The sequence below is a fragment of the Diospyros lotus genome, chromosome 12 (genome assembly GCF_014633365.1).
Source record: "Diospyros lotus cultivar Yz01 chromosome 12, ASM1463336v1, whole genome shotgun sequence".
NCBI classification, from domain to species: Eukaryota; Viridiplantae; Streptophyta; class Magnoliopsida; order Ericales; family Ebenaceae; genus Diospyros; species Diospyros lotus.
This window is the reverse complement of record NC_068349.1, coordinates 37401641-37473729: the sequence shown is the minus strand read 5'-3', so window position 1 is coordinate 37473729 and position 72089 is coordinate 37401641. Positions and strand designations below refer to the sequence as shown.

Here is a 72089-nt window from a genome sequence, read left to right as displayed (position 1 = left end):
TTTTTAATATTCAAGCAATTTTTTTTGTTTATTAAATGGTTTATAATACTACGTATTTCTCATCAATCACTAAAATTGTTCGAATATTAATATTAAGATATAATAAATATATTTTGTCTGAAATAAAGTACATTTATTAGTTCTTAAGGCAATAATTAGTATTACCCAATAATTGGTGCTATCCATAATACCTTATTTTTAAATAGGTTAATTGTAAAACCCCATATCTAAAATAAATAATGCATGAAATATTTCATAATTCTTGGCATTCAGGATCTTATAAAGCAGATTGTTAATATTATTTAGCCGAGTCACTCGAATGGAGTATCTCGAAACTCGAACGATCAAAAAGAAGATCACATCATCATTAAGCAATTCGAGATATGATTTTTAGCACCAAAAGAAATTAGATCAAAGTCAGTTTTCGATATAGTTTCGAATCAAACTGAAAAATTGAATTGTTGTAAGAGGCTTCTAAAAAGACAATAGAATCTTCGCAGAAGTCAAAATTACATAAGGAAAAACTCTTTAGTAGTTTCAGGAATGAACAAAAGGGTTTACGATAAAAAAAAATAAAAAATGAAGATTCGAACCTAAGTGTAATTTTTGAAAATTTCTGAGGGAGGTCGAAACTACATCAATTCTGAAACTTCAAGGGTCAAATGAGAAGTTGAGATCGTGAAGGTCTCAACATAAGTTTTGGAAAACCTTATGGAAAGAGCCAAAATGCATTTCAAAAGTTGGAGGGGGTGAAAATGTAATTTCAAAAAAAGCTTGGCAGCCATGGCCGACCAAGCTTTCGGCCACCCACTCCATCACTGCTTTCAACCACAGGAAACTCGAGGTAAAGGTCTGGACCTCTGAGCTTGGCCTAAAGTGATCCATGGTCAACAAAAGTGATCGATTTGGACAAAATTCGACCGAAAGTAACCAAAAAAATTAGCCACTATAAATCGACTTTTGGGGAAATTTTTGGTGCAAATTGGACTAATCTATGGCACGAGAGGACTCTAGTGGCCTTGTGTTGTGCGAGGTTAGTCGTTTTGTGGTTCAATTTTAGGTATAAATAGAGATCCAAAGTGCCCAAAAAAATTAAAGATTTAAAGCTTAAATCAAAGGCGTTAGAGGGTGAATCAAGAGCTGGAATTAAGGGGCTTTTGATCCTTGAGAGTAGTAGAGTATTTCTGGAGAGTTTGGTGAGCAAAAGAGTAGAAACGAGCGAGATCCAAAGCTTCGTCGGAGCCCTAGGCGGATTGTCTAGCCGAGAATTCAAGCTGCCGGTTGAGCCACTTCTGGCCATCCTTTCGAGCCATTTCAGGTACCATTGGGATTGACTAGGCCTGTAGTTTGTTGTGGAGTAAAAATCCCAATTTTTTGGTGTTTTGACAGTAGAAAAGATGACTGGCGCTTTAAGCTCACGCGCTAGTCTCACTCTTTCTTTCACAAGCTGACGCGTGCGTGCACGTGGAGCCTTATTATTTTTTGAATTTTTTTTTATATTCCTAGAAAATTATTTTAGGATTTTTTGTGTAAAAATATTTAGAAAAATATTGATGTAGGCAAGGTTGTTAAAATCGAGATTTTAAGTGGGATCGACAAATGGTCCATAAAATCGTATCGTAAAATCGTAAGATTTTAGAGATAATTAAAAATACCCTTTAATTTTTGTAAATATATGTTTATAATAACATAATTTTGTAGAAAATGAATTAATATTATTTAATAACCTAATTATTCCTTATTATAATTCAAAAGATGATATTTCCAAAATATAGATAAAAAACTAGCAGGTTGGTATAGGCAATTTAAAGGCAAAATATAGGTAATTTAGAGATAAAATATAGCTTAAAATTCTTTAGAGGATGCTTCCAACGTCTTCCATTAGATTTAGATTGTAATTTTTTCTTGATTTAACATTGATTAAATCAAGTAATATCCCAATTTGGAGTTGGGTGGTCCATTAATTAATTACTTGTTTGTCTTGATTTACTTATGCAATCAATGTTAAATCAAGTAAAAATTATAATTTAAATCAAGTAAATTGGAACTTATGCAATTAATGTTAGATGCTATGTGACATTGGAACTTATGCAATCAATGTTAAATCAAGTTCCAATTTAGAGGCAAAATATAACAATTCATTGCATAAGTTCCAATGTCAGATGCTATGTGACATTGAGACGTTGGAAGCATCCTCTAAATTACAACTTAAATCAATGGAGGTCTTTGAATCGTAAAATCGTTTGGGGATCTCTGAAGCGTAAAATCGTAAAATCGTACATGTAAAATCGAGATTTTATAGGATTTTATCCCAAATTGGATTTTACATGGGATTTGAATCGTTTGGGAGTCTTCGAATCGTAAAATCATAAAATCGTATGCATAAAATCGGGATTTTAACAACAATGGATGTAGGCATTTATTTTGAAATGCTAGAAAAGAAAATTGGAGAAAAATGGAGAAAAATGCAAGAATTATGAAAAAATAGATTTTGATGATTATTTAAATAAATATCTTGTATATGGTGCTTTGGGACTTGAGGTGAAGTAGTCTGTGCTATTTTTGAAATTTAGCACGAAAATTGAGGTGGTATACACTTTTCGAGATATTTTAAATATTGTGATAAGTAAGTGGTACTACTCAACTGGATTTAATTTTATGAAAATGGCTTGTAAGTGGTTCAACGCAAAACCCAGTTTTATGTAAATTATTTTATCATGTTGTCATACCTTGATGTGAATACGTCATGTAGATTGCATTTACATGCTATGATGAAATGTGCATATATTTACGATAAAATTTACGGTCATACGATGCATGGGTTTGGGATTAGGGACTGGTGCCGTTATTTTGCTAAGGGTGCACCCATACATTTCGGTCTGGTAGGGAGACTATAAAAATGGTGGGTAATAGTAAGGTACGGTCGAACCAAACATGAGAGTAATAATGTTATGTGCATTACATTCATACACGTGCATTAAATAATATACTCTTACTTAGATGATTCAACATCTAATGTGGGACTTGTCCCTGGAACATTCAAGCGTTCCAAATGGGGTTTACAGCGAATGTAACATCTCACATCGAGCGATAGGAAGAACCAGAACAACTTACCCTGATGGGCTTACGCGAACTTCCCAGGGAGTCACCCCATATTTGAACTTCCCCAGCTCAAACACATTTAACCCCGGAGTTCTTTGCCTATATTCAGCCCAAAAGGTATCCAGTTGGTGTTGTTTACTTTCTTACTTAACCTCGACATATACTTTCTTTTTTCGGGTTCTCGGGATATTACATTCTCCCCCCTTGAGCACATGACGTTCTCGTCATGCGACCTTACAATCTATTTCAAATCTCTCCATTTTGCATAGCCGATGTGGTTTTCGCTTAAGATGCCTACACGCACCCCCCCTAGAAATTCAGCGTCATTGCTGAGGTTTGTCCCACCACTACGCTCAGAGGCTCAGGGTCGGATCTAATACCACCTGTAACGTCCCGTATAGAGCACTAGGAAGGACCATAACAACTTACCCTGATGGGCTTACACGAACTTCCCAGGGGGTCACCCATTATTGAGCTTCCCCAACTCAAGCACGCTTAACCCATGAGTTATTTGTCTACATTCAGCCTAAAAAGTATCCAGTTAGTGTTGTTTCCTTCCTTACTTATCCTCGATATATACTACCATTCTTTGAGCTCTCAGGGTATTACAGCAAAGGCACAGAAGTGGATGAAATGTAACGACTCAAGACATTATTGTAACATCCTGCATCTAGAAATAGGAAGGACCGAAACAACTTACCATGATGGGCCTACGCAAACTTCCCAGGGGGGTCACCCATCTTTGGATTTCCCCAGGTCAAGCATGCTTAACCTTGGAATTCTTTACTTGCATTCAGCCCAAAAGGTATATAGCTGGTGTTGTTTCATTCCTTACTTATCCTTGATATATACTATCCTCATCTGGGCTCCTAGGGAATTACAGTTATTAAGTTATTTCTGCATTTAGTTTCCTGTATGAGGATCTATCAGTCATGTTATGTTATGCTTTAAGTCATGTTATGTTATGATTTAAGTCATGTTAAAAAACTTATATTATGTTTCAAATCATGTTGAATAACTTATGTTCTGATATTACAAATTATGATTGAAACGATCATCTAATATTAATAGGGGTTCGAGGTATGTTGAGGTTCGAATCTTGCTTCCGTTTTGATGAATACCTAGTTTAGTACATATAGAGTATAATTAAGCTAATGATAGGCAAGTAGTAGGAAATTTTGGTATTATATCATGATGAGTTATTTAAAAATATATATATATAGTCAAAATTTCTTAGGTTATAACATGCCCGAGAAAGTAAGGTGTTACAATAATGTTAACTATTACTCTATAGTTAAGGTGTAACAAGTGCATTTTATTTTTAATTTTAAAACACTTATAACAATTAGATGATAAATCTATTGTATTTTGTAATATTTTATCAATTAATAAAATTTTATAAACTAAAAATAACATGTAATTTTTAGAAAAATAGATTTATTAACTAGAAACATTGTTGTCAAACCGATAAGACTTTGCAAGAAATAGAATGATTACAGAGTGCAGGGCAATCTCCGCACAAACACTCTAATACTTAAATTAGACATTAAAAACTTGGATATCATATTGAAACTAGTATTAGAGACATATTTTTCAAAAATGAGGATTCATTTATTTATAGAGAAGTATAAAACTTTTTTGAGATCTATTAAGATTAGAGTTATTACGTATAATGTTTATCCTAGTATTTCGTGATCCATTTGAATTAGAATTTTCATGGATAATATCTATCATTTTCAAAGAACTCTTGAAAAAACTTTCAAATGTTAGACTTATCTTGTTTGCGCTTTGTTTAGGGACCCCAATCAAGAAAAAATTTACATAACTGATTTGAAATTTTTACAATCTCTGGAAGACTGTGAAAGTCTCTTGAAACGACCTCTACGAGACTGTGAAAGTCTCCCGTAGATGCTTTTTTTCGGTATTCGAGAGACCGTGTTCTCCCAAAGCCTGATAATTCCACTTTTTAATTTTTAGCTCAATAATTGTTTTGGACATTTTTGATCTTTTGATCGGCTTTAACTTATGATACATTAACAATAAATATTACAACAATATATCCAGTCTTTATCTTATTATGTGGGATCAACTATATGAATTCTAACAATAAATATATTTATTGTATCTTAAATCATTAAGTTTAAAGCCTAAATATTCTCATTGGTTAATAATAATCGAATAAATAAAATAATTTATCACTAATTAATAAAAACATTTAATATGAAAAACAAAATACAATATATATCTCCTGATTAGTTATATGAATGTATGCGTGTATATATATGTCGTGGGTGGCTTGAGATTTCGCGTACTTTCGCGAGTGGGGGCGCGTGAGCGCGACGTTATGATGACGTACGAGGGACGTGGCTATATTGACAGATTTTGTGGGACCCGCACATGGCTCTTTCTTAATACTAACTTTTTTTGGGGAAGATTAAACTTTTAATAAATTTATTTTATTTTTATATAAAAGTGTATTGTTATCTTATTTTATAATTAAAAAATATTTAATTTTTATTGATTATTAAATTTTACTTTTAATTTTATTAATTCTGACCTAACTTTTTATTTACTTTCAATTATAGACTATTATTTTTTGTCATTAATAATGATATTTTGAAGTCGACTACCACTTAATCGTCTTAAATTAAGTCTATGGCTGCACTTTACCCCGATCACGTCCAAACCTTACTTGACTTATCGGGGCAAGTTCAATCCCTCAATATGGTTTCCGATGACTAAGTCAATCTTGGTATTCGAGCTAGAGTTAAATAATTAATTGTAATACTATGTAATAAATAACGTAATTATCCCTTAAAATTTATATTTTTACATAGACATCTTGTGAGATAGAGAAGGTCATGATTGTAATAAGTGCATAGTTAGACTATGACTCATTGCCAATTTGGACAAAAAGTAAAAATCCAATTTTGAATGTGGTCTGATTTGGTAAAGTAGGCCAAGTCCAATTGGATCCATACCTAAATAGCTAGTCTCTAATAGTACTCTCTTTTAACATAAATTAAAAATGCTATTTAAATTCTCAAATTTAATATTTTTATTAACATTTTATATTAACATGATACACAATATATATGACGTCAATATAGAGTGTCATCGTAAATGTTACACCTTGGGCTACAAAAAACAAATTAAATGACGAAAATACTCTATCTCAAATTGCAAAATTACATAATCGTCCCTTCCCTTGGCCGTCTCCTCTCTCTCTCTCTCTTTCATTTTTCCTTAATTGCCTCTAGCAACCACTTTTCGCCGTCGCCTTGCCTCTTATGCGCTGACCGTCGAAGTTGAGAGAGAGAGAAAGGAGATGGCCAAGGGAAGGAGAAGGTAATTTTGTAATTAAGTGAGGGATATTTTCATCATTTTTTATATTCTCATTTGTAGCTCACGATGTACTAATCCCAAATTATGTGGGGTTTAGATGCGTCCTAAATCTGTCCCAACCCCAATTGACTTGATTTTCGATCTTGATTCCATCTGGTCTAGAGCCAATCCAAACCAAATGAAAATTTCTAATTATGTTACTTAAAAAGAACATTATGATCAGAAAATTTGTACTAAAATGACATTGATAATTTGGGTTTTATCCATTTAAAATAACTAAAATTTATTAAAGGTTTACATTTTTAAAGTTGTCATTATTACATTATGATGATTATCATAAAAAAGTAGAGTAAAATTATATCTTAATTATTATAGATGTATTTTTTATTTAAGATAATTTTTTTATTTTTTATTTTGCTTTTAGTTCTCAAGTAATTTTATCGATTGATTAAATATTTTACATGATATATTCATTATTAATTAATTAAATTATATAAATATTGAATATAATATGTCATAAATACATCTTATTTAAAAGATACATTTATTGCCCTTACCCATTATCGACTAATATCTTTATATATATAAAAGTAAGATAGTTTGATAAAGAATTTTTCCTCCAAAACTTGCATTAATTACTGTAAAATTAATAATGAAGTTTCCAATACATGAGTTTTTCAATGCTAATTATGGGTTTTTCAATGCATTATTTTGTGTATATTAAATATTTAGTTAATATATACACATAATAAAGTAAGATATTTTCTAAAAGAATTTTTTCCTCTAAAACTTGCATTAATAATAATTAAATTATTTTTATCTCTATATTATTATTATTATCTTTATCTTTATATATATAAAAGTAGGATAGTTTGAAAACAAAATTCCTCCCAAAACTTACACTATTAATTTGTATTTAGTACTTATTGCATTAATAATTTACATTAATAATTTAAATTTTCTAATTGCTTTGAAATAATAAGTACTAATTATTGTAAAATTAATAATAAATTTTAAATACATGAGTTTTTCAATACATTATTATGTGAATATTAAATATTTAATTAATCCGTCAATCAATCAAAAATAAATACTATTTATGAGAAATATGAATACACACTTAAAGTATTAATTAAGTCACATAAAATTATCCATTAAATAAAATTTTATCTTTATATAATATAATCTTTATATATATAAAAGTAGGATAATCTGAAAAAAAAATTCCCCCAAAACTTACTTTAATAATTTGCATTTAGTACTTATTGCATTAATAATTTAAATTTTCTAACTTCTTTAAAATAATAAGTACTAATTACTATAAAATTAAGAATAAATTTTATATACGTGAGTTTTTTAATGTTAATATGGTTTTCCAATACATTATTATGTGAATATTAAATATTTAATTAATTTGTATATCAATAAAAAATAAATACTATTTATGAGGAATATGAATAGACATATAAAATATTAATTAAGTCATAGAAAATTATCTATTAAATAAAATCTTATCTTTATATCATATAATAATATATAATATCTATATATATATATATACAAAAGTATGATAGTTTGACAAAGAGCTTTTCCCCTCAAAACTTGCATTAATTACTAAAAATATTAATTACTATAAAATTAATAATGAATTTTTCAATACATGAGTTTTTCAATGCTAATTATGGGTTTTTTAATGCATTATTTTGTGTATATTAAATATTTAGTTAATATACACATAATAAAGTAAGATAGTCTGCAAAAGAAATTTTTATTCCAAAACTTATATTAATAATAATTAAATTATCTTTATCATCATATTATTATTATTATTGTTATTATCTATATATATATTATAACAAAACAGCCGTCAAATTTTTTCCTGCCCATTTCCAGTTACTATTTTGATATTTTATTATGTTTTTTTAATTTTTTTTACTTACCTAAAATAGATTTTTTATAGGTCATTAATTAAGTCTTAGAGATGTAATTCTTGGAACATGTAATTCTTGGAACATATAAATGGTTTTTTCATAACTAAATAGTGTTTGGAGAATGTGTAATCAGCTGGTATATGAAGAGCCAAGATAAATATTATTAATTTATTCATATTATTAATTTTTAAATATTAGCATAAAATTTTAATTGAAATAAATTATAGAAAAATGAGACTTTTTTAAATCGAGAGAAATCTTGAGATATTAGGTAATACTGTTGAATACTGACTGTCAAGTAAATTTTTTATTTTATTTTTATTTATATATAGTTTAATTAATTTAAATTTATTTTTTTATAATTTTAAATGTTATGATTTTATATATAAATTAAATATTATAATTTATTACCTAATATCTCAAGATTTCTCCCGATTTAAAAAAGTCTAATTTTTCTGTAATTTATTTCAATTAAAATTTTATGCTAATATTTAAAAATTAATAATATTTATCTTGGCTCTTCATATATCAGCATGATTACACATTCCCCAAACACTATTTAGTTATGAAAAAACCATTTACATGTTCTAAAAACTACATGTTCCAAGAATTACATCTCCAAGACTTAATTAATGACCTATAAAAATTCTATTTCAGGTAAGCAAAAAAAATTAAAAAAACATAATAAAATATCAAAATAGTAACTAGAAATAGGCGGGAAAAATTTTGACGACTTTTTTGTTATAATATATACTACTGGATAACCCATGCGATGCATGGATATTGTAAAAAAAAATAAATCGTTAAAGCGAAAATTATATAATTTAGTAGTTACAATAAATAAAAATTATAATAAAAAAGTAAAAATTAAATAAAATAATCATGTTACAATCATGAGAATACAACAAAAGAATTACAAATTTTAAAAGATTTCCTTATATACATTCAAGGGTAGACGAACAATAAAAAGCATATAACTCTATCCCGAAATCATGTAAAAAATAAACCTAAATTAACATGTAATACAATAAGTAATGCGTAAAAAAATACAAAAATTACACGATAACAGGAAAAAGAAAAAGAAAAAACGATAATCAACCTTTTTATTCTAAAATATGTATTCAAGGTAGACGTTTTTATTTTTAATTTTCACATGTATTTGTCTCGTATGTGCGTACCACACGAACCCTCAAGGCCTAATTTTTCCTAGTTGCATTCATATCACTCACTTGACATAATAGTGGTGCTATGTTACATCAGAAGACCAAACTGGATAAAAAAAATGATTAAAATTTACTAAATAAAAATAAAAAATAAAAGAAAATTTAAAAAGAAGAATTGAGAAAGGAGAAGAGAGGAAATGGAAGTGTTGAACGGGAATGAAGAGGAAGAAGAGACAAATATTTTTTTCTTTTATTAATTTTTCTTCTTTCAAATTCTCCAATTTCTCTCAATTTATCAAATCACATGTCACCATTAAGTTTCCCTTTTTTTTCCACGCTTTGTCACACAATCTGAATCTTACTTAACATAATTTTCAAAACACAAATTTAATTTGTATTTAATTTCCCCAAGTCCAACATATAGCACATCTTTGGAGTAGACCAATGGGAAAAAGCAGAATTAAATAAATGACAATAAACAATTAAGTTGAAAAATAAAATTATGACATTTAAAATTATAAAAAATAATTTTAAATTAATTAAATTGTATGTAAAATAAAAATAATTTAAATAATCAATTAATTATATAAATAATAATAATCAAATTTTCAAAATTGATTATCCATATATGACTTTATATATTTCTCCTAATAATTAATTATCATATTTAAGATAGGTCAAATTTTGAAAGAAGTAAAAACAAAAAAGTTAAAAAATAAAATTATAACATTTAAGTTATATTTAAAATTATAAGAAAATAAATTTAAATTAATTAAACTATATATAAAATAAAGATAATTTAAATAATCAATTAATTATATAAATGGTAATAGTCAAATTTTCAAAATTAATTATCCATGACTTTACATGTTTCTCCTACAATCAATTACCACATTTAAGACAGATCAAATTTTAAGAAAGTAATAAAAAATATAAAGTTAAAAAGTAAATTATAATATTAAAATTATATATAAAATTATAATATTTAAAAATATAAAAAATAAATTTAAATTAATTAAACTATATATAAAATAAGAATAATTTAAATAATCAATTAATTATATAAATAATAATAATCAAATTTTCAAAATTAATTATCCATATATGACTTTACATATTTCTTCTGACAATTAATTACCACATTTAAGACAGATCAAATTTTTAAGAAAATAACAAAAAAAAATAAAGTTAAAAAATAAAATTATAATATTTAAGTTATATATAAAATTATAACATTTAAAATTATAAGAAAATAAATTTAAATTAATTAAACTATATAAAATAAAGATAATTTAAATAATTAATTAATTATATAAATGATAATAATCAAAATTTTAAAATAAATTATACATACATGACTTTACATATTTCTCCTAGCAATCAATTACCATATTTAAGACATGTCACATTTTTAAGAAAACAACAAATAAAAATAAAGTTAAAAAATAAAATTCTAACATTTAAGTTATATATAAAATTATAACATTTAAAATTATAAAAAATAAATTTAAAATAATTAAACTATATATAAAATAAAAATAATTTAAACAATTAATTAATTATATAAATAATAATAATCAAAATTTTAAAATTAATTATCCATACATGACTTTACATATTCCCTCTAGCAATCAATTATCACATTTAAGACATGTCACATTTTTAAGAAAGTAATAAAAAAAATAAAGTTAAAAAATGAAATTATAACATTTAAGTTATATATAAAATTATAACATTTAAAATTATAAAAAAATAAATTTAAATTAATTAAACTATATATATAATTAAATTAAAATAAAAAATTTACTTAGCAGTCGGTATTCAACGGTATTACTTGATATCTCAAGAGTTCTCCCGATTTAAAAAAATCTCATTTTTCTGTAATTTATTTCAATTAAAATTTTATGTTAATATTTAAAAATTAATAATATGAATTAAATTTTGTCTCTTCATATATCAGGATACTTACACATTCTCAAAATACTATTTAACAATAAAAAAATATATTTACGTGTTCCAAGAACTACACGATTTTCACAAATTTAGACTTAATTAATGACTTATAAAAATTCTATTTCGGGTAAGCAAAAAAAATTAAAAAATATAATAAAATATCTAAATAGTAACTGGAAATGGGCGGGAAAAATTTTGACGGCTATTTTGTTATAATATATATATAGATATAGATATAGTTTAATTAATTTAAATTTATTTTTTTTATCATTTTAAATGTTATGATTTTATATATAAATTAAATGTTATAATTTTATTTTTTAACTTTATTTTTTTTGTTACTTTTTAAAAAATGTGACATGTTTTAAATGTGATAATTGATTGCTAGAATAAATATGTAAAGTCATGTTTGGATAATCAATTTTAAAATTTTGATTATTATTATTTATATAATTAATTAATTATTTAAATTGTCTTTATTTTATATATAGTTTAATTATTTTAAATTTATTTTTTTATAATTTTATATGTTATAATTTTATTTTTTAACTTTATTTTTTTTTGTTGCTTTCTTAAAAATTTGATCTCTCTTAAATATGATAATTGATTATCAGAAGAAATATGTAAAGTCATGTATGGATAATTAATTTTAAAATTTTAATTATTATCATTTATATAATTAATTGATTATTTAAATTATTTTTATTATATATATAGTTTAATTAATTTAATTTTTTTAAATTTTTAAATGTTATAATTTTATATATAATTTAAATATTATAATTTTTTTTTAACTTTTTTTTTGTTACTTTCTTAAAAATTTGACCTGTCTTAAATGTGGTAATTGATTGTGAGGAGAAATATGTAAAATCATGGATAATCAATTTTGAAAATTTGATTATTATCATTTATATAATTAATTGATTATTTAAATTATCTTTATTTTATATATAATTTAATTAATTTAAATTATTTTTCTTATAATTTTAAATATTATAATTTTAAATATAACTTAAATGTTATAATTTTTTTTAATTTTTTTTTTTTTACTTCCTTAAAAATTTGACATGTCTTAAATGTGATAATTAATTGTTAGAAGAAATATGTAAAGTCATGTATGGATAATCAATTCTGAAAATTTGATTATTATTATTTTATATAATTAATTGATTATTTAAAATATCTTTATTTTACATACAATTTAATTAATTTAAATTTATTTTTATAATTTTAAATGTCATAATTTTATTTTTCAATTTAATTTATTATTATCATTTATTTAATTCTCTTTTTTTCCATTAATCTACACTGAAGATGTGTTATATGTTGGACTTGGAAAAATTAAATGCAAATTAAATTTGTGTTTTGAAAATTATGTTAAGTGAGTAAGATTCAAATTGTGTGGCAAAGCGTGGGAAAAAAAAAGAAATTTAATGGTGACATGTGATTTGATAAATTGAGAGAAATAGGAGAATTTGAATGAAGAGAAATTAATAAAAGAAAGTAAATATCTCTCTCTCTTCTTCCTCTCCATTCCCGTTCAACCCTTCAATTTCTTCTCTTTTATTTTCTCGATTATTCTTTTCAAATTTTCTCTTCTTCTTTACTTTTATTTAGTAAATTTTAACCATATTTTTTTACCTAATTTGGTCTTCTGGTGTAACATAGCACCACTATTCTGTCAAGTGAGTGATGTGAATGCAACTAAGAAAAATTAGGCATTGAGTGTTCGTGTGGTTTGCACATATGAGACAAATACATGTAAAAATGCCAAAAAAAAAAAGTCTACTCTTTAATGCATATTTCAAAATAAAGAGGTTGGTTATCGTTTTTTTTTTCCTGTTATTGTGTAATTTTTTTATTTTTTACGCATTGCTTATTGTATTACATATTAATTTAGATTTATTTTTATATGGTTTTGGGATAGAGTTATGTGCTTTTAATTATTTTTCTACCCTTGAATGCATATAAGGAAATATTTCAAAATCTATAATTTTTTTGTTGTATTTTCATGATTGTAACACGGTTATTTTATTTATTTTTTACTTCTTTATTGTGATTTTCATTTATTGTAATTATTAAATTATATAATTTTTACTTTAACAATTTTTTTTTTTTTACGATATCCATTCATCCATGCATCACATGGGTGATCCACTAGTTATTATTATTATAAAAGTAGGATAGTCTGAAAAAAAAAAAAATCCCAAAACTTGCATTAATTATAATTAAATTATTATTACTAAAAGTAGTAGTAATTAATAATTATTATAAAATTAATAATAAAATTTTCAATACATGATTTTTTCAATACTAATCATGTGTTTTTCAATGCATTATTATGTGTATATTAAATATTTAGTTAGTAAATAATTTATTATGGACACAATTAAATAAATGAATATACATATGCACGTAAGTAATTTTTTAATCGACAAGAATGGATACACAACAAGAAATTACACATGATGTAGCCAGAAGATTATTTTTATATTGATTTTTCATACTCTTTCAGGCTTACTTGCTGAAAAATTATTAAAAACCATTTATAATGTGTATATTATTTATTCACCGATTTAAATATTTAGTTATTTAACTTCTAAGCATGGATTTTTCAATGCAGTATTATGTGTATATAAATATTCAGTTATTAAGTAGTTTTCCAAGCATTTTTTTCCTTCGGTAGTCTGCCAAAGTATTTTTTACCTCTAAAACTTATATTAAATTAAAGATAGTAATAATTAATAATTAAAGTAAAAAATTAAGCATGAGTTTCCAATACTATTTATAATATTTATTTATAACTTAATTTTAAACTCAATTAATCTTCTCATCAATTAATTAAAAATATTTATAATATTATTTTTGATTAATTCCTCAATTAATCCTTTAATCAATCAAAAATAAATATTATTTTTGAAGAATATGAATAGACAACTTAAAATATTAATTAACTCATAAAAAATTGTTCATTTGTATAAAATAAAAATAATTTACATTTAGTACTTATTATTCCAAAGCTATTGGAGACTTCCTATAAAGTATTTTTGAATTTTCACTATCAATTAAATAAATATTATTAATAGAAAATTTAAATAGACAGTTTAAATTATTAATTATGCCATGTATAGATATATAATTTCTCAATGAATTGAAAATAAATAATTTTTTTATAAATATCATTAATAAAAAATATTTATAATATTATTTTTGATTAATTTCTCAATTATTAAAAAATAAATATTAATGTATGAGTTTTTCAATGTTAATTAAGATTTAACATATCATATTTGCAAGACTACGGAAGAAAATTAATACATAGTGAAAGAAAAATAAGTCAAAATTCATATTTTTAAACTTTTGTTATCATTGCAAAAATTAAATTTCAAGATTAGAAATTAAAAATTTTGAGTAAATTTTTAATTAGCATTGAAAAATCCATACTTTCTCGCATTTAGGAATTTTAATTTATATTTATGTTTATAAATAAATATATAATATAATAAATAATTTTACTTTAATAATTAATCAATCATTACCTTTAATTTAATGGAAGAGTAATTCATGGGTTTTTCAATACTAATTAAGATTTAAGATATTATATTTTCAAGACTAATATATTATTTTTTTAATATTAATTAAAATTTAATTTTTAAATTTATTGTGATTACACCTCTTGTCTGTGCAACACACGGGTGAACACTAGTTATCTATAATGTTATTATATAGAGTAAATTCTACCATAACTTTTTATGAAAATATTATTTGAATACTAAGTTTGATACTTACGATAATACTATGTATTTATATTTTAGACTCCTTAAAAAAAAGTTTTTATTAGTTTATAGTATAACTTGTATTTATTAGTTTTATCCTTAATAAACATTACATTACACTCAATTGTTAAATATTTATTTTTTTAACAATACTAATTTAGCAACACGACATACCATAATACAATAATACCAAACAAATCCTAAATCTGATAATGTCGACATGGAATTACTATGCTATTTATGAGAATATTAGCCATTGATAGCCATATATTCAACCATCGATTATGTAGGCTAAGTGTTAAGAATGTGTAACTCGAGTATTTTTGCGTTTATAAATAAAATGGGTCATGGGTCGTTCGTGTTTGCAGCCCAACAATCCAGGCCCAATTTTCTATTAATTCCAGCTTTGTCCCTTGGCCTGCATATATATATATATATATATCTTGTGAACAGTTGAGATTGTAAATTGATTTGTGTAGAGAGATTGAAAACAAGAAGCATCGTGAAACCCTAACCCTATTTTCTCTTTCTTGTTGTGTAAATCATTGTAATATGGGAGAAAGATCTCTGAGGATTGAGAGATTGGGGTGATGCTCTGGGATTGAAGAGCTTGTATTTCTTGGTAAATTCATGTAATCATTGTATCTCTAATTGTGCGACATAGTGGATTGATTAGGGGCCCCAACCCTTACTATGAGTAGAATTCAATTCGAATTTGAACACGTAAATTTCTATGTTCTTTTGTGTGTGTGTGTGTTCTTTTATTTTCTGTTGGCTTTCGTATTTCTTTTATGTTTGTTGTGTTTCTCCTTATTGTTGGCTTTGTTTTAAATCATATAAGGATCTATTGAGGCATACGAACAATGATCAACACTAAGCATATATAAATCTCTATTTAAAAAAAATTAATAACAAAAATTAAAGAAGATCACTATAATCTCTTACTATCGACCATGAGAGAACTTTTGAAGACTATACCTCCAATATAATGGCACATAGATTTTAAACAAAACATTGTACCAAGTTTAATCTGTTGCGAAAAAAAACTACAAAACAGAAAAGGTTAGTGCAATAAAATCAAACTAGATTTAATCGAAAATAAAGAACGTAAGAACAGAATGAAAACTCCCTGTTAAAAACGTTCAAGGCTCAAATCTGAAAGAACCATTCACAACTTTTGGTAACACCAACAAATAGGAACCACAAGCCACAACGAAGCCCCCAAATCGTAAGCCAAAAAACCCCAACACCTATCGGTCGAACTCAATGAAATCCTCTCTCACCCAAACGATTAAAGCCACACATAGTAGGTTACCACAGAAGGTAGATTGGTCACAAAGACAGTGGGTCAAAAGCACAAGGCCAAGAGATAAAGTTTACCCATAAAAGAGACCTTAGTCTCGAATATGTAAAGGTTTCGATCGACATCGAGGGATTACCTTTCGCACACAAGGAAATGCGGCCACACACATGGAAGGGTGGATCAACCACAGAAGGCAAGAAGACCCCCATCACAATCGATTAGACAAGGAAAGATAGTGGGAGCAATTGGCTAAGAAAGGAAATACAGAGAGATAAGTTAGGGTTCGACCACAAGAAGGAAACGCCAAAAAGAAGGCCAAAGAATGCCCTTTTATATGAGGGCTAACAAGCTAAGAGAAGTGGTCTTCCCCCATTTGAGCAAATGGGTCGAGGCCTGTTTCTCCTCTAAAGTGGGGATAAAGCTTATGGTTCGACTTCTAAAATGGGCTACTTAAAAGTGGTGACGGATTTGGGTTCTTCAATCCTGGTCCGAAGCCTATGAAGACAAAACCTACTCGAAAAATCGTCATAGTCTCAGGCCTCATTAGGAAACACAAACCCAACAATCTCCACCTTGATTCCTAATAAGGCCAACACACACAGGCAACAAGAAACAAGCACATGCAACAAAAGCATAAACGTGCAATAAATGCATAATCTTGCAACAAATGCATAAATATGAGCTAGCTCTCTCTCCATCCCACTTAAGTTTGGATCTCACTAATCCTTCCACTTAGGCTAAGGAACTCTCACTCCTCCTACCACTTAGGTTAGGATCTCACTCATCCTACGACTTAGGTTAGGATCTACTTCATCCTACCACTTAAGTTTGGATTTTTCTCATCCTATCACTTAGCTTAGGATCTACTACAACCTTTCTTTAATATACCTCACTTGGATCATAAAAGGTAACCACATTTGTCTCTTCATGATCGTTTTTCTTTTCTTTTTGTTTGTCCTTCTTGGCATAACAATCCTTAATGAAATGTCCAATTTTCCCACAATCATAACACTTCTTACCCTTCCATTGGTTTTTGAATTTTGACCTTGTTATGGGCGATCTTCGAGAATCAGCTAGCGGGCTGGACTCGGCCCCGCAGGGCGAACCCAAAATACCCAAGGCCCAATAGGCCGGCCGGAATTCCTTAGAGGCCCGCCAGACCCAGAGATCGAGGACCACCAATGAAGATTCTCACGGTAAAAAGTCAGGTCGCTTGAAGACAGCGAGCTCACCCTAAGTGAGCTCGCTCGAAACAACATCCCAGCATCACAACATCACGACTTCAGCTTTGCCGAAAGACGCGTCAAAGATTAGAACAGCCAGAAGACCGCGAGATAATCGGAAGCGATATACACCTGCCTATCAGAAGCAATTCAAATCCCTAAAGACAAGGAACCTATCCCTGATATTCCGAACGATAAGGAAAGCGCCATCAACAGAATAGACTCCTTCCATACTTAGAATTGATTCGAATTGTAAACAACACGACTCTATTTATAGAGGAGGATACACCACTGTAAAAGGGGGATGACTAAATTACATACTGTGACTCTGTCAGAATAACCAGAGAACAGTCGTGGACTAGGCACGATTCGGGCCGAACCACGTAAAAATCTTGTGTGCTTCTTGTTTGTTCTTTTGCTTCTGTTCCTTACTCTTCGGCATCCGTTGTTGCATTGTGGGCTCTTGGACTCCGGTTGACGGTTCTCGTACGTCAACAGACCTACTTTTCCCTTTCTTGCTACCTTCCTCTTGATTCTTAGTTCTACCTAGGAATGACAATTGCAACCGAAACCAAACTAGTCAACGCAATTAAAAATCGTTTAATTGGGTAGTGGTTTGGTTTGGAGAAAAATCGAACACTATTTCAATGGGTATGGTTTGGTTATGGTTTTACTAAATCTAAACCAAAACCCAAACCCAAACCAAACTGAATGTGTGGGTAACCGAATCAAACCGAACATATATATAATAGATATTTATTTATTTAATATATTATATATACACATAATATATATATTGACTAATGCATTTTTTTACAAGTATTTTAACTAATGCATTACAAATATATAAAATATTTAACATTTATAAAGTAATTAAAAAATAAAAATAAAATCTAATATTAAATTATTTTATTTTTATCAATCAAATAATTATATCCAAGAAGTTTGAAGTTAATTTATAACTTTATGCAAAAAGAATGTAACTTTATTAGAGCAACTCCAACGTTGGACACCAAATCTAGCGCTAATTTGGTGTTTAACAGTGTTTTACACCAAAATTTTTAACCCCAAATTGGTGTAAAAGATAATCTTTAAAGAATATTCTATAAATAAATATTTAATAAATATTAATTAATTAATTTAACTTAGCATAATATAATAATAGAAGGCATTTTATTTTTAAACCATGCTATTGTTTTTATTTTAAACTTTTTTTCTATTTTCATCGTGTATTTTTAATTTAAGTTAATGGAAATGTTATTGTTTTTTATTATGTTATTGAGTTTTTGCATTAAAAATATTTTCTTTCTATTAAATAATTATTAAAATAAAAAACTTTCATATACATAAACAAAAATAGTTCATTTTATATTAACATGGTATTTATAAAATATATTAAATATTTTAAAATATATTCAACATTATACTCATTTTATAGATCTTAATAAAATATTTACATCGGTATATATTTTTTATAAGAATTTAATTTATATTTTTAATTATTAATCAAAATATACAAATATAATAAAAGTGATAAAAGATATAAAGGGAATAAGTTGTTTTGAAGTTATATAAAGAGGGGTAAAATTGAAAATAAAAAAAAAAAAATTGGTGTTGGTGAATAGTATAACACCAAATTTGGTAATTGAAAATTATGCCCAACACCAAAATGGTGTATTCGTTGCAGAGCTCTTCAACACCACATTGAAGTTGGCGTTGGAAATTGTGTATTTCTTGGAATTGCTCTTAATTATCTTTGTTTGTCGTGGAGTTATCAAAATTTTTTATAAATGCTATTTGTAAGAGTTTGTCTTTGTTTGTTGATATGGATCAAACTAAAAAAACTATGGTTAAAATCAAAATCGAATGGTTTGATTATGATTTTTAATTTTTAAAACCAATGGGTAATGGTTTGGTTTTAATTTTAGTAATTTAAGTTTGGTTTGGTTATGGTTTTAGCAAAAATCGAAACCAAACCGAATCATTGCCAACCCTAGTTCTACCCCTCATCATGTGGACCTCACCATATTTTCTCTAATTTCTTAATTCCAATTCCTTATTCCTAAGAGAATCTATGACAATTTCAGGTGTTAACGTGTCCCTACCATACTGAATGGCATTTTTAACTTATTTATAAGTATCAGAAATGACATTTAACAAAATAATTCCCTTATATTCCTCCGACACTGTTTCACCATAATTTATGATATCTTGAACAAATTTATTAAAGACATCTAGGTTGTCATTTAGGTCCCTAAAGGGGTCAATCTTAAAACTAAAGAAACTTTCAAGCAAATAAAGCTTATTAGAGGTGGATTTCTTAACATATAATTTCTTCAATTTTTCCCAAAGTTCTTTAGTTGTGTCAAGTTTTCCTAATTTCTTTAACACTGAATCAGAAATATGTAAGATTATAGAAGTATAGGCAAGTTCATCAGTTTCAAGTTTTAGTTCATCTTTAGTACCTTTAAGATATTTTCCATCTATAGTCTTAGAGACACTCTTTGTTGTACTAAAATTTCCTTTATTTTCTGTTGTCATATAGGAAAATCCCCATTTCCATTGAAAACCCCCAATTCGAAGTATGTGATCATATTCACTAAGTATATATACTGCATAGGGAATATACAGCCTAGTTAACTTATGCAAACATACAGTTTAATTTAACTAAGGCATTAAATTCACAAAGGGATAACAAATCATAACAAAAATAGGATTAAACAGAGACAGATAAACTGATTTTACTAACAAAAATAGTATTCTGAAACTAATTGCGCACAACAAGCTATATAGGCAGAAAATAACATATATCACCCAACAGATTATCTAAATAAATTGCACACAATAAATTATATATAGACACAAAGGAATTTCACGTAACAGAAATTGAATGAAAAAATTCAAACAAGCCGATACTGATTTACCAGGCTAGATCTCAAATATGAGATCTAGTATGAACACAAGTCGGGTCTAGTAGACCTGTCGGCTTCCACACGCCGCAGCCTGTTGTTAGACCAGGAGGTGTTATGGCACACACCAAGAGGGGGGGTGAATTGGTTATATTAAAAATTGAAGTAGAGAAACAGAGATATCAACCGTGTAAAAACAATCTTGTTTTGTGAAAAGTAAATATGAAATCTTATGAATGAATGAATGAATTAAGTAGGGATAAAAATGCTAACATGAACAAATAAAAACAGGAAGCACAAAAGACAAAAGATTTATAGTGGTTCGGCTTTCCAAGCCTAGTCCACTACCTTAGCTACCTACTAAGGATTTTGAAACAAATTCACTATCAACCCCTTACTCAACCTGAGTAGGTCCTCTAGTCCGTGACTAGGAAAAACTTACAAACCTCCCAATATAATGGGCCCTCTAGCTTACGCTAGGACAATTACAATAATCGTGAAAATGAGAGTCTAAGAGTACAAACTCTTAGCTACAAGCTCTCTCCAACTGATAAATTTAGGCTTACAATGAATGTAACAGTGTATACAAAGCCTCAGAAATGTAAATATAGAGAAAGAAGATATTAATCGCTTGATGTAAAAATGAAAGCTCGGTGGTTGAAGATATTAAATGTTTTACAACAGCCTTCAATCGATTCTCCCAACCCATATTTATAGTTGATGGTAGATAGATCCAAAAATCCGACCGTTGTGGTGGTTGGGCAAGCATTAAATGCACTAAAAACTAGTTGTTATTGATTTCTGAGAAACAAACATTCGACAGATAAAATGAGTTAGTCGACTATTTCTTCAAATAAAACTAGGCATAGTCGACAGACAAGAAAGTATAGTCGACTATTTTTCAACCAAAACTTCTCATAGTCAACAGATCCTTTTACATAGTCGACAGATAAAAAATACAAGGAAAATTTTAAAATTCATGAACAAACATAGTCGACAGAGGCCATATATAGTCGACAGATTAAACAAGCATAGTCGATTATCCTTATGCATAGCCGACAGCATCAAACAACATAGTCGACTATCTTCTTGGAAAATCTGGAAACTTAACAGATAACATGTAGAAGCACACTTGATTAATACAAAACATCACCACATATTTACACTTGATTAAGTCAATGTCCTCATTTTGTTTAATTTATATTTTACCTTCCATTTACTTTAATATATAAATGTAAATAAGAAAGTACCCTCCATTTGGATTTAATAAAAATATCTAAAAAATCAAAATCCATAAGAATAAAAAAGTAGAATTTGGATTTTAGTAGGAACTTAAGATTTTGCGATTTTACCACCTCCAAGATATACACTTTCTATTTCTTGAAAAATTCGTTAAAAATTATTTTATCACTAATGAATGTTAACTATTGAATTACCGGGAGTTAATTTTCTAAAACTAAAACATTTTCATATATGTCTCCTTATAAAGTGCTATAACCTTCCAAACTTAGAAAAATATGACTTTGAATTCTCGATACTTGAAATTCATTTGGTTTTCATTCTCACAAAATAATACTTGATATTGAAATTGATTTATGTTGAAAACCACAACCTTGATTCATAACTTAGGGATTAAATAAAATATTATTTTTCATCATCAAAACTAAGTATATAAAAGTAAAACAACACTTGCAACTACATGCACTATCGTCAGCCGGTGAGTGGGCTAGCACACGCTTGTTAGGGGGATGCTACTTGGTCGAACGATTATGGATACGGGGTTGGTTTACCCCGAATCACCCACTGCACAAAGCAATTGAAGTTAGACAATTCGGATTCAACATAAACCTTAAAACTCTCTATGTAAAATCAACCGAGAAAACCAGAGGGTTTTTTCCGATTAGGTTTTGATTACACACAACCCAGGAGCCACACGAGGCTCTGATACCAATTGTTGCGGATAAAACTACAAAACTGAAATGGTTAGTGCAATAAAATTGAACTAGATTTAATCGAAAATAAAGAACGCATGAACAAAATGAAAACTCCCTGTTAAAAACGTTTAAGGCTCAGATCTGAAAGAACCATTCACCACTTTTGGTAACGCCAATGAATAGGAACCACAACCCACAACGAAGCCCCCAAACTATAAGCCAAAAAACCCCAACACCTCTCAACCGAACTCAACAAAACCCTCTCTCACCCAAACAATCAAAGCCACACACAATAGGTTACCACAAAAGATAGATCGGTCACAAAGACAGTGGGTCAAAAGCATAAAGCCAAGATAGAAAGTTTACCCGTAAAAGAGACCTCAATCTCGATTATTTAAAGGTTTCAATCGACATCGAGGGATCGCCTTTCGCACACAAGGAAAGGCAGCCCACACATGAAAGAATGGATCAACCACAAAAGGCAAGAAGACCCCCATCACAATCGATTGGACAAGGAAAAAGAGAGGAAGAAATTGGCCAAGAAAGGAAATACAGAGAGAGAAGCTAGGGTTCGACCACAAGAAGGAAACGCCAAAAAGAGGACCAAAAAGTGCTCTTTTATATGAGGGCTAACAGGTTAAGAGAAATGGGCTCCCCCTAGTTGAGCAAATGGGTCGAGGCCTATTTGTCCTCCAAGGTGGGGATAGGGCTTGTGGCTCGACTTCTAAAATGGGTTGCCTAAAAGTGGTGACGGACTTGGATTCTTCAATCCTGAGCCGAAACCTATGAAGACAAAACCCACTCAAGAAATCGTCATAGGCTCGGGCCTCATTAGGAAACACAAACCCAACATAATCGTTAATGAATTTTTTTTCTTTCTATAAGTAAGAATTTCATTAAAAAAAACCTCATATCATTTATACTTTTATGGTAAGCATACCCTGAGCCTCACAATTACAACTAAAACAATAATGACTCTGATCTATCAATATACAAGGCTCACCCTGAGGGTAGGTGATCAAGACAGTTATCTAGGGCCCCCCCAACCATAGAAGGCCCCTAAAAATTAAGTTTGAGTTTTGAATATATACTTTAAATATATAATAAATACATGCTAAATACATAATTTACTCTAATCGTATTTGAACTTTATTGTCAGAGTAGTGAGTTGTAGATCAAAAAAATTTTAGATCATTGGTTCAAGTCACTCTACCAGTCGTTAATATAAGATTCGATCTAAAGTTTTAAAGTTGTAAAGTCCCGATAAAATTTTGGTTTATGAACTTGCTTAAGGGCCCTCAAAATCTCAAGATCGGTCCTGTCAATATATATATATATATATTTCTACTAATATAGAGAGAGAATATATAAAAAAGAAATCTTTATATGACTTCTTTTTGAGTTTGAAACTTCAATCTTTTGATGTTTTACCTCCCTCAGCATTTGAATACTTTTGACGCAATGTTTTACCTCCTCTCCAAGTATTTTTAAGTGAGTAATCAAGTGTCTTAAGGCTCATAAATTGGTCATAACTCAAATGGCTTGCAGGTCCGTGGGAATGTGTACACACGTTGGGGTTTAAAGGCTGCCCATTAGCCCATTTATGTGCAGCTTTATACCGACAGTGTACAAATATAATAATAGGTGGTACATTTCGGTCGAGGTGTGCAAACACACGGAGAATCCATTGAATTTTATTAATCGATTAAATTAAATTAAATAATTAGATTAAATAATTAATTTAAAAAATTAAATTAAATTCAAATTACAAATCTAACCGAACCTATTAAACTGAAAAAAATCAAAATAATCGATAAAAAATACACAAAATCGAAGAAAATGACGTTATTTTATAAATATCAAAACAATATCATTTTATGGTTCGATTAATTTCATTCTTTCAACCAAAAAAGCACACTAAAAATTGAAAATTAAATTTTTAAAAAAATTAATCGAAGTGAATCGATGCAAGAAAAAAAACTTAACCAAACTGACAAATTCGATTGGATCGATTCGGTTAGTACGAGGAAGCCCCCTCATGTCAGACAAATATAAAAAAGATAAAAAAAAATTATTGAGTGATATTTAATGATTATAATTTATTTTTTAATCTTTTAAAATAAAATTTAAACGTATGAGCCTCGGTATAATGACAAAGTTATTTAAAAGATTAATTGTTATTTAGAGGTCATGAGTTTAAATTTTATTAATATAATTAATTTTTATTTTTTAGAAAAATATAAAAAGTATTTTATTGGCAAAGTTTCATAATACTAAAATATGACGTTTGCTTGTATATGGGAGTAATGAGTAAATTATACTATTAATCACTATATTTTGATTTTTATTATCACAATCATTCAATTTTGATTTTTATTAAAGTTCAGTCTTTTGTTTGGTTTTCGTCAAATTTTGTTAATAAGACCTAATGTGGTTTAAACTAATATAAACCCTAAAATTATTTAATGTTTAACTTAATTTAAATCCCACAATCAATTGATTTTAATTAGAGATTATGTTAGTGTTTATCACGTAAGTTAATAAAATTTAACAAAAATCAAAAGAAAATCTAAAGTTATGTTACCTTTGCTTTTCAATTTTTAGTTTTTAGTTTTGAATTCATTTTTAATTTTCTGTTTTGGTAGTCTGTTTTTAAAAAATTAAAAACGCTCTCTCTTTATCATTTTGAAAAATTATTTCTCAAAACAGAAAATTAGAAAACGTGTTCTCTTTCAAATTTTGAAAATAATTTTTTAATGATATTTTATTCAATAAATTTGATTATTCAGTAAATTAAAAATATTTAATGTTAATATATTATTAAAAAATATATACATTTTAAAGTTAATGAATTTTCTAATATATTTTTCATTACAATAATAAAATATGAATAAATAAATAAATAAATGTATTTTGAGTTTAGAGTTTATTTTGAATGAAAACACTCAAAATAAGTTTTCTTTATAAGTTTATTTTGAGTTTAGAGTTTAAGTTTTCTTTATAATTTTTTTTTATTTTCAAAATTCTTATATATATAAAAGTAGGATAGTCTAAAAAAAAAAAATTTCCTCCAAAACTTGCATTAATAATTTGCATTTAGTAATTTATATTAATAATTTAAAATTTTCAATTGCTTTGAGATAATAAATACTAATTATAGTAAAATTGATAATAGATTTTAAATACATGAGTTTTTCAATGCTAATCATGGGTTTTTCATTACATTATTATGTGAATATTAAATATTTAATTAATCCATCAATCAATCAAAAATAAATACTATTTATGAGAAATATGAATAGACACTTAAAGTATTAATTAAGTAACAAAAAATTATCATTAAATAAAATTTTATCTTTATATAAAATAATAATATATAATATCTTTATATATATAAAAGTAACATAGTCTGAAAAAAAAAAACTTCCCCAAAACTTACATAAATAATTTGCATTTAGTATTTGTTGTATTAGTAATTTATATTAATAATTTAAACTTTTTAATTACTTTGAAATAATAAGTACTAATTACTGTAAAATTAATAATGACTTTTAAATACATGAGTTTTTTAATACTAATTATGGGTTTTCAATACATTATTATGTGAATATTAAATATTTAATTAATTCGTCAATTAATTAAAAATAAATATTATTTATGAGGAATATGAATAGACACTTAAAGTATTAATTAAGTCACAGAAAATTATTTATTAAATAAAATTTTATTATAATAAATTAAATATAGTAATTAAATTAAAAAAATTAAGCATGAGTTTCGAATACTATTTATAATATTTATTTATAGCTTAGTTTTAGACTCAATTAATCTTCTCATTAATTAATTCCTAAATTAAAAATAAGTATTATTTTTTATCAATATTATTAATTAAAAATATTTATTATATTATTTTTTATTAATTCCTCAATTAATCCCTCAATCAATAAAAAATAAATATTATTTATGAAGAATATGAATAAACAACTTAAACTATTAATTAAGTCATAAAAAATTATTCATTTGTGTAAAATAAAAATAATTTACATTTAATACTTATTATTCCAAAGCAATTGGAGATCTAGTACCTTGGAACTTTTCATTATCAATTAAATAAATATTGTTAATAGGAAATTTGAATAGACAATTTAAATTATTAATTAAGTCATGTATAGATATATAATTTCTCAATAAATTAAAAATAAATATTTTTTATAAATATTATTAATCAAAAATATTTATAATATTATTTTTTATTATTCCTCAATTATTAAAAAATAAATATTATTATATGGATTTTTCAATTTTAATTAAGATTTAACATATCACATTTGTAAAACTATGCAAGAAAATTAATACATAGTAAAAGAAAAATAAGTCAAAATTTATATTTTCAAAGTTTTGTTATCATTGCAAAAATTAAATTTCAAGATCAGAAATTAAAATTTTCAAGTGAATTTTTAATTAACATTGAAAAATCCATGTTTCCTCACATTTAGAAGTTTTAATTTATGTTTATATTTATAATTTATAAATAAATATATAATATAATAAATAATTTTATTTTAATAATTAAGGACCAATGCATGAGTTTTTCAATACTAATTGAGATTTAAGATATTGCATTTTCAAGACTAATATATAAATTTTTTAATATTAATTAAAATTTAATTTTTAAATTTATTGTGATTACATCTTCCGTGCATCGCACGGGTGAACACTAGTACATTTTTAAAAATAACAAAAAGAACGTGTTTTTATTATTTTAAAAAATTAAAAACTAAAAATAAATTAAAAATAACAAAGAGAACGCAGCCTAAATTTTAACAAGAATTAAAATTTTATAATTATATCAATAAAAATTAAAGTACAATAACTGATTTGTTTCAGGATTTAAGAATTAGTAGTGTAGTTTATAATGTTAACGAATCTTTTTAAGGCAGTTGTTAAGGACACTTACTTTGTAGATAAATTATACTTTTTATAAATTACTTTTAGTTCTCATAAACTCTCATTAACTAAAGAGAATATATAAAGAATATAAATAAAATATAATACATACACATTTTTTAAAAATAAAAATGTTACTTAGACACTTGAGACTTATATTGCATTTTGTTTGGTCGCTTTAAAAAATATGTATATTTATTAAGCTTTAAGAAATGCCCTAACATCACCCGTAAACATATTATTTTATGTTGACATGACAGCTAATTCTAAGTATGTTCTTATTAAATTTAAGTCTCAATTGAAGGAGAGGAAGAAGAAAAACATAATGGAGAAAGTTAAGAAGAGTTCAAAAGATTTAGATTTGGTAATTATGGATCCAGCTTGATAGTGTTAGATTTTTGAATTTTTTTGTGAATATGAGGTAAGGTTAGTCCTGTGTTAATTTGTTTTTTTTGTGATTTTTTCTAATTTTTTTGTGATTGCTCGAGATATGCCCTAGTATAACCTATAAATACTTTACAATTTTTTTTTGTTAATATACTCTTATTTATAGGAAAAAATATATTATTCTATGGGTAATGTTAGATCAATAATTAAGTAGTAATAAATGTATTTTGTTTTCAAATAAGATGCATATATTGCATCTTTCAGTATCCAAATAATTTTATTAGTCAATAAAAAATACACCGTGTTTTGAACTATTTAATCAACTAATAAAATTATGCAAACGGTAAATACAAAATGCAATAAGAATGGCTTATTTAAAAATAAACTGCATTTATTATTATTATTTACTATTATCCATAAGATAATGATTAGCATTACTCTACTCTATGTATAATAACAAAAATATTATTTACACACTTAATTATGGTTTTTTTTATTATAAAAAAAAGTTAAAAAAACAAATTGAATGATTAATCCAATTAAATCAACCAAAATTCATTAATCGAACCGATCAAAATTCATTAACTGATAAACCGAATTGAGGAGTAAAATCGAATTAAATCGACTAAAATTCATTAACCAATTAAACCGAATTGAAGAGCAAACCGAACCGAACTAATTGATTAACCCGAAAAATCAAACTAACCGATAAAAAATTGATTAACTGAACCGATTAAATAAAGAAACGCAAAAAAATTAAACTAAAGTAATTGATTAAAAAACACACAAAATCAAAGAAAATGATGTCATTTTATAAGTATTAAAATAAAATTATTATAAAATTCAGTCAATTCGACTAGTTGTGTTAATTTGGTTCTTTAAACAAAAAAATTGAATTAAAAATTAAACTTTTAAAAAAAATTAACCGAATCAAATCGATAAAAAAACTGAATCAAACCAATAAGTCTAATCAATTCGATTGAGTTAATTTAAATAAATTGAACTTTTGTACTCTTCCTCACACAACATATATATATATATATGTATCCATTAATTAAGTCTTTCAGTCGCGACACCCACCCACCTCCTCCACCATGCACCTCCGCCGGCGGCGGCTGCGGCGGCTAAACCTGCCGTCAATAAAGTAAGAAAAACAACAGAAAAGACCCACCCCCAGATTTGTCCAAATTAATGCCATATTAGACAGCAAAAGCAAGTGAGTGGAGGGTAATTGTAAGCTAATTCTAATGGGTAGCGAATGAAATGCAGAATGACATCATTATCATGGCTTCTAATGAATTGACATAAAAATCTTGACATCATTTCATTACCATTATTGTCACTCTTCTTAATTGAGGCAGTCTACTCTTAATTATTATTCATTGCTTTGTTTATCATGGAAATCCAGAAATCCCCACTGCAACAGTTTTCGATCGAAACGTCTCACTCTCTCTATAAACCATAACGACAATCTTAATTATTTATTATTATTATTATTATTGAGATAATTTATTTTAAAAACCAAATATATATAAGAAGAACGCTCGTAAGTAAAACTTTATATATATTTAGATAATTACTCATAATTATAAAGGGTAATAATTGTGACATTATAGGGATAGCACAAACAATCTATCGTACACGTTTGAAAAATAAATAAAGACGTTAATCTTTAAAGATGCAATACTTCTTTAGCTAATGTTATTAAAAAAATTCAACTAGATTAAATAATGTCATTGTGAGCAAAAAAAATATAATAATATATGAAGTAGTGATTATAAATTTAATTAATAATTTATATTTTTAGAACTATCTAATCACAACATTCTTGTGATAGAGCTTAGGAAAGCCGTATGCTGGATGGATTCAGACATTGAAGATGATAGAAATCTTTCTTAATATTTGTACATATATATTTTTAATGTTCGAAGAATTATACATATATATTAATAGTTTAGATCCTTTTTTTTTTTTTTTTGTTTCTTTCGTTGTGAAGTTCGGATATGACCTAAGTTGAAGTTGTAGACGCTTATCGATTTCTTTTCAACGAAATTCTTATTTACAGGATAAAAAAAAAAATTACATAAATGTGGGGTAAAATAATAATAATAATAATAATGAATGGTTTATAATGAAATGACCCACTTTGCTCCTTTATTTCTAATCAAAAGATGCTCACTTACACCCATGATTTGGTCAATCAGACGCGGTTTAGCAGCATCTAATTGACATCTTTTTCAGTCCAACAAGCAGTTACCATCATCTTTAACTACCTTAATATTAGTTACCATTTGATCTAATTAAGGAGTCAAGCTCAATGTCATTTATTTATCTTAAAAAATAAATAAATTTTTAGTTTTAAATTTTAAATTCATTTTCAGTTTTTTATTTTGATAGTTTATTTTTAGAAAATTGAAAACGGATTCTTTTTGTTATTTTAAAAAACTATTTTTCAAAACAAAAAATTAAAAAATGAGTTCTTTTGGAAATTTTGAAAATAATTTTTTAATAATATTTTATTCAATAAATTTGATTGTTCAATAAATTAGAAATATTTAATGTTAATATATTATTTAGAAATATATATATTTTAAAATTAATAAATTTTGTAATATTTTTTCCATTATAATAATAAAATATGAATAAATAAATATATTTTGATTTTAGAGTTTGTTTTGCATGAAAACACTTAAAATAATTTTTTATTATTTTGAGTTTTTTTATAATTTTTTTTTATTTTTAAAAATATATTTTTAAAAATAATAAAGAAAACGCGTTTTCATAATTTTAAAAAATTAAAAATTAAAAATTATTTAAAAATAATAAAAAGGACGCAGTATAAATTTCTCTTCAAATTAAATTAAGCACAGAATTATTACGCGTTTGTTAACCTTTTTCATTGGGGGGGAGGGGTTGGAGCATCATTGGTTCGACTAATATTTCTTTATTATTCTTTGAAAATAAAATATTAGTTTAACTAGTATTTTTATGTTGATTATGAAACAAGGAATAAGAAATAGGATAATGATGAAAATAATTTAGTTTTTTTCATTAATTTACAATTTTATCTACTCCTTTCAACTTTAACAATTAGTTTGAAATTGATTCAATTGGATATAATTTTATCTAACAGTAAAATCGATTTAGAAGAAGTATATTTATATAATTAATTTGGCATAATAGATGTCATATAATAATAATATTTGTGAAACGCACATATACATATAAATAAATGTAATGTAATACCCCGAGAGCCCAGAGAAGTTAGTATATATCGAGGATAGTGTAAGAAAGGAAACAACACCAGCTGGATACCTTTTGGGCTGAATGTTGGTAAAGAACTTCCAAGTTAAGCGTGGGGTAATCCAGGGATGGGTGACCCCCCCTGGGAAGTTCGTGTAGGCCCATCAGGGTAAGTTGTTCCGGTCCTTCCTATCGCTCGATGCGGGATGTTACATGTAACATGTAGAAAAAAAAAAATAAACAAATTATGTGTAACAAGTTTCATTTTTTTATTTATGTTTATATATAGATCCTATAAATATTATTATTAAATAACACCAAACATGCAAAATCAGCATAAACATATTCGAAATGATTGAATAAAACTACAAGTTCGTAAAAAGGCTTGAATTATTTTCATGATTAGGCCTAGTAAATAATAAAAGATTCAACTCACCAATTTTCTAAGGCATTGAAGAAAATCTCAAATAGGAGCAATTATGATAGTTGCATGGACTCTTTTACCCTTAAAACTTGTAAGTAGTATAGCAAACGTCTATGACAACAATAAGAAAAATACACAACTCAAATTCAATATCTCAAGTTTTAAGAGGTTTTACTAATAGGGTGATGATATCTCTTTCATGTGGGTATGATTTCTATGTTACACAATTGAGTCATATGTTTGATCCTATGAGCTCAAGGGCATAGGTATGACCCTTAACCCAAACCAATGCTTATACAAATACACATCACTTCACATAATCCATGTACAACAAATTAGGGCTCCCACAGCTATCCCCACTACCTTCTCAGACTTGCCCACTATCATGCCTGCCCTTTCTCTGTCACATGCACAAATGAACTTTATATCTTGTTGATCTTGATGCAGAATGCTTTAAAGCTTTGGAAATTTGGTGGATTGGTTCTGGTTGGTTGGGACACTTTAGAGTGACAGCTCCTGCTAGATTGACTCAACTTGGGTTTGAGAAGCCTGCTTTGGTTGGTCAAACACAAGGTAAAATTTGAACCAGAAACCCCCCCTTCTCTCTCTCTCTCTCTCTCACACACACACACACACACACACACACAACACACACACACACAGACTGACTAATCATGGGTTGGGGAAGCCTGCTCTGGTTAGTCAAGCACATGCAAAAATCTGAACAAGACCTGCGACCTGCCCATCTCTTTCTCTCTACCTCTCCACACCGCCCCCCACCCCACCCCACCCCCATTTGGGATGAGGATTTGAATAGGCTACCATATTGGGTAGTTAGGTTTGAGGATAAACTTCCACAGAGATACAACATGAGATGGCGCAATAATATATGCACTCTTCTCTAGTAGTCAAGTGGGGTCACCCCTATTTCTTCTTGGCAATCAACACCTGGCTAGTTTTGAAGGGGTTGGCCTATTTCCACAGAGAGAGGGAGAGAGGAGATTACAGCTACAAATCCACAATGTAACCTCTTTTTTAATTGATGGATACATCTGAGATAAAGATAGAGTTGAATCCATCAACAGCCCACTTTACACTTACTTTCTCATCACGGTCAATCCCTTTCTTGCATGACTCCACATCTACTATCTTCCACCCACAAGAAGAGGGCTGTAGCCTTCATAAATCTCCCATCATGACTCATGAGTGGTTATGAATATACATTAAAACATGTTAATTACTATTCTAACTTAAAAAATTAAACCATATGTTCAAAACATAAAGAAATAGAAAGGTTTTTCTTTCTTGTAATTGTAATTTATATATGTTAAAAGAAAATGGAGATGATTTAAAAAAAAAAAAGTTTTATAAAAATCCATTTTAAGTTTAATTTTTTTTTTATATTTGAACGAGTTCCCTAACTTTCCATATTGTATGAAGTAATTTTTCGAAAAATTAAAACTATTTTCCATAACTAAACAAACTCTTCCTTGCCGTAATAATATCATATTACACTATTAACCAATCACCTATCTAAAAATTTAGGAAAAATAACTATACCTCTTATATTAATACTTATACTCTAAACAATATACATGAAAAATGTCCCATTTAACCCCTTAGGTTAACACAAACGATCCACTGCATGCATTCAAAAGTTTAAGACACCATAAAATCATGAACTCAATTTTATTTTTGTGCAAAACTATACAATCGTTTATGTCTATCTAATTAGTCAAGCTCTCGAATTTTGACTCGCAATTAACCTATCAATTCATCTAATTAAAACCCTAGAATAAGTGGCCCATAAATTTTAAAGAGGGTGGAGAATGGTTTGAGCCCAAAGCTAACTGTGATTGAGAACCCCTCAAGTTTCCCATTTTTTTTTTAAAAAAAAGGCCCATTTTTTGCCCTCCTTTTGTCTCATATTATCAAAGAATAACTTTGATTTTCATTTTCCCACATTCTAGTCCTTAAGGCTAACGTTTGATATCATGATTTTTCAATGGAGATGAAAATGAAAAAGAAAAAAATGTTTTCCTGCACAAGTCCTGGCTGCAAATATGGCACATATATCCATCCAAAAAGAAAAGGAAAGAGGAGGAAAATGAAGGCCTATTTGTAATCACAACAGCCACACAAATCATCAGTTGTCCAAAAAATCATTACAGAAAGCAAACTCAGAAAGAAACCTTTAGGTCACAGGGAAAACTATCTTCATGTTCTCATCCAGTTATACACAAAAATAGGGTCAAAATACAAAGTCCTGAAGAGCTAGGTAAAGAGCCATAAGAAGGAGAAGCTACAGTAACTGACCTCTTACAAGGCTAAGCTGGTTGAACTAGTAGTTACCTTAGCCACCAATCTGCTTGTCACTTGCTATCTGCTTAACCAACAGGCACAAGATGTCCGACCACTGGGAAACACTGATATAAAAAAATGAATTGAAGATAGAAAAGAGATTGATGTTTCGGCATTACTTCTGCTTCAACTAGAGCTCGGCCACAGGGAACTGAATCTTGATGCCAGTTTGGCACTCTTGTAGTCCTCTCTGAGCTGGATAAACCTGAATTTGCATAAAATCTGAAGATTTAGCATCTTATTAGAAGAAGTAACTATATGGAGAGAGAGAGAGAGAGAGAGAGAGAGAGAGAGAGCTAATTGCATTCCCCCCTCCCTCTCCGGGGTAGGTTTTCCCAAAGTAACCACATCCATGCAACCATCCGAAGTTCTGACTAGAAGCAAACAAAAAAATATTGAACATTTTCCTAAATCAAAATTACCAATTTGTGGGGAAAACAGAAAACCAGGAGTCGATGGCTTTAACAATAACCAGAAAATAATTTTCCATAAGATATCGAAAATGCATTAAATACAAAGATCTTCAGCAAGTGTTTGCTGTTCTATTTTTCCCATATATTAAAAATCATTAGCATCAGAATTACCTTTGTGCATCTTTCCGAATACTTGGAGTACCCTCAAACAGAGTGGAGAGGCTTTCAGGAGCAACAATAAAGACATTGGCCATTCTGCAAACAGAATTAGTAACAGTAAATCAGGACAAGACATGCAATATAGAAAGCTGAAAATAAACAATGCCCAAACTTACATGCCCAGCAATTCAAATTTCTCATCAACAGAGGGAGCATTAAAGCTGCGCACAAATTCCCCAAACTCGGTAATGTCACGCTTCAGCCGCAGTCCTCCACTAGAAAAGAGAACACAAATAAGTGAATAAGAATAATCTCTCACCCTCGCATTCTTTTTATCTGACTGGCGATTGTGTTTCCCTTGCTACTAGCGCATGTTTGACTATGTGCTTATCTGATCGAGGAGAGGCAGATGAAGACATGATTTTATGATTGTTAAGAGAGAATGCATATTTTAGCAGTTCTATTTGATAATATATATGTGTGTGTGTGTGCGCGTGCGCGTGCGTAGATGCTATTACTCGTTGCATACTTTCATCATCTTATTAAGGAAAAAATTTCTAATTCTTTGTTCCCACTCAATATTTTGTTGAATCCTAAATTTTTAATAACGTAACATTTACTTCTCTTGCTCCAAGGAACAAAAACTACACTGTATTCATCAAAATAGGGTTTACCATGACCATGCCTATAAGCATATGACTTTCCACTATGCAACGCAAGGTTTTACCTGGGATTAAAAGTAAACTTCTGCCAATGATTAAGCAACCCTTTGTGCAAGCGGTTCCCCTACAAATTCATGGTATCATCACATTGAGATGCAAAAGAAATATCAATGCACCCGAATAAAAATTTCTCAAATCATTATCAAGATGAACTGCTCAATTCAGTAACAGACAAACAATACAACAAAGCTCAGCAAATGCTGGTGAGAAAAAGATATCTGTTTGATAGAGATTCTAGCTGGGTCTAAGCCTTCATGAATTCAAGCACGTGAATCATTTACTTGTTTTATGCAGTCATGACTTCCACAATTTTATCACTTGTTGCTGTCAGAGATAAAAGTGCGGTAACCATGCATTCACAAAAGCTGTAGACTGCCACACCTGCTTAGTGACGATGATAAACAATACAGAAACTCACTAGCAAAGAGGTAGTCATCAGCAACAAAAGGCAGATGGAAATATGCTCCGCAGATAAAGGAATCAATTACATGAGGATCAGGAAACTCATGGACCAAAAATAACATCACAGAACAATTATGAACATAGTTATAAATCTCACACCGTAACAGAAGTGTTCTGGTACAAAACAATCAGCTTTAGTTTCACCTGAAATATTGTATAAATCTCATTCCGAAGGGGTACTGGCCGCTCTCTCTCTCTCTCCATTAGTCAACTAAGATTATTATTTTTTTTTTTTCTGGTTCTGATTCTTTGAAGAACCAGATCTAGTTCTCTGAACTATGGAAAACAAGATATGATTTCCTTTTTTCTTTCCTTGCTTTCTATCTTTTTTTATTTTTTGGTTATTCTTTTGAGAGGCAAAGGCTATGACTTAGAGAGGCCTTCACCCCTCTACAGATCGGCCAAAGTGGCGGAGGCCTCTCTTCCACTTTCTCCATACAAATCATAAAGAGAGTGAGAATTCTTTTTTCTCAGAGATAATTTCTCTTTTTTCCATTTTTTTTCTTTACTTTAGATTTGATTATCAAATTGGAGAATGTCTATGAAAGTTAATTACATGTTAGTTTACATGATTTATTATGTTAATTAAAAATATTGTCATATTGTTGTGTTGTGTTAAATTGTTTGTTTACAATATCCTTTTGACAATTAGTAATGGTTTTATGTTTCTATAACGTTATTTGCATAACAAATTTTATTATATTTTTACATATTTCTATAACATATATTATTAATTTTTATAAAGAAAAATCCCCTAAACGCTACCCCAGTACCATACCCTAGCAATGACAAATCCAGTACCTTGTCGGGTATAGTAGTGACAACTATGATTATTAATGAACACTTAATAGAGAGATCGCATGCAGAGAAGATGATTAGCGAATTGAAGAGTAATTTGGTCCCGAAAGAAAAAAAGAAATTAATTGAACAGAGTTTAAAACAGACGACAACAATTTAGAAAATTAGAAGTAATGTCTAGCAATGTACAGCAAAGATAGAATAAGGTATCAATGCATTTGGGGGAAATTAAAAGTTGTACCAAGTGAAGATAAAATGATATAAAGCCCTCTCAAACGGCATGAACATGTAAAACATAGGCATGCTAACGTGCTTGTATGGAAGCAATGCGATCCATCCTGAGGGTTGTAAAGGAAACAGATGAAGGCCAAGACATTATGCATAATGGGAAGGAAGGAAATGGCTTATGCTTAACTGAATGCATGACATCAAAAAGAGTGAAACAGAGAAAATGGATTATTAAAAAAGGATATTTTTTCCATATGTAGCCAGAAAATGGAATAGAACTGATCATTGGCATTCCTAAAATTGAAATTGCATCATGAAAGACGTTAATAGAAAAAACAACATACCAATTCAGTCAGGAAAGCTTGTTTGTTAAGCCCTTCTAGTGCAGTAAATGCAGATTCAAGCACGCGAGAAAGGTATGCAACAACTCTGGTCAAAAGAGAATTAATAATTGGCAACAGTAAGTGGAATCATAACTAAAACTAAAGACAGAAGCTTAAAAAATAAGGGTAAACAAAAAACTGATATCATAGAGAAGTTTCACGGAGGGTTTTACAGAAGAAGAGGGTGAGAGTTGCTTTTCATACAGAAGATGTTTTATGTACAGAAGAAGAGGTTCGTAAAGATATACATCAAGTAGAAACATGAGTTAGTACTTATGGAGGAAATATTGATAATTTTCCGATCACAATTGCATTACATCAAAATTTGCACTGAACTCTTACCTCTTTGTTTGTGTGATGAATAAACTCACAAAGCACACACAAGAAGAGGTGCCTTGGTGTATGTTATTTGTAGATGATATTGTCTTAGTGGATCAAATAAAAGAAGGCATGACTACTAAACTCCAATCATGGAAATACACCTTATAATCTAGACATTTCAAGTTCAGCAGGTCAAAATCCAAATATATGTGTAAATTTAATAGAAATTGGACAATTTTATAAAACAACCAAGAGATCAGTTCTGTGCCATACAACAAAACTGATCTCATAGCTGTCTTATAAAATTGTCCTTTATTTTTAATGAATCTTACTATTACATAACACATTAGACACACTTTCCTATTTCAACGATCTTGCTTTAATTCTACTAGTGACATCTTCATTAAACTCTTTATCTTTTTGGATGATTGATTTGAGATATCTAAACTGATATTTTCTTGGGATGACTTGATCTCCAAATCTCACCAGAACATCATCCACACTTAGATTTACTAAACTTACATTTCATATATTTGGTTTCCATTCTACTCAACTTAAAGCCTCTAGATTCTAAAGCATTCCTCTATATCTCAAGCCTAGTATTCACGCCTTCTTTTGCCTCATCTACCAAGACAATGTTATCCAAAAACAAACAATTCTTATTTAAATGTCCAATAATATTGTTTCTTTTAAATGGGTATAGTGATTCAGTTCCAGATACAATTTCCAACTGCTTCAAATTGGACAGACCTCGTGCAGGCAGTGGTTGGCCGATGATCGGGAGCAATGCCATCATCAGGTGATCTATAATCTGTAGCTTTCTGTTCTGCTGAGAGTAAGCGCTCCACCTGCATTACAAGTTATAGAAGGAGCTATATATGAATACTTGACAAGAGTAAAAAAAATAATTAAATAAAAGCATCAAACAAGCATGGACCTGGACACCAAAAACAGAAGCAATCAATACTGCAAGAACTACATATGAACCTATAATAGCATCAAAATACTAAGTTCCACTGTTCGGCTAAAGTAGCCAAGTGAACAGCGTACAGAAGGATGTGTGGCTTTAGTGCATGCGACTCTGACTATTAGGGAAAGTTTGCCAATTACAGACCTCAGCCATAACTGTTTCAATGCACTGTTGAAGCCCTTTATAGGCAGCACCTTCTGCCCGGGACATAGCTGTTGCCATCTCTTCACAGGAAGAAGCATGTGCACCATCTACTGGCAGTAAAAGCCGAGATATAGAGTTTGAAAAGTACTGCAGGCAAAGTTCAAATCAGTTTTAATCAAAGGCCATTTTTCACAAGCTTTAAGAACAGCATTAAATAACAGAATTGCAAACCAACATACTTGCTGAACAATAGCTACACTGCTTGAGGAACGTTGCACTGCCACCATGAAAGATCTAAAACTGCTTTCACCGGCAGCTGCAGCAGCTTCTGCCTGCACAGAACCATTATTCTTTCTTAAATTGTTGAAACTTTTGGGTGGCTATCTCTATTTAAAACTTGCTTGGGTACATTTACTACAATAGAAAACGAGATGGACAGGGAATTACAGCAGAAGCAGCTGCAGCAGCTACCCTTCTACTAATATTTGTTCCCAGCACAAACCTTTCCCTCAAAGCAGCAGCTTCAGTAAGGCTGTCTCTTGCCCTTTCGAGCCCATCAGTTGCATATTGACTGACCTGCAGTAGGAGAAAGAAATGGAAAAGGCGGTGAAAAAGGAAAAGGAGCCAAATGCCATGACATAGATACCCAAAGCTTGATGTGGTAGATGATTCTAGATTTGCTTACTTGGTCTAACAGGCAGGTAAATACTGCTTTGATATTGGCTGCAACTGAAGCAGGCTGTGCACAAGTTAAGAATCAGTCAGTGAAAACCTCAAAATATCTAGAACTTCAGTTGACAATAAGTCTCAGTGCATCTTAACCTGCATTTCCTTAGGTCCCAATTGCATATTAAGAAGTTTTATATATCACAATATGCTAAGATCATCATACGAGTATAGCCATTACTAGGTACATTTTTTAAATGATTTAAAAGGATATGACACATAAATTCTTTTAGCAACACCTGAGATTTTAGGGTAGGGAGAGAGCTCACTTGTACACCTGCATATTTCTTTCATCTATCTAGTAACTCAAAAGATGAAAATAAAGCATGCATCCAGGAAACTATGTCATTCATCCAAGAGTAAGTAGGATAAAAAATATTTGATTTGGTTAGCAAAGCTCCCAACTGCATCCCCTCCCTACCAGTTGTCATATTTACTTGCCAAGAGAATTGAGAAGATTGGAAGGATTTCTATGCCACAAGGAAAACAAGGAGTTAAACTACCAATATGAGCTCATATCAGCTGTAACCTTTAGTGGTTCAATCTTAGCGTTTAAGTATTCAATGGACATGATTGCTACTCATTTTGGGCTCAATATTGTCAATATAGGTACACATCACATGCAAAGCGGACATGGAACAAAAAAAAACGATTTTGGTGCATGATAAGAGTGGAAATAAAACTTGAAGGTATGGTCAGCTATCAACTTGAAATGAAATGGAGAAAGTGAAAGTGGAACAAGAGTGAAAAGTGAAAAGCGAAGAAGAAAGAGGCTAAGAAAGAAATATAGTGGCCTATAGTGGAATGCATACTGCTGTAAGAATTAGTTTCTGTAGCTCACGATCTTATACCGGAATGCATACCGCTGTAAGACCGCTTTAGGAATTGCTATCTGGAGCTCACGGGTCTGCCGCAACAAACATACCGCGGTAGGGTTCAAATCTTCGTGAAAATGTCGTTTTAAGCCCATTTCAATCCAAATCAAAGAGAGATAGACTCCTTCAAGGTGCACGACTTTGATAACCTAAAGAGGACTATATAAAGACTTATTCTTGGGAGATTTGGAGAGTTTTTGAAGGGAAGAGAAGTGGATGGAAGATTGAAGACTATACTCTTGGGTTGTATTTTTCTTTTCTTTCTCAATTCTTTACTATGGATTCGAACTCTTTTCTTTTTCTTTTGATTGCAAGAATGCATTGCTAAGTGTTTATAGCTAGGGTGAATGATGAAACCTTGACTTCTAATGGTTTGATTTAAAGTTATTCGGTTTGCTATTTTCTTATCCATTCGGGTTGATTGTTTGTTATGTTCATAATGTTGTTTTGATGCTTGATCACCATTGAACCGTATTTGTGATTTGTATTGTTTTCGAGAGATTCAATACAGATTAAACATGGTAGCAAACAACATAAGGTCCTATAATAGGTAGAGATACCGTTATGCCTTATGAAATCATATTTTGATGATCACTGTGATTGAATGCATGTGATGGGATTCAACACAATAGGTAGGATTTTCTAGAGAATTAGGTGAGTTTCTGCTATATTGCAACTCTCAATTACAAGGAAAACAATGGAAGTAAGCAACAAAACTGGGCATTCGAGAGGCCCAGGACTCTCCTGCCAAAAACTTTAAATTCTTCACACCTTCTCTCTCTTCTAACCTCCTTTTTATAGGTTGTTATCCCTCCAGCCCATGCACATGCTGGTTTGTTACACAAACTAGCCAAGTGCCTATTCTACCCTTGGCACACATGCTGGCCGTTACTCCCTCTCGCGGTGTCACACATATTCCCTTGATTCTTGTCACGCCTTTGGTATGTTTGCAGTATCGGTGGCCTAAACATTACTCCCCTCTCCAACTTTCACCTTGTCCTCAAGGTGGAAAGAGGGAAATTGTTGCTGGATTAGGCTATAAGGCTCCCAAATGGCTTCCAAAGGAGGTAACCCCTTCCACTGGAGTAGGACATCCAATCCCCGTACATTACTTCCTGCTCCTGGCCTGACCCCCAGCACTGCCTCCGGTTCAACCAACATTTCCAATTCTGCACTTAACTGATTAGGAATCTCCCTAGTGGCTTGCAATGCACCTTTGGCTTCTCGTAGCTGGGACACATGGAAGACTGGGTGAATGCTGCAATGTGAAGGCAGCTTTAACTGGTAAGCTACAGGCCCAATTTCCTTTTCCACTTCAAAGGGACCATAGAATCTAGGAGCCAACTTCTCATTAGAACGACCAGCTAATGTCTTTCGCCGATAGGGTCTTAATTTCAAGTAAACTAAGTCCCCAACCTTAAACTTCACTGCTCTTCTTTTCATATCAGCCCCCTTCTTCATTACTGCTTGAGCCCTTAGTAGTTGTGCCTTAAGCTCCTCCAAAATGTGATCTCTTTCAACCAGTTGTTGCTCCACTACTGAAATAGGAGTGGATCCCATTTCAACCCTCAATATTGCTGGCGATTCGCGCCCATAAACGGCCTGGAATGGTGTAATTCTCGAGGCTGTGTGGTACGAAGTGTTGTACCAAAGTTCAGCCTAAGGCAGCCACACAAACCAAGCTTTCGGTTTAGAGGAAGCAAAACAGCGTAGGTATGTCTCCAATGTCCTATTCAGCACCTCCGTTTGTCCATCCGTTTGTGGATGGTAAGTTGTGCTACGATGAAGCCTGGTGCCTTGGAGGCGGAAAAACTCCTCCCAAAATTTGCTCATGAAGATCTTGTCCCAATCGAATACAATAGACCGTGGTAAACCATGAAGCCCCACAACTTCCTTGAGGAAGATTCCTGCCACCTCTCCAGCTGTAAAAGGGTGTTTAAGCCCAATGAAATGCCCATACTTACTGAGTCTATCTACTACCACCAAAATCGAGTCCATTTTGCCCGACCTTGGTAAGCCTTCGATAAAGTCCATAGCAATGTCGTCCCAAATTTGGTTTGGGATAGGAAGGGGCTGCAAGAGCCCTCCCGGTTTCAGGGCTAGTACTTTGTTCTGTTGGCAGACAGCACAATGACTCACATACCTATGGATGTCCCTCTTCATACCTGGCCAGTATACACTGGCTGCAATCCTCTTGTAGGATTTCAAGAATCCCGAGTGCCCTCCCACCTTCCCATCATGTCCCTCATGTAAAAGCAATGGAATGAGGGAAGAGCCCTTCGGTAGGTACAGCCTACCCTTGTAGAGGAGGTGGCTGTCCACCAATTGGAAATGGGGTCTGGAAGTAGGATCAAGCTGGAGATCCTTGACCACCCCTTGCAGCCACTCATTTGCTTCTACTTCTCGAGCCAGCTGATCAAGTTGGAGAACCTGAGGGATGGTTAATGTTAAGAGGGCAGCAGAGTGGCTGATGCGGGACAATCCATCTGCTGCCTTGTTTTCCATTCCAGGCCTATATTGAATTTCGAACTGAAATCCTATTAACTTGAGCATCCACTTCTAATATTCTGGGCTAACCAACCTTTGCTCCATCAGAAATTTGAGGCTCTTTTGGTCGGTCCTAACCACAAACTTCTGTCCCAACAAATAATGCCGCCACTTTTGCACTGCAAATACAATGGCCATCAATTCTCTCTCATAAACTGATTTCCTCTTCCCCAACTGATTAAAGGCATGACTGAAATAGGCAATAGGTCTATGATCTTGCATTAAAACTGCCCCCATACCTTGTCCAGACGCATCCGTCTCAACCACAAATGGCTTGTCAAAATTCGGCAAAGCCAAAACAGGCAATGATACCATGGCAGCCTTGAGCCATTGGAAAGCTTGCTCAGCTGCCTCATCCCAGAAAAAATTGTTCTTTCGAAGTCGCTCCGTGAGAGGCCATGCTATCCTGCCATAATCCTTAACAAAATGTCGATAATATCCCGTGAGACCAAGGAAACCACGCAATTCCTTCAATGTAGTGGGAGTGGGCCAATCTAACATAGCTTTTATCTTGCTACAATCAGCTGAAACCCCTTGCTGTGATATAATGTGGCCTAAGTACTCAATTTCCAGTTGTCCAAACAAACACTTCTTCCTATTTGCAAATAGTTGGTTAGCTGCCAGCACTTCCAGAACACAACATAAGTGTTGTGCATGCTATTCAAAATCCTTGCTGAAAACCAATATGTCATCAAAAAAGACTAACACAAAACGCCTCATTTGCTCCTTGAAGATGTCATTCATCAGCGATTAGAACGTGGCTGGCGCGTTAGTCAATCCGAAAGGCATTACGAGGAACTCGTAATAGCCTTCATGCGTCCGGAAGGCGGTCTTTGGAATGTCCTCAGCTTTAACACGAATTTGATGATACCCAGATTTAAGGTCGAGTTTGGAAAAGACCTTGGCCCCATGAAGCTCATCCAACAACTCCTCAATCACTGGAATTGGAAACTTGTCGGGCACGGTCACCTTATTCAAAGCCCTATAGTCCACACAAAAACGCCACCCACCATCCTTCTTCTTGACAAGCAGGACCGGACTAGAGAAAGGGCTAGAACTTGGTTGTATAATCCCCACCGCTAGCATCTCTCCTACCATCTTCTCAATCCCGTTTTTCTGTAGATAAGGATAACGATAGGGCCGCACACTAACCGGTACCGTGCCTGGTAGTAGGTTGATTGCATGATCTTTTTTTCTGGAAGGAGGCAGCCCTTCAGGGGTTGTGAACACCTCCTCAAACTCTGCTAACACCTCTTTTAGGAACAGTGGAACCTCTACCTGACTGTCATGGTATTCAGCTGCCATCGTTCCCAGTTCAAGCAACATTCCTTCTCCATTCTCCTTGAAGGCCTTCATCAGAGCCTTCAAGGATACCAAGCTTTTGCTCAAGCTGGGATCTCCTTGTAAGGTCACGGCCAATCCCCCAACATGAAACTTCATAGTCAAAGCCTTCCAATCCACTCTCATCTTGCCCACTGCTGCCAGCCACTTCATCCCAAGGATTACATCAGAACTACCCAACTCCAAGGGCAGAAAATCCTCCACGATTTGTAAGTTTTGTAGGTGCAATTTCACCCCCTTGCAAATGCCGGCCCCTTGCACCGCCATTCCTGTCCCCATGATCACCCCATATCCGGTAGTTTCTGTTCGTGGCAACCCCAACCACTGCACCAGTTTTGCAGCTATAAAATTGTGCGTTGCCCCTCCATCAATAAGTACTACCACTGGTTTCCCTTCTATATCCCCTTGCAGCTTCATTGTTTGCGGTGTTGTCAACCCCACCACTGAATTCATGGAGAGTTCAATGACCTCACTGCCATGCCCAACTTCCTCTTCTTCTTCTCTTCCATCTCCTGTTTCCACCTCGGCTCCTTCCTCTTCCCATTTTTCATCGTAAATCATCATAACGTGCAGCTCCTTGTTCTTACACCTGTGGCCAACTGAATATTTCTCATCACAACGAAAGCATAATCCCTTTTCCCTTTTGGCTTTCCACTCGGCCTCACTGAGTCGTTTAAAAGAGCCATTGCTGCCACTATTAGCCACTAGCAGCTTGTTGCTCACCTGACCAAAGACTCTCGAATGAGGAGTCGGGCTTCTTGATTGTATGGGAGGGGTTTGAACAACATTGGTTGAAGAGTGGGTAGGGAAATTGCTCCTCCCTGGTCCGAACGCCCTATTGCAACTGAGCACGACTGCATTTTTATCCTCGATACACTGCGCCATCATCATGATCCGATCCAACCCCCTAGGTTGCAGTACCCTGATCTCAACCTTGCTTTCTGGCTTAAGGCCATTGATGAAATGGCCCTCCAAGAACGCCTCAGAGATGTCCGACACTGGCGCGGCCAAAGTCTCGAACATCAGCCGGTAATCCTTGACAGCACCATCTTGTCGTAGAGCCAAGAACCTCTCCTCTAGCGACCCCTCTTGAGTTGAATGGAATCGGTTGAGAATTCCCTTCTTGAGCCCTTCCCAACTGCGGATCCCCCTGCGCTTAAACTCCCACTGGAACCAAGCGAGGGCCCCTGCCTCGAAGCACAACGCTGCGGACTTGATCTTCTCATCATCGGACAGCTGGTTGATCGAGAAGTACCTCTCCACCCTGAAAATCCAATCGTCCAGGTTGTCTCCCACAAAGGTTGGCATTTCCAGTCGCCGACCTCTCCTTTCCTGACGCCATGCAGCACTCATGCCCCCCTCCATTCCTTGGTTCATGCCACCCCCCGGGGTCACTTCGGAATCTAGGGTAAACTCCGTTGGCCATCCACTCCCACGAGCCTTAGCCTTCCTCTCCCGTTCTTGTCCGTCCCACCTTGTTCGCAGGATGGCGAACTGTTCGAGCATTTCTGCTACGTTGCGGTTTATTGTTTGAATCTCTCCCCTCATCGTGTCTACCTTCTCCTCCAGGTCCCCCACCCTCTCGGTTAGATTCACCATAGTGATCGACGAATGCTCTGATACCAAATTGATGGGATTCAACACAATAGGTAGGATTTTCCAGAGAATTAGGTGAGTTTCTGCTATATTGCAACCTCAATTACAAGGAAAACAATGGAAGTAAGCAACAAAACTGGGCATTCGAGAGGCCCAGGATTCTCCTGCCAGAAACTCTAAATTCTTCACACCTTCTCTCTCTTCTAACCTCCTTTTTATAGGTTGTTATCCCTCCAGCCCATGCACAAGTGCCTATTCTACCCTTGGCGCACATGCTGGCCGTTACTCCCTCTCGCGGTGTCACCCATATTCCCTTGATTCTTGTTACGCCTTTGGTATGTTTGCAGTATCAGTGGCCAAACAGCATGTTTATATGTTTGAAGGTTGACTAGAGATAGTTAATCTCATATATATACATAGAACTGAATGACCATCGAGAGAGGCTTTCAGTTGTAATTGGATCATCGATTTTCAACCTAAGATAAGGAATAACAAGACCCGAGTAATGAATAATTGAATCATAGAAGGCCAACGGTAGATTCACAAACCCTAGTGCCTTATCCTTGTGAGTTTTTGAATCAAATAAATTGTTCTAGTTGCATTTTTTATTCGTAAATTAGTTTTCATTACAGTTGAAGTCATTGTTAATGTGTGTGTTAGGTTAAGGTTAAATCAGTTAGAGTAAATGTCAAAAGTTAGTCCTCGTGGGTACGATACTCTATTTATCACTATATTACTTGTCACGATTCGTCCACTTGCGGAATAGAATTAGGCGGACAAGTACGAATAGAGGAGTGACAGGGCAAAGTATCATGGGGATAATATATGCTCTACAAAAAAATTAAAGCCTGAAATGCCTTTACAGTTTGAGTTTAACTCCAAGGCAAAGGACCTAAAGGCAGTTGTTGAGGTCCAAGGGGAAGCAACAATCTTAGGAGGCTACAGGTGTAAAACTAGCTTCATTAACCTGGCACAACCAAGGAGGTTGAATTGGTGACATGCCTGTTATTCATCAGCCCAGAGACCATTAACCTAGAAAATTCCATTCATCTAGACAGAAAAATGTATAAACCCTGTTCAGCTGGCAAAGGTAACCAAGCAGGATATTATAATAATAATAATTATAATATAGATGCCGAATGCAAAAAATCAAGTGTTTTTGGTGAAGAACTGAACTATTTTTTAACCAAAAAGTCTAATGATAACTACATTTTGGTACAAGGACAAGCTAGTACTGCTCGGGTAATAGAGCCACAACTTCACTTTTATTCTAACAAACTATGTTTACATGCAAAGTCGGATGCATATTTATAGTCGCATATCCATGTGCATTTGGCACCTTTTTTGTGCTTTTGTTTGTGTTATGCCAACCAAGGGTGTCCCTAATGCACAAGACTCCCTGCTTTGCAAGGGTCAGGGGACGATCATTTTTCTATACAATCTTATCCTTGTTTTGCAAAGAGATTTTCACAACTTGAACTTGTGAACTTCCAGTTGCATCGTTTTTGTGTCAAGCTAACCATGGTATGTAAAAACATCAAGGATAATTCTGGCACTACTTTTTTATAGGCTCACTACCATCTCTTGATCACACATACGGACCTATTGATAAGCATGGTGAATGGACACTAATGGTAGTCAATTTCTGAAACAAATTACTAGTCAAATTTCTTAACCCAATTATCAAATTAAGTGCATTTTGACAAAGATCTCATGTAAGGTGGAAAATATAAACAAAATGAATTGTGCAATGATCCTTAATGTGGTTGCATGTCCATAAGACGATTTATTTAAAGAACCATTGAACCCACTTCATACATTACCATAAGTTTCATAAGGAAAACAAAATGTGTAGGCAACTATGAGATGTCCAAAGATGATTTTCTATTCCAAAACTGTATCAATGGCAGCTATTAGTTTGATTTTATTGGAGAAATAGCATTTTGGAATTGCCAACAGGCTTAAGTTTAAGAAGTTGTGTTTTTTACCTCTCCCTTTCTCTCTTTCTGCCCCCCCACCCCCTCTCTCTCTCTCTCTCTCTCTCTCTTTCTCTCTCAAGCATGGCGGATACTTGAATGTCCCAAGTAAAGTTAAACCCCATAAGCTCCCACATTAGAAATGGCAGGAGTTACTGCAGAAGCTGGAAATAAGGCTCATGATCTTTAAGTACCACATTAATAACAAGCTTTTAGAAACATTAAGGCAGTTATGTAGCTTACCAGAGATGAAAATAAAGTGCATCTTGAAATTGCTTCTTCATTCCACCGCACAAACTCTGTCACCACAGTAACTGATATCTGCTGGTGGGAAGCTGCTATAGCAGCTCCCTTTGAGCGTCCAATTGTCCCGGATGATTCGGATGATTGTTGGCTTTCAGCACGCAATTCCTCCATCTGCATAGCATAATCATGTAAGACATTAGTGTCAAAATTTGTGAAGAAACACTTGAATAGTAACTCGCCATGCCAACCACCAAACAGAAAACAAAATAGAGTGAGGCAGGAATGGAGAGATGAAAAGAAGGGGAAAAAAAAAGATTACGGGCGAGTAATAGAGAAATTTGTATAAAACACCTTCGCTTGGTAAAGTTGTCTGAGAGAAGCCTGCTCATGTTCAATATATTCATCTTTGTGTGCAGTAAATAGAGACTCTGTTAGGCCTGTATCAAAATGGCAAGAACCTTTCAGGACATCAGAGTAACAGATGAGTAATATAGAACTCGTAGAAGGGTCCATGCTGGCTCAGAAACCCATGCGGGAGTAAATTAGACATTTCATTGTCTCAGCAGTCCAATTTGGCCAAACCCATTGGTTGATGACTTGATTTATCATTATCCTCTTGTTCTTATTAGAGAATAAGTCGTATAAAGTTACACTTCTCTGGGATTACCCTATGCTCCCCCAACTAATAAAGACATTTTCAACTGTTGATTGCAAGTTTCTTTTGTAGAAAAAAAAAATCAGAGATGAAGTAGAAAATAAATAGGTTGGTTTATACAAGTGGGCCACATCTGCAATACAGTATGGGTATATTGAGTATTGTACAATCTGGATGAGAACGGTTTAAAATGTGTATGCAATGTAACCCTTGTATTCTCATCTATCAAATAGTGATCCTGTCAATATGGGCACAGTTGGCCAAACCAGGTAAATTATGGTATATTTTCTTTTGTTAATTGCTTTTACTATTTGTGCTTCTGCACAACAAACATGCCAAGAAATTAGTATGTGTCACGGTAGAATTTGTTGCATGTGCCTACTTAATTTATCAATAATAAAGGCAGAAAGATACAAATTAATCCCATTATGCAATGAGTAATTCAATACAGACTTTGTCAGAGTTTCTTCACACATGTTCTTTATCATGTCTACTTAACTATTTGTTGACTCCTTTATTTCTGTAGGCTCAATATTCTACCTCTAGTAACGTAATCATAGGATTTTTCCATGCACATAAAAACCATATGAAGTAAATTTTCTGGAGCAACTAACAAAATCAAACCTCAGCAAACAGTTATGTGGGATGCTCTCAAATTTACAAGGTCAATTCTAGTCACATCATTTCTTAGCTGATTTTGCCTTCTGAAGCTAATGTTCTTCAGGTAAGTCACAATACTATCTTCTACTAGGGAAGGGTGATAAAAGGGCCAGACCAGACCATTTAATGGGTTTGGGTGTTACGCTCATCCTGCCACAGTGTTCCTATCACTCAAAATTACTTGTAAATTCAAGCAAGAAGGATACCTTCTGTTATCACCACACTTTAAGTGATTATCACCTTGCAAAATTGAATGTCCCCTCAACAAGAAATTAGGTGTTTGATTTTGTTGAGTTATATGGTTATAGTCTAGGGTTAATCCTATGTTAGAGCCCATGGCCCATGGCCCATTGTATTTGTATATATATATCGGTGTATAGTCTATGGATTTAATTAAATGGTATATACATATTAAAAGCTAAGTTTTCTTCCTAAGTTTCACATGGTATCAGAGCCAAAATACAAACCCTAACTTTTAATACAAACCCTATCAGCCACCATACAAACCCTAGCCGCCGCCGCCGCCCACATCACTGACGACCACCGTCGGTCGCGTCGCCACCGACCGTCGCAGCCTGCCGTGCCACCGCCGTCGCTGCCCACTGCGTTTTCGTCGCACGTGCGCTACTGGTTAGCAGTGGGTCTTCACCGTCCGACCATCTATCACGCACACCACCACCGCCGTTGCGTTCACCGGCCTCCAATCTGTTGACCCCCGGAGGACAGTTGTCATTGCCATCACCACACGCTGCCTCTCTTGCACTGTTCACGTTTTTGCTCTGATCTCTCTCACCAATGCTCTGATTGCAACGCCGTCTTCACCATTAGACTTGCCTCCTTCAGTCCATCCCAACCCCAGTGGTTTCGTCGCCATCCGTTGCCATCCGCGGTCGCTAGTCACCGGCATCCGCCATCTGTCGTCGCTCCAGTGCGCCTGTTCTCTGTGCTGGATCATCCAACCTTTATTTTTGGGCTTATTTAACCTTTTTTGTTTCAGATCTGTTGATCTTATAGGGCTCCCTTTTGTCCAACATGGCTGGTACTAGTAAATCTGGCTCCTTTTCTGGTATTTTGTCTTCCTCTCCAGCCATTGCTACTGAGAAGTTGATGGGCAGTTCCAATTATATCTCTTGGTCCAAGGCGGTTGAACTATGGTGTATGGGTCAAGATTTACAGGATCATCTAACTACCAAGGCCGAGAATGTGACCACAAATAAACCTGAGTGGCAGAGAGCTGATGCTCTGTTGTGCAGTCTCCTATGGCAGTCAATTGATCCCTCTCTTCATCCAATCTATACTAACTATACCACGTGCTGTGAATTGTGGACTCAGGCCAAGGAGTCGGATGTGAGTCGCAAGGTCTCTATCATCTCAACCTTCCTGCATCGCCTATTGCTTGCTCGATGACTGAGTCTCCTGCTCTTCTCCACAATCGTTTGGGACATCCTAGTTTGGCTAAGTTTCAGAAGATGGTCCCCAGTTTATCTAGTTTGTCGTCTTTTCATTGTGAGTCTTGTCAACTTGAAAAACAGTCTTGCACTTCTTTTCCAAAGCGTGTCAATAATCGGGCTATGTCCCTGTTTGTTTTAGTTCATTCCAATGTCTGGGGTCCTAGTTGTGTCGTGTCTGTTTTGAGTTTTCAATATTTTGTAACGTTTATCGACGATTATTCTCATTGCACATGGTTATATTTAATGAAAAATCGTTCTGAGTTATTCTCAATTTTTGAATCCTTTTGTGCTAAAATCTGTCACAAGAGGAATCCCATTTACCTATTTTGAATTTCCTTATTGCTATAACTTTCTGTTATTTCTTTTTGCTGCTGTAATTGTTAGCCTTCTTGCTGTCATTTTTTGTTAAGAAGTTGTTAGTCCTAGGCCCCACACATAATGGCTAGGAAAAAACAAAAAGGTTGGTTGCAACTGAATGAAGGAGTAGGATTTGCTACAGCGGACCTACCTCCCACTGCTGAGTATATATTCTCCCAAAGGCTATCTTGAGGGATATGAATGAATTGAATACAGAATCTCTCTTTCACAAACACTCCCTCTCTCTTCCCTCTAACGTCTTCTTCCCCCTTCTACCTCTCTGTTCTTGTGCTGCTCTTAAGCTTTCTAATTCAATCGGAATTAGAAAGCCGACCACTGTCTCGAACCAGCCGTGACAATTTGGTATCAGAGACACTATCCTCGGTCAAGCTAGGATTAAGTCAAGGGCGGAGGGAACTCGAATGAAGGCCTTGGAGACGCAAGTGCAACAGGTTAGCTCGGCTTTAGCCGACACTAATAACTGGATGGAACAATTGGAGTTAGGAGCTAATCGGAGTCACGAAGCGATTGCGGCAATGGATCGGAAGGTGGAAAGTTCCATGGAAGGACTGGAACGAAGACTTGAAGGCTCCATAATGCGGGTGCAAAAGGATCTGGCTGTTCAAATGCAGCAGTTTATGTTAATGTTTGGATGACAGAATCAAGTATACCTCCCGAATTTCCTCCTAGAGAGAGAATGGAACCGATTCTTCAAGGAAATCGAGGAGTTGATAGACAAGACACTGTGAGGATTGAGGGTGAACCCGAGAATGAGCTGGAAGGGTTACTCCACGGGGGAGGGAATGGTCTGGGTAATATCCACCAACCAGGATTTCCCATGCCTCGGTTAGACATTCCCACATTCGACGGAGCGAATCCCCGATGGTGGCTACGAAAATGTGAGAGAATGTTGATTGGTATAACATCCCCGACGAACAAAGGGTGCCACTGGCATCAGCTTACTTCAATGAGGTAGTTGACGCTTGGTATCAAGGATGCATAAGGTGGAGAAGGGACTGTACTTGGGCCGAATTCTCGAAGAAGTTGTGTGAAAGGTTTGGGGAAAGGAGCATGGTGGATATCATAGAAGAGTTCAACAAACTTAAACAGACTGGGAGTGTGGAATCCTATCAGGTGCGCTTTGAGGAATTGAGATCACTCATGATCCAGCACAACCCGCATCTATCAGAAACCTTATTCGTGTCTAGTTACTTAAGCGGGCTTAACGAGGAGCTGAGACCGATGGTTAAGGTGTTGAGACCTCGCACGGTAGAACAAGCAGCGGAGAGTGCTCGAGAGCTGGCAGTGGAGGCTTTACTCAAAAAACAGAGGCAACAAACAAGGGGAATGGTGACAAGAGCCTCTAATGTGGGAGGTAAGGGGTATGGCAGAGATCCAACGAAGGTTAACAGTGGGAGTAGGGGTGGAACGGGCTCGGGCTCGGTACTGTTTGGGGATCAATTAAGGGAGCAGAGGAGGTTAGCGGGCCTCTGCTTCCGCTACGGGGATAAGTACCACGTTGGGCACCAGTGCAGAAGGCAGATTCTTCTATTGGAAGGGAATGAAGAAAAGGAAGAAGGAGCAACAGAGGAAGAGGATTGTGAGATCATGGAAGAAGAAGATAATGGTGAGATTTCCATTCATGCTTTGAAGGAAGTAGCTAACAACAAAATCATTAAGGTGGAAAGATAAGCCAAGGAAGGCAATCTCATGATCCTAATCGACAGTGGGAGTACCCATAGCTTTCTCGATGAAAGCACGGCCGGGCGAATGAAGTGTCCACTCTCGGAAACACCTCCTTTGAGCGTGACAGTGGCCAATGGCCAAAAGGTGTTGAGCAAGTTATCCTGCAATGGGTTTTGTTGGAAGATGCAGGGAGAAAAATTCGAGGCAAATTTGAGATTGCTACAATTGGGGGGATGTGATGTGGTTTTGGGAGTAGATTAGATGAAGGGGGTAAGCCCCATCAGCTTTGATTTCAACAAAATGGAGGTATATTTTGAGAAAGAGGGGAAGAGGATGACATTATTGGGTAACAAGGAGACCGGATCCTGCCAGATGATCTCTGAAAAAAGACTACAGAAGGTAGTCAAAGGAAGATGGAATCAGCTGGCACACTTCTTCTCAATGGTGGCCATCGAAGGAGTGGAGGATCCAATGATGCAGGGGGAGTTCGGCCTTACTGTTAGCATGCCCCAAGGGTGTCCCGACCAGGTACACTACTTGGAAATCATTAATAAACTGCTGGTTGGTTATGAGGATTTATTTGTTGAGCCTAAATCCCTACCCCCAGCCAAACTGTTTGACCATTCAATTCATTTAAAACCCAATGTAGAACCAGTCAACAGTAGGTCCTATCGTTATCCCCTAATCCAAAAGAATGAGATTGAAAAGATGGTTAGAGAAATGCTTCAACAAGCAACCATTCGACCTAGCCAAAGTCCTTTTGCTTCTCCAGTCCTACTAGTTAAAAAGAAAGATGGTTCATGGCGATTTTGTGTGGACTATCGCCAACTTAATGCCATAACTATCAAAGATAAATTCCCTTTACCCTTGGTGGAGGACCTTTTGGATGAGCTTCACCATGCCCGGTACTTTTCTAAGCTGGATTTATGTTCGGGATATCATCAAATTAGGATGAAACCCAAGGACATCTACAAAACAGCTTTTAGGACACACCATGGCTCACCAACGCCCCAGCTACTTTCCTATCCCTCATGAACATAATTTTTGAGCCATATCTTCGAAAATTTATACTTGTATTTTTTGATGACATACTTGTCTATAGCCCTACCTTTGATCAACACTTGACTCACCTTAAAATCACCCTTGATATCCTTAGATCTAACCAGCTCTTTATTAAGAAATCTAAGTGTGCATTTGGACAAGGATAGGTAAAGTATTTGGGGCACATTATCTCAAAGGAAGGGGTGAGCACCGATCTAAAGAAAGTAGAAGCTATGATGTCTTGGCCAAGACCGACCTCGGTGAGGTCCCTAAGGGGATTTCTAGGGTTAACCAGTTATTACCGCCAGTTTGTGCAGAACTACGGGGCCATTAGCAAACCTCTAACCGAGTTGCTTAAGAAAGGAGGATTCAGCTAGGGAATTGCGGCAAAGGAAGCCTTCGAGAAGCTGAAAGAAGCCATGAGCAAAGTGCCGATACTAGGACTGCCAGATTTCACTAAACCTTTTGTGCTGGAAACGGATGCAAGTGGGACTGGTATTGGTGCAGTCTTAGTGCAAAATGGAAGGCCGTTGGCTTTCCTAAGCCAAGCCTTGAGCCCCAAACACCAAGGGCTCAGCATATATGAGAAGGAATTCATTGTTGTTTTAATGGCAGTGGATAGATGGAGACATTACTTAGAAGGAGGTAGATTTGTGATTAAAACTGATCATGAAAGTTTGAAGTTTCTACTACAACAGAAACTTCAAACCCAACTACAGAAAAAGGGGATGGCTAAGCTGATGGGTTTGGACTACTCAATCCAGTACCGGAAGGGCAAGGAAAACAGAGTCGTCGATGCCCTATCAAGATGTTATGAAGAAGGTAATAATGCAGCCATGACTACTGTAATTCTAGATTGGTGCCTTGAGGTAATACAAAGCTATGAGGGTGACGAGAAGGTGAAGGAAGTGCTGGAAAGAGTGGTTGTGGGATAAGAGGAATGGGAAGGGTATAACTTGGTGGATGGGTGCTAAGATATGAAGGTCGAATTGTGATAGGTGATTGTGTTGACCTCAAGAGGAAAATTTTGCACGCCCTACACAAATCTCCATTGGGAGGACATTCTAGAATTCAAAATACATACCTTCGGGTAAAACAGCTATTCCATTGGCCGAGGTTAAGGACAGAAGTTAAGAAGTTTGTGTTAGCTTGTGACATTTGTAAGAGATGCAAGTATGAAAATACCGTGTACCCAGGACTATTGCAGCCTCTGCCAGTTCCCGAACAGGCTTGGTCGAGTGTCTCAATAGATTTTATTGAAGGGTTACCAAGATCAGAAGGGAAGGACAGCATCTTGGTAGTAGTAGACCGGCTAACCAAGTTTGCCCACTTTATAGGACTGGCCCATCCTTACACCACCAAAGAAGTGGCCCGAGTTTTTTTGGATCAAGTGATAGCCATACATGGGGTCCCTAAAACGATAATCTCTTATCATGATAAGATTTTTACAAGCCTATTGTGGCAAGAACTCATGAAGGCACTAGGGATTAAGCTGAATATGTCCACCGCTTACCACCCTCAATTGGATGGGCAAACCGAGAAGGTGAATCAGAGTTTGGAAACCTATTTAAGGTGTGTATGTATCCTACAAACCAAGACCTGGCATATGTGGATGACTCTAGCCCAATGGTGGTATAATTCAAGCCACCACTCCTCCCTCAAAATGTCACCATTCGAGGCTCTCTTTGGGTATAAGCCACCTCTCTTACCGGCCCTAGGGAATCATACCTCTGCAGCCGCAGTTGAGGAATACTTACAGTGGAGGAGAGAGGTACTACAACAATTGAAACAGGAATTGGCATCCGCCCAAAACCGAATGAAGCAAGTAGCTGATTGGAAGAGGAGTGATCGGGAATTTACAGTGGGAGAAAAGGTATACTTGAGGCTGAAACACTCCCATATCAAATCAATTACACGAGGGCAAGTATCAAAACTCAGCCCCCGGTACTTTGGACCCTTTACTATCGTGGCTAGGGTGGGAAAGGTGGCCTATAGATTGCAACTTCCGGAAGAATCCCAAATTCACCCAATTTTTCACGTCTTGCTCTTGAAGAAAGCAGTAGGAACTGAGCTGGTGGAGGCAACATTACCCTCCCTTCCTAGGGAAGAAAATAGAAGAGAAGAACCGGAGGCCATATTAGATAGGAGGGTAACCTACAATCAGGGAGCCCCACTCATGCAAGTGTTAGTGAAATGGAAGGAAGGATCGACTGAGAACAATTCATGGGAATACTTGCCCGACTTACTCAAGCAATTCCCGAGAACTGCCAGCCTCCTCATGATTTCTTGAGGACAAGAAATTTGTTAGGGGGGGAGAATTGTCACGAGAGGAATCCCATTTACCTATTCTGAATTTCCTTATTGCTGTAACTTTTTGTTATTTCTTTTTGCTGCTGTAATTGTTAGCCTTCTTGCTGTCATTTTTTGCTAAGAAGTTGTTAGTCCTAGGCCCCACACATAGTGGCTAGGAAAAGACAAAAAGGTTGGTTGCAACCGAATGAGGGAGTAGGATCTGCTACAGCGAACCTACCTCCCACGGCTGAGTATATATTCTCCCAAAGGCTATCTTGGAGGGGTATGAATGAATTGAATACAGAATCTCTCTTTCACAAACACTCTATCTCACTATCTCTCTCTCTCTCTTCCCTCTAACGTCTTCTTCCCCCTTCTACCTCTTTGTTCTTGTACTGCTCTTAAGCTTTCTAATTCAATCGGAAAGAGAAAGCCGACCACTGTCTCGGACCAGCCGTGACAAAATCAAAATACAATTTCATACCTCTGTCCAAGTATTGCGCAGTGACAATGCCCCTAAGTATTTTTCTATTCCCTTTACTACCTTTATGTCTTCTCAGGAGTTCTTGCATCAGTCGTCTTATGCATATACACCACAATATAATGGGGTTGTTGAGCGTAAAAACAGACACTTGATTGAAACTGCTCGCACTCTTATTCTACATCATCATCTCCCCTTTCGCTTTTGGGCTGAAGCTGTTCTTGCTGCTTGTTATCTCATTAACAGGATGCCCTCCTCGGTTCTTCAGCACCAGATTCCTCACTCTCTCTTGTTTCTTGATCAATCATTATATATTCTTCCTCCTCGTGTCTTTGGTTGCACCTGTTTTGTCCATAACTTGACTCTCAGTCAAGATAAATTGTCTGCTCGGTCCATCAAGTGCATTTTTCTTGGTTACTCTCGCCTTCAGAAGGGTTATCGGTGTAATTCTCCTGACACCTGCCGCTATTTTCTTTCGGCGGATGTTACCTTCTTTGAGTCATCTCATTTCTACTCCTCGCCTCATTCCGAGTGTCAACCCATTTCTGAGGCAATCCCTCTTCCCGCGAGTCCTCCTGCTCCTATTCTCCCTGTTCCTTCTTCTACCCCATTGCACGTTTATTATCAGCGTCATCAGCATCGATCTCTTCCCAGTGGAGATGTTGTTCCTACGCTTTCTCCCATATCTCTTACTACTTCAACGACTCCTGCTGCCTCACATCCTGCTCCAGTCTCTCCACCTGCCGCGGTCTTGCCTTCTGAGGATCAGCTTCCTATTGCCCTTCGGAAAGGTACATGTTCTTCTCGCAATCTTCACGCCATTTATAATTTTCTTAGCTATCATCGTCTCTCGTCTCCTTTTTGTGCTTTTGTGTCTTCCTTATCCTCTGTTTCAATACCTAAGACTGTTAGTGAGGCACTTTTTGATTCAGGGTGGCGACAAGCAATGGTGGATGAGATGACTGCTTTACATTCCAATGGTACTTGGGTTTGGTTCATTTACCCCTAGGGAAATCTCTTGTCGGCTGTCAGTGGATCTATACTGTCAAGGTGGGTCTTGATAGGCAAGTTGATTGCCTTAAGACCCGTTTGGTTGCCAAAGGGTATACTCAGGTTTATGGCCTTGACTATGGTGACTCTTTTTCCCTTGTTGCTAAGATGTCCTCTATGCGTTTGTTTCTCTCCATAGCAGCTATGCGCCACTGGCCATTGTATCAACTGTACATTAAGAATGCATTCTTACACGGTGAGCTTCAGGAGGAGATTTATATGGAGCAACCTCCTGGGTTTGTTGCTCAGGGGGAGTCTGGGCAGGTTTATAAACTCCGTCACTCACTATATGGGTTGAAGCAATCTCCTCGAGCCTGATTTGGTCGTTTCAGTGCTGTCATTCAAAACTTTGGTATGACTCGTAGTGAGTCTAATCATTCGATTTTTTATAAACACACATCACAGGGGAGGTGTATATACTTGGTTGTCTATGTGGATGATATTGTTATTACAGGCGATGATCAAGATGGTATTATTCAGTTGAAGAAACATATTTTCCATCATTTTCAGACTAAGGACTTGGAGTTACTTAAATACTTTCTTGGCATAGAAGTTGCTCAATCCAGTTCTAGTATTGTTATCTCTCAACAAAAGTATGTGTTAGACATTCTAGAAGAAACTAGGATGCTTGATTGTAAACCTATAGATTCTCCTATGGACCCTAATGCAAAGCTCTTACCAGGACAGGGGGAGCCTCTTGCTGATCCTGGAAGATACCGCAGGCTAGTCGAAAAACTTAATTATCTCACTATCACTCACCCAGATATTTCTTTCTTAGTTAGTGTTGTCAATCAGTTTTTATAGTCTCCTTGCGATAACCACTGGGATGCGGTAGTTCAAATTCTCAGGTATATTAAGGAAGCTCCAAGTAGAGGACTATTGTATAAGGACAGAGGTCATACTCAAGTAGTCGGATATTCTGATGCTGATTGGGCAGGTTCTCCTTCTGATAGACGGTCTACTTTAGGATATTGTGTTCTGGTTGGAGGAAACCTAGTATCTTGGAAAAGTAAGAAGCAGGAGGTTGTTGCTAAGTCGAGTGCCGAAGCAGAATATCATGCTGTGGCCTTGGCAACATGTGAATTTATCTGGTTAAAACAATTGCTTCAGGAGCTCAAGTTTGGGGAGATATCACAGATGAGATTAATTTGCGACAATCAAGCTGCATTACATATTGCTTCAAATCCAGTCTTTCATGAGAAGACCAAACATATCGAGATAGATTGTCACTTCATCCAAGAGAAGATTTTATCTGGCTGTATTACCACAGATTTTGTCAATTCCAATGACCAATTAGCAGATGTCTTCACTAAGTCTTTCAAGGGTCCTCGAATTGAGTATATTTGTACCAAGCTTGGTGCATATGATATATATGCTCCAGCTTGAGGGGGAGTGTTGAGTTATATGGTTATAATCTAGGGTTAATCCTATGTTAGAGCCCATGGCCCATGGCCCATGGCCCATTGTATTTGTATATATATATATTAGTGTATAGTCTATAGATTTAATTAAGTGGTATATACATATTAAAAGTTAGGTTTTCTTCCTAAGTTTCACAGATTTCAACAAAGCTAATAGCATTTTGCTTATAATACTTACCTTCAACATCCAAATCACCACACCCAACAGCACGTAGATCTCTAGCAAGTTCTTGTGTCTTCTCATATGCCACTGCTAGCATCCTAAGGTACTGAAGCCTCAGACAAGTACAAACAATATCAGATCCAACATTATTTTCAAATAAGTATTGATATAAAAAAAACAAAAACATCACCAACTATTCAACTCACTAATAGAAGCCCGCCCTCTTCAATGGGAGGCAGGTTAACAAGAGATGGTTTCACCAACAGTTTGTCAAGAAGTGTCGTAACTCGCTGCTCCAAAACTCGCTGCACACAACCACAAAAAAGTGGTTAAGATAGTGAAATTACCAACGAATATGATATTGTTAACCAGATAACGGTGGAGTTCTCCAATCATTAAACCCAGGACAGAAGAAGGAAATTCATGACAGAATAGTTGAATACCTGAACCAAAATCGACATAACATCGTTTGGAGATGGGAATACAGCTCTTATAGTGGCAGCCTCTTTACGCACAGTATCTGCAAACCAATAATAACACAGTTATCAAATTCAATGATGAGCCCATTTAATAAAGATCAAAGGCAATCCTCCAAACCTGTGATTTCTTTGTACAATGAAGAAAGTCCACGTGCAACATTGGTAGGACTAGCTTGAGAACCCTGGTCCCCTAGAACCAATCTAGTGTCTGCATTCATGACCTCTAGATCAATAAACATTGGACGGGTTGCCACATAGTGTTGCATGGCACTAGTACCCCTGTTGAACTGCAATGTCAAAAAACTGGTAAGGAGAGGAGATTTTTTTCGTCTGGAGAATAGCAACATTCTCCACCTAGTGGGAATCAGGCTTGGTGTGTTGAGATTAGCAAAGATACTTTTACAACTACAGCAGAATAGTCTTGCATGCATCTCCTTAGAATGATACATGACACTTTATCCTACTGAAAGGGAATTGTGGAAAAGCTACACAGGAAGATCAATCAAATTTCCCTCTTACAGAACTGTGAAGTATATTGCAATGAGATCAATACCAGCATTCATGGTCATATTGAAACATAGAATGTTTTATGAAATTAAAAACAAACCCAAAAAATGAAAAGAAACAAAAGTCATCAGAGTCTTCCACATTCAAATAAAAAAACTTCTCCATGTGTTTTGAAAGACAACTTCAGACATGAAAAGAGAATATTGAAATAAAGTCCCATCAACCAAGCTCAAGAATAACACATTTGATCCTCTAACCCAAAGAGAAGCAGCAACAGGGTGCCAACTATTTACTAAGAGAGACATTATGACCAGAGAAATGCTTCCAAAAGCCATGCAACATAACAAATCGGTCCAAGTAATTCTCCATGTAATCCAGCACAATATGATGCACATTTCCAAGTAATAACTCAAATGTCAATGATGCAACAAAAATTGAAACAGGCCAAAGCCTGGTTTTTGTTTTATCTTATTATTATACATACATTGGGTTCCTTAGTATGCTTGTATAAATTAGTAAAAAATGAATAACCTTCAACTATATGGCAATTCAAAAATTAAAGCAAACACAAATTACCTGAGATAAAATTTTTGCACACTCTGACATGGTAGATAATTCTCTTCTCTGTGATGCTGTGTCAAATCGCGCCAACAATCTATTCTCCAATTCTATACAAGGCACAGAAAAACAGGAAAGAGAAAAGAACAGAGAACAACTTAATCAAGTACCAAAATGGAAATGTTCATCAATAAGTATCTTCAACTTTCTTTTCCTTTCTATTTCTTCTAAATTATGGTTCAATCATAATGGAGGCTAACTCAGGCAGAGTCTCCAAGATCCTAGATTTTAGGCTATTGAGTGTGGCAAAGATTAATGGCCACATATAGCTAAAAGTTCATGGATTCTCCAAATTCATAAGCTCTAAGAACACCTCAAATCACAAGATCTACAGAAACTTAAGCAGATATGGACATGAGTGAAATTTTGTGCTTTGTTTTACTTTCTTTTATTTTAACTTCTTTTGAAGGATTCAATTTTTTTGGTCTATGATTTCATCAGCCCAAAATGATACAACCTCAAAACAAAATTTACCCCAATAAAGACTTGGAGAACAAAATATAGAGAACACAGAAAATTCAATTCATGATCCGGAGCAAATCCCCTAGCAGTTTAAAAATCCCTCTACAAGCACCTCAGTCGCACAGATCCTGTGACTTGGAAGCTTATTCAATTTTTCTGGGGAAAATAATGGCATATAATTCCTCTATTCCCTCCTCTCCCAACAATGTGAGACCCTATCACCAGTATCCATATCATGCATCTAAGTTTTTCTCAGTATTTTCTACTGTGCCAGCTCTTCCTTTATCCAATTTAATATGTTGGAGGAAAAGAGAACACCAAGGGAACGGTGGGCTGGGACTCCATCAACATAATGGCTAGAACAAAAAAGGAGATCATCAGTTAAATGAAGAGAAAATAAGAACAGGACTGGATGACTAAGCTAGTGTTCATCACTAAAATTAAAAGAAGATATGTGTTCATCACTAAAATTAAAAGAAGATATGAGTACAGGTTCACTAACTCGGAGGCTCAGTAAATTATTTCTAAAAAATGACTTCATATTTTAAATAGAATGATCCATTCCTCAAAACCACCTAGGGTTTCTGTCCTCACCAATGCAGTAGAAGAGCACAGCAGGGCTGATTTATAGACAGCCGTTCTCTGACTCTACCTTTTATGCTGCAAATCACTCTATCATGTCCACAACCATTTAGGTGAAATCCCAAATTGATTCTAGAGAACACTGACATGAAACACCACAATTCCCTCTTAATTCCAGAAGGAATAAAATGAAGTTATTCCATGGAATATAACAATTTGAAAGCATCTTTTTATTTTTAAGATCTGTGAGCACCCTCATCCACAGGGAAAACTTGACAAGAACTTCTCATCCCATTTACTCTTTCTTTATAAGTAAATAGCACTAAAGTGCTCCCATAAAGTGGTGCTGAAAGTTTTAGGCTATTGAAAATTAGAGTTCTTATATTGGTTTTCTTAAACAATAGTGAGTTTTAGCTGTGAAAAGATTTTGTGATTTCCCTTTTGCTCAACAGATTTGATGTACAATCTTTTGATGAGATTGAAAAGGAGGGATGGAATGTTTCTCGACAGGGAAAAGATTGGTTGTAACACAGAGTTGACAAGGTTGGAGTTACAGAGGTTTTTACAATTACAATAGGATTACATCAAAGATATGCATTAAGTCCTTACTATTTGCCTTAGTAATGGATGAACTCACTAAACATGTTCAAGCAGTGCATGCTATCTACAGATGACAGTGTTCATGATGAGACAAAAGGAGTGAATACTAAACTCAAGTTATGGAGGAACACATTAGGGTCTAAAGCATTGAAATTATGTAGGGTGAAAACCAAATGTATGGACTGTACATTTACTAAGAATATAAGTGTGGATGATGTTATGGTAAAATTAGAAGATCAAATCACACCAAGAAAAGATCAGTTTAGATATCTTAGATCAATCATCAAAAAAGGTAGGAAGATTAATAACAACATTACTCATAATTAAGGTAGGTTGATTAAAATCGAAAAGTGCATCTACTGTTTTATGTAATAGTAGGATTCCATTGAAGTTAAAAGGAAAATTTATAAGACATGGCTATAAGACCAGCTTTGTTGTATGGCATGGAATGCAGGATAGTAAAGTACCAACATGTGCAAAACATGAGAGTGATCAAGATGAGGATGCTAAGATGGATGTGCAGTCATATAAGAAAAGATAAAAACTAGAAATAAGGTTATTCTTAATAAGGTTGAAGTAGCTCCTATTGAATATAAGATGCAAGAGATGTGATTAAGATGGTTCGATAATGTGAGAAGAAGACCAATAGAGGCTCAAGTGAAGAGAGTTGAAGGCATGGAACAAATAGTTAGCAAAAGATTTAGAGGAAGACCGAAAAAAACTCAATGGGAGACATGTAGGTTTGATATTTAGTATATGGGCCATACTGAAGAAAAGGCAAAGGATAGAAATGAATGAAAATCCAGTATTCATGTAGCCGATAAAGGCTTGATATGTTGTTGTGTTCTTCCTTTTGGTTCTACATCAACTGGTACAAAGCTAAGCTCTTGACCATTCTACATTAGATGGGCTTTCTCCTCTAGTCAAGAAGCCACCATAAATGGTTGAGACAAGAGGGATGTAGAGATAGCACTGGTTCTTTCAATTCTATCATTTCTTCCGTCTATTATCTTAACATAATCCCAAGTAGTGAGGCTTTTACTTCAGCCTTTCAACTCCTACAAAGTAAGGGGATATGTCATAACAAAAGAATGAAGCAAAGGTACCATTGCAGTACTCCTGAAGATTAGCTACTGCAACCTCCAATCCTCTGCTTGCAGTTACATTTCCTGCAGCTGATGGTGCGGATATGCCTTGTCTTCCAATATCTTCTTCAGCAAATGCCCCTAAATCAACAGTGGCAAAAAAAAAAGCTAAGAGATGTAGCAAAGCTCTACAAACAAATATAAGAATGTCATTGTAAAATCCACCCAAACAAATTTACTACTATAAAAGAACAAGGGAAAAAAATAAAAAAAGAAAGATATAAGAGCAATAAGAGAAATCACAGAATTTGAAGCAAAGCTGATCCAAGAAGTAAAGAACAAGTTACCAGAACCTACAAGCACCCAAAAAGGTGAGACTACAAAAACCATTAAGGGTCTCCATAGCAATGATACCATTGTAGATAACATGGATGACTAAAATATAACCATAAGCAGAAAGGAACGCCCATAATGGATTCACGCAGCAGAAATGAAACAGCAGACCCAGATTTTTACTAAAATATAATGTTAACAGAACCAGATCAGACTAGTTAGTTGAATTGAAAAAATTGAGAACCCATCACCAGAGCAGTCTAGTTGGCACAAAAAAAGAGAAAAAAAAAAAAACAGCCAGTTGACCCAGGAACCGGATAAATTATCTAGTTTCAACCAGCTGTTTATTATATACTATAGAAGCCTGAAATGCACAAGACTCTGGAGGGTCAAGGGAGGGCTGTATTTCTATGCAGCCTTACCCTTGTTTTGCAGAAAAAGGTTGTTTCACAACTCAAACTCGTGACCTTCCAATCACAAAGGAGCAACCATGCCGTTGCCATCAAGACTTGCTCTCCCATCTATTATATATATATATATATATTTCTTTTTTTGAGAGACTCTCAAACGGCATAGTTTGGTCAACTAAATGCAGCCCTCCTTTTTGGTCAATTAAACAGAGCCCTCAACCCCTGTTACACCCTAAATGAAGTCCAGAATTAGGAAAAAAAGCCCTCCCTTCAGTTCAAAACGCCTTTGATTGTTCTCCTCCTCCGTGCATCATGTTGGGCCAACTTGCAGTTCTCAGGCAATCTCTACCTTAGGTTTTTTATGATTTACAACATTTTTAAGGCCTTAACATCAATTTCACGATGAATCTATTTTGTTAAGAGTCTTTGAAGAACCTCTTCAAGTCATGGTAGTTGACCAAGAGTTCATGTCCAACCAAATTTGCACTATGCTTCAGTATGGAGGACTTTCTAGTGGACTACAAGACTTAGGCAAACCAATTTGGTCCCTGAATTAATATAGGAAAACCATATAGTCAACAACAGAAATATAGCTGAACCTATTTAAACACTAGTTCAGTATAGGGGGACTAATATAGTCGAGTACAAAATTATAGGTGAACTAATTCAGTCACTGTTTTAGGGCAGGGGCACTATATAGTGGAGCACAGAAGTATAGGTGAATTCATTTAAACATTGTTTTATTATAGGGTGTCAACTACAAAAATATAGGTAACTAATTTGATCAGTTTGAATATAGGGAAGGTGCATAGTGGACTATAAAAATATAGCCTATAAAAATATAGCCAAACCAAAATAACATACCAGATGAATCTGGCAAACTATAGTCGACTATAGTTCAGCTTTACTGCTGTAATGGCTAGTTTTCTGCAGGTTCAAATTTCGTGCAGGTGTCTCTTTCAATCATTAAATTCATTTCTAGTCATTGAAATCGTGAAGACGAAGCCCTTGGAGTATAAATACATCTTTATGACAAGTTCAAGTTATTGAATGCACATTAAAGTCTCCCACTCTCAAGATACTCTCAAAGCTCTCAAGTTCAACCTTTATTGAAGTGCTAGGCAACCTAGGCACGCAAAGCGTTCAAGTTCCATCATCCAAGGCCCTGCGAGATTTATGCTGTAAATCATTTTATAATTCATTCATATCATTGCTTTGTTATTAGTTGTTTTCCATTTGCATATATTGGTCCTAAAGAGAATAGGTGTTTGTAAACATTATAAGTATATATAACTTTAATTGGGTTATTTGGCTTCCTAAAGCCTGATAAAATATAGGTGATTGTAAGCAAGTTTCTGAGGCGAACTTGTGGGAAAACCTTTGTGGATTTATTGATATTGGAACACAAAGTGGGGTTGCTTTTTGTTCATGCCGATGCTGCCACTTCTCATTCTTGTCTTCTCTATTTCCAGTTCAATATCCAAGTCCAGGTTTTAGAGCAGTGTTGAAATATGATAATTAATCAAGGTGATGATGAACTATTTTTTTACATTGATGGTTTGAGGTAAAATGTGTGTTACCCATCAAGTAAGCACATAGAGAAGGGTTCACAAAAAACAAAAAGAAAAAAGTTGTATGAACAGCATTGCGGGTTATGCAACACAGTTAAGACTTTGTAAGAAAGTGATTTCATCTTACGCAATTTCTGTGCAATAGAAGCAGCCTCTGCAACACGACTATCATCAGAGAACAAAGGTGAAAGTTCCATAAGGTCACCCGGACTGCTGTTAAACTCCATCAAGTACTGCAGTATCAAAAAATCAACCAAATGGTGTTACAGCACAATAAGCAAAGAATAACCAGCTAAGATATGAAAGTACTACCTTTATGAGTTCCATTGTCTGGCTCGCAGTTTCTCTCTGAGCATCTGCACTCTGCCCAAAAATAAACATTTAAAACACGGTATCATTTATATATGTCAAATGTGGAAACAAATAACAAGAAAAATAAATAAAACAAACCTGATCATAAGCAAAATGATAAAAAAGAAGATAAGCTTTACCTGCAGATGATCACCAATTTTTGCAGCAGTCTGTCCGACACTTGAAATGCGTGAGTCCAATCTTGCAAAACTATCAAATAAGCTATCCACACCTTTTTCAAGCTGAACAAAGAGAGACAAAAATAGTGTGACTGAATTACATATTAATTATGAACATTCAGATGCATCAAACAGTTCTAAGTGATCCTCCCTACCATGCAAGGGTTGGGAAATGGTTGTTTTTGTAAGCAGCTTTACCCTTACTTTGCCAAATGGTTGTTTCCACAGCTCAAACCCATGACTTCCCAATAACAAAGCAGCAACCTTACCGTTACTGCCAAGGCTTGCCACAGTATAGCAATGTATTTGATATTTTTCTTTAAAAAAATCTCTCTAATCGCATGCAGTGAGAAAACTCGTCCCACTTCAAGCTGTTGGAAAGCAACTTATTCCTTTTATATTGTTCCAGGTTTATCATATGCATATCTAAAATAGAGAATCAACATGTTAATGTTTCCAATTAACTAACCTCAGAAAGGGTCTTGCGGTGCTTAGAGTCTTGGACTGAGACCTCCTTCTTCAGATTGTTGAGTCTTCCATCAATCTTTAACCAAATACATTAGTTAACTTTCCAAAACACAAGTTCATGAATAATCGAAAGGGAGTTGCTAAAGTACATACATTCTTACGAAGATCAATTAACTTCCTACAGGAATCCTGAAACAAAGACAGTAAGGCATCAACTTCCGGAAACAAAGGGCTTGATAGCCCTTGTGCGGATTTTGCAGCATCAGATGGAATGCGCAGGTTCCCATTTGCTAAAGCATCATTTGCACCAATGCTGTGCCCTTCTGACAAGTCTGTTTCTTCATCTTGGTAAGGCGACAGCAGCCCATTTACTAGGTTCCCAAATAATGCGTCAAATGAGAAGTCCCCCTGAATATAAATAGAATTCATTGTTCAAATAACTAGAAACACGAGCGAATCTCAAAAGCATGACAACTTGGAATTTAAGGAGTTTGCTGTCTTGTACCTTAAAATGATCTTCATCCAGTACAAGTGGACCAGAATTACCAGACGGAGTTTTCAGAAGTCTATCACTTCTGACTCCGTCTCTACTCTCTTTCATCTGAATCATGCAAAAGAATCATAAAACAAAAGGCATAAAATTGCCATTGTAAACTAATATATAGAACTCAGACATAACTGATTAAGCCAAATGTCGATAGATAATGAAAAGACAACTAATGCCACTCTGATCCATTGCAAAAAATTAAAATAAATAAGAGTATTGTCAATTTCCAAGTTTCATGCTCATTTTGTACAATTACATGTACTTTGAGTGGACTTCATTGTTTTGATTGGACCACAACCATAATGAAACATATTACCAACTCCGCAAAATTGAAGCCAAAACGGGTAAAAGGAAAACATTAAAGCCATGGTCCTCGACTACTTCTACCAAATTTTTTGACAACATGCAGATGAGAAATATCTGGAAAAAAAAAAATTTGAATTTTCCCATCACTCAACCAATCCAGGGCACACCAATTCAATTTTACTTGCCATTCCTTGTTTCTCCCGGCATCCAAACACACGCAAATTCAGTAGAAAACCCTCGCAACCATTCCTCGTATAAAACGAACGAGAACCAAACAGAGTGCAGATCGTAGAAATCTAAATCGAAATCTTACAAAATTGATTGGTGCATCAAACGTAGAAATGAGCATTTAGACGCACTGAATTGATTGAATGAGAATTAGAACCTCTTTGAAGTGATCGCAGCAGAGAATTCACCGAGCGGATCCAGCAACGAAGGGACGGAGAGTGAAATACGACGACGCCCCTCTCCAATATACAATGGAAATACAGCGATTGGAATGACGAATTTTTCCTCCCATGACGACAAATGCCATGGGTAAAATCGGAAGTTGCTAGAAAGCTTGAAAAGTCTTGAAATTAAAAGTTAAATTTTGATATGTTTTCCCGTTTCACAGTTATCCCGTTCTAGTTCTATGAACAACTTTATCACGAGATGAATCCTAAAATCTAATATTTAAGATAAATACAAGTGATTGTATAATTTCGTTTAGAGATATAATCAAATCTATAATTTCATAATATTTCAAACTCTCTCATATGTATGATAATCCATTTATGTTAAATCTTAGAGTTATTGTTTATATTTTGTATGTTTTTAAGTTTTCGTTTATATTAGATATTTGAATTATTGCAAAGAGATGGTCCATTTGTTTCTCTTATGTTAGTCAAATTAGGTGAATGAGATAGAAAGAAGATTATACAAGGGTTGATTTCATGGTTTGAGTGAAACAATTAAGGGTATTAGAGTTTTATTTTTTATTTTTTAATTATATATATAAACAAGTAAATAGCCTTATACCCTATGATTTGGGTTATTTGTTCATAAATTGTCCTATTAATCCCTTGTATTTTTTCTTCCGACAAATCACATTGTAGTATTGTCTTTTTCTTTCTCATAGAATTTTACATTATAAGATTCGATGTCACTAAACCATAATGAGTTTCACTATCTACTTTTTTCATAACAGCAATAGTTGTTGATGATGGCTTTTTCTTTCGTCAGCAACGTCAACACCACAAAAATCCCCATTCAATATTCTTCAATATTCCTTGCGATTGCATCATGATAGATGATCAAAGCTTCGATTAATTTCTATTGTCGTATCCAAAAAATCATCGCAATCCCTTTAACTCCAAATTCAAACCCAAGCATGTAAGGAGACCAAAAAAAAAAAAAAATCTCACATAATCATCACAAGAACTTGGCAACTCATGAAATATCTACAAAAGACACAATGAACAATAATAGAAATCTAATAGTTTATGAAATTTATTATGATTTAAATCATATACCCAATTTAATCAAATCTAATTCTTACTAGGGTGACTATTTCGTAATCACCTACTAATGTAGAATTAGCTTTCTTGGAAGATTGCATCCTCATTTGACTTCGAATATGAGTAATTATCCAACAAATGTAATAACAACCAATTATCAATAGTCATTTTTTTAATCCTTTTCTTCATGACTAGTTATAAAGGTTTTAAACGAGTCAAGCCATCCATATACTGAATATCATGAAGTTATGCCAAGCTACCCCCTGTGAACCCACAACATGGTTCGTTGACTAAGTCATAAAAAATTATAAACCGTCAAAATTTCTAATTATAAATTGTTAAAACTTATAATTGCTTAATTGTAACTTTGAATTATTTATCAAATTTTGTGGACAATAAAATTAGTTCGAGAATTTTTCTTTTCAATGCATAAATATTATCGAAATATTTTTATTTTAAATTTTGTGTACTCAAAATTATAAGTTTGTAATCTTTTGTTTTTTTTTATTTTTTAAAAAATGATAACATGGTAAGATAAGTTGCAATAGCTTATGTAAACTAGCCTGTTAAAGCCCAACATGACAATGGGCCCATAGGAAAATAGGCCATGCTAACATGCAATGGGCCCATAAGAAAATGGGCCAAACTAACATGAAATTATCCATTTGACATGTCCAAGTAAACATTACATCACCAAGTGATTTCCTACTCGGTGGTGGTTCCTTTCAACCTTTTAACTTTGATCTCAACATAAAATTTTGTTGAAAGCTTAAGAGGCGTTTGGCTTAGTTTAAATTTTGGTCTAATGAAACTCATAAGCTCTCGTGTACATAAAATTTATTTACTTGTCTAGTAAATCATGAAAAGCTTATAAGTTGTGATGTACGGAAACACTTCAAGGGTGTTATTTTTGTGTTCTTGAAATATTTCATATACAAAAACGTCAAAAAATATATATATATATTTTTGAATCGTTTTATAATATTATGAAAGTATTGAAAACGCATTTCCATCCAAGAAGAGATTAGAAACAACATTTTTTCACAAATTTTTTATATTAAAAATTTTATTTACAAAAAGGTTGACCCTTATATTTTTTGTATTTATGCATTTTTTCTTATTTTTTTTTTACTTTAAAAAAAATATATTTTTCCATTTCTGTTTCGTATTGTATCCATTTTGTATTTCCATTTTCATATGACCTAGATTATAAATTATTAGTTATAATCTCTTTTGATAGTTTGTTTGGTGATATAGTACCACATAACTTATGTTTTTGTAACTTACAAGTTGTCTCATGAGAAATTATTTAATGAATTGATAAGTTAAGTTGAGTTCAATTATAATTGTTTGATAGGACACTTGAATTCACTTAACGCCCAAAAATTTAAAATTGAGTTTGGGTTCCGAAACTCACCTAATTGAGTTGAGATGAAGCAAAATTAAAGTTACAAAAAATCACTCAAGGTAGTGCAAATGATTCACCACACATGCTCAAGAACTTGAGTTTCCACAAGGTTGAGAGATTGAGTGTGTCTTTGTACAATTGTTGATAATCTATAGAGCCAACGCCCGCGACTCACCTACTTGTCTGCCTAGCCCAAGGTGTGAAGGCCATAAATTTTTTGGAGGGTGAGAAGGTCTTGATCGAAGGCTGTGCGTTGATCAAGGACTCGTTGTGTTTCATATGTTAAAAAAAAATTAAGTCACCAAACACTTTATTTATCACGTTTGATAGTGATCTCAACTTAACAAGATTAAAACTCAATACCAAATACGTACTAAGACAAATCTTTGATACACATTTAGCTTATATGATAAATGTCTAATTTTTTATTTTATAACATTTTCACTGTCTTCTCCATCATTTATTTTATACTTCAAATTAATTTTTACATGTGTAATTAATTTTATAAACTTTTCTTTTACCAAACATAACTCTATAATCCATTAGGTTATAACATGTTTTATTTAAACACTTTAACAACTTAGTAAATAATTTATTGTAATTTAAACTCAATTAAATGGGCTCTAAATACCCATTTAATACATTTTATTTTCAATATTCAAATACTTATATTAATTGGTAAATTTTTTAAAATACCATGCATTTATTATCAACCAATAGAAGTATTTAGTGCTAAAAACAAAATGCATTAAATCCACTTTATAACATTGGTTTGCAACATCCATATATAATATATTAATACACAAATATCATTTGATGATGATTTTGGAGTCGTTCGCCACATGTTGTGTCAGGATCGGGTTCGTACTTTGGGAATTGTAACTATAAGAGAAACATGTTATCTTGGGAATTCAATCTCAAGAGCTACGCCTACAAGAGAATTAAATGAGGCTATATCTCTCGATTTGGCCAATGATGCTTACGTTATTAAAAGAAAAATGAGCATGCTTTTGTAAAGACAAGAGTTAAAAGTAAACTTGAGTCATATATCGTATATAAGAGAAGAATCATGCTAGATGTACAATTATTTTGTACATCTTGAGTTACATAAGGGGGTATTATGACCAAAATACCTTGCGCCTCATGAGGGACCTTTTTGTCATTGGTACACCTTTATATAACCCAATGTATACACAAAAGTATACCAGTAGCATTTTTCATAAGAGAAAGTCCCTACCTTTTATGAAGTAATTGAAAATAAGGCACTGAAAATGACTCGTATTTTGTGGGTTTCAAGAGGATTTCTTAAACTTGAGGATGAGATTGAATCCTCCCCATTTGTCCCAAATCCTTCAAAATTTGAATTTGAATCTCTATCCTAGTGTTAACACATGTCTTACTTTCATGATCAATATTTATTTTTTGAATTTGATTGAAAGAGACAACACTTGCCGTATCTTGATGAGGATGAGATTGAATCCTTCCCATTGGCCCCAAATCTTTCAAATTTTGAATTTGA

General features: G+C 33.5%; 1 protein-coding gene across 1 annotated transcript; it reads right to left on the bottom strand.

Annotated features, from left to right (window-relative positions):
* Positions 1-33737: 33737 nt before the first annotated feature.
* LOC127786722 (exocyst complex component SEC10b) lies at positions 33738-68214 on the bottom strand. Its single transcript, XM_052314340.1, has 25 exons — positions 68049-68214; positions 67316-67411; positions 66964-67218; positions 66812-66886; positions 66304-66405; positions 66125-66175; positions 65940-66045; positions 63520-63639; positions 60728-60819; positions 59763-59931; positions 59609-59685; positions 59372-59470; positions 59181-59271; positions 48260-48345; positions 47906-48079; positions 39287-39340; positions 39049-39177; positions 38841-38933; positions 38602-38748; positions 38238-38335; positions 37128-37212; positions 35301-35359; positions 34750-34848; positions 34586-34669; positions 33738-34206 (listed from the first exon to the last, which is right to left on the bottom strand). Exons 2-25 carry the CDS (start codon positions 67409-67411, stop codon positions 34128-34130), a joined length of 2520 nt encoding a protein of 839 aa, XP_052170300.1. The 5' UTR covers positions 68049-68214; the 3' UTR covers positions 33738-34127.
* Between the last annotated feature and the right edge of the window lie 3875 nt (positions 68215-72089).

What these genes read in the sequence shown, in the direction of transcription:
- LOC127786722 (XM_052314340.1), bottom strand. Translation starts at nt 67,411, where the DNA reads ATGAAAGAGAGTAGAGACGGAGTCAGAAGTGATAGACTTCTGAAAACT. An exon ending in ATTGTACAAAGAAATCACAG is followed by an intron (nt 59,686 to 59,762) that starts GTTTGGAGGATT and finishes ATTGGTTTGCAG; the next exon opens with ATACTGTGCGTAAAGAGGCT. An exon ending in GCACTTTATTTTCATCTCTG is followed by an intron (nt 39,341 to 47,905) that starts GTAAGCTACATA and finishes ACTTGTGCACAG; the next exon opens with CCTGCTTCAGTTGCAGCCAA.